The sequence below is a fragment of the Trichomycterus rosablanca genome, chromosome 5, assembly GCF_030014385.1.
Source record: "Trichomycterus rosablanca isolate fTriRos1 chromosome 5, fTriRos1.hap1, whole genome shotgun sequence".
Taxonomy (NCBI): Eukaryota; Metazoa; Chordata; class Actinopteri; order Siluriformes; family Trichomycteridae; genus Trichomycterus; species Trichomycterus rosablanca.
The window spans coordinates 39,803,470-39,875,558 of NC_085992.1; the positions used below are offsets into that span (position 1 = coordinate 39,803,470).

The 72,089-nt window shown below is 39.3% G+C and overlaps 2 protein-coding genes across 2 annotated transcripts in view; one reads left to right on the forward strand and one right to left on the reverse strand.

The window, feature by feature from the left end:
• The first annotated feature begins 10,959 nt into the window (after nt 1-10,959).
• On the forward strand, nt 10,960-53,331 carry crtac1b (cartilage acidic protein 1b). Its single transcript, XM_062995185.1, has 14 exons — nt 10,960-11,153; nt 12,203-12,399; nt 12,532-12,668; nt 20,945-21,101; nt 24,713-24,847; nt 24,939-25,084; nt 32,431-32,567; nt 35,986-36,068; nt 39,544-39,644; nt 41,184-41,352; nt 48,009-48,154; nt 49,301-49,343; nt 49,491-49,631; nt 52,765-53,331. The coding sequence occupies exons 1-14, from the start codon at nt 10,960-10,962 to the stop codon at nt 52,866-52,868; spliced, it is 1,890 nt and encodes a 629-aa protein (XP_062851255.1). The 3' UTR covers nt 52,869-53,331.
• Nucleotides 53,332-71,997: 18,666 nt separating this feature from the next.
• Nucleotides 71,998-72,089, reverse strand: part of golga7bb (golgin A7 family, member Bb) — a 7,387-nt gene continuing 7,295 nt past the window's right edge. The window contains 1 exon segment of the mRNA XM_062995186.1: nt 71,998-72,078. Within this exon segment, the coding sequence (XP_062851256.1) occupies nt 71,998-72,078 (81 nt within the window).

Below are 72,089 nucleotides of genomic sequence, written 5' to 3' on the forward strand. Positions count from 1 at the left end.
CTGCAATCTCGTGTTTATACTAGGGCTGGCACATCCAATATTGGCCCAAATCACTGGATCGGATATCAGAAGGAAAAAAAAAATGTGTAATCCGATCCGATACTGTTGCTTAATGAAAATAACACTTAATGTAAATAACACTTAATGTAAATAACACTTAATGTAAATAACACTTAATGTAAATAAGGCCATTGTTTGTGTGTAAAGCAAATAACACACAAAGATACGTTCCAACAGGGTGCCAGCTCACTGGGCAACTGCTGTAACTTGATGACATCATTAACATGTGCCACTGATCTACAACTCATCCGCAACAGCCATTCAGAAATTAAAACATACACTACTGCCACAACTAAAAACACTGTTTAAACACAATACAAACTTTATAAATGATAAATCGCTCACCTGAGATAAAGAAAACCTATCCTGTCCCGGCATGGAGATCTCTCACATCCTCAACGATTAATCTATTAGTGTTATGAAATAAAACAAACTACACCGTTTCCAGGTTAGCCACAGATGTCCTCTTCAAAATCCAGCAGAGTTTTGTAATAAGCGCGCTGTGGTTTTTAATAATCTAAAAACGTGACAGAACTTCAATGAAAAATCTCAACTCTGCTTCAATTCTAATTGGTCCATCGCGTTTGATTGATCCACATCTTCCAATTGTAGACACTGTTAAACAAGCCAAAAATGCTGCTAAATGTTGTGTGTAAAAGTGAAAAAAAAAACAGCAGTTTTGCATAAATGTGATGTTGTAGGTTCTGTATTTATTCCTTTAGAATATGTGTCTCACAGTCTGAGCATTGTTATTTAGATAGCTAGTTTAACCATGGTGCATTGAGACATGTATTATTACTGCTTAGTTGTTTGAGAGGAGAAATGATGGTATCGGATTGGTATCGGTATCAGCAGATACTCAATTTGCGGTATCGGTATCGGACATGAAAAAGTGGTATCGAGCTGGCCCTAGTTTATACCAAAAAGGTGAAATCTGAATATCATTCAAAATAGAACTCTAGAAATGACTAGACAAAATAATTGGCACCTTCTCAAAAACTATCATGTGATTCTGCTTTAATCTGTACCTAAACTCACCTGTGGTAGGTAACAGGTGCTGGGAATAAATGAATCAAACTTTCAACTAGGGTCCTGTGATGGACAGGCGACCTGTCCAGGTATTGCCTGAGTTTTGGCCAATGAACCGTATCCACCGCGACTCTGACCAGGTTAAAACATAGGTAAAACAGACAATGAATGAATGAATGTTTGCTGATCTCAGAACAGACCAAAAGACGCGTTTCCATTGAGCGTCTGCTGCTGCTGCAAGTAAAGCTCAGCCCTTCCTGCGCGTTATTGGCTCTCTGGTTAGGTAATTCCCTCTCAGCTCCTATTATTGGACAGATTCATACACAAGTGATTTCATAAATCAATTTCTCCGGATGCTGAGTTAGAGGACTATGCTGTACCATCCCACTGGTGCACAGGGTGTCCGCTGAGATCCTACCGCATCGGGGGAGACGGCTTTCAGTCAGCGCTGTGATCTGCTTCATGTAGGTGTTTTATAATTATATGCTGCTGCTTTTATTTTATTTTCTTTATATTATTTATATACAGTTATAAAGCGTAAAGTTATAAAGTTTTAAGATTCTGTGCTTGTTCTGCGCTTGATCTGTTGCCAGTTATATAAGCGTTTTGTAACTGTCCGGTAGAAGAGTTATACAAGAAAAGTTTAAACCGAAACTTAAAGAAATTATAAGAATTAAATCTTGTTATGTTTGTGCGCATTTTACTATTTTACATATTTTATATGGATTGCATTTTTTTTTTTTGCGTTTTTCTTATCGTACATGCAATATTATTAACACTTTGCGCTTGGAAAGGTGCTGTTGGGTTGCGTAATTACAGAAATACTACCGCGCTGGTGCTTTTCTAAGTTTAGAAGTGTAGTTGCTGTGTATGTATTTGTTTTGAGAATAGGATATGTGCTTGGTGTGAGTATAACAGGGGGGATGCATCTACTGCTTGGTGTTTATAAAGGCTGCTGCTCTTTGTCGCAGTTCTTTACGCACACCTTACGCAAGAAACATGTTTTTACTATTTTAGGAAAGAAAACGCCCTCTAAATTACTATCAAGTCTACACAATACCATATCAGCAGTACATTGCATGCTGTTCATGACAGTGATTTGCGGTATTAGATTTATCCAGTTTAATAACATGACTTTTGTTCCAGTCTATTCATTTCTTTGATCCGCAATACTAACTTCTGTGGATTGGCGACCTCTCTGGTGGAAATGTGTTACTGCAAAAGTAAGTCATTTTTACCAAGGTCGGAATACACAATACTGTACTTCAATCTCTGGACAACACTCACACGTTCACTTATTTATTTACATCTAGTGAGAATTCTAAGCAAACAACGCCCTTGTTTGAATTTTGGAGGTGCTAGGAAGCCAATATGTACACAGAGAAGGCATGGCAAACTTCTCACAGACAGAAACTGAAGATAGCATCACACCCAATTCTCCAGGACCTATGTTGCTTTAACAGCTGCAGAGGAATATTGTATTGTCAATTTATAATTTAAGGACTGTCCAAGTCAATCAAAATACTGTATGTGATAAAACACAAGGCATGTTATTGTTGCTTAAGGACAACACTTTTTATGTTACATGTACCACAGACAGTATGCTGTCTTATATAACCCAGTAAATGTGTTCTATTTTTTGCACAAAGATGTATTCTAGTTACAAAATGTGATGTAGTGTGTTCTTTGGCCCTAAATGCACAACAAACCTTAAAAATTGAGATGTAAATCAATCAAAAATCATGTTGAAATTACACCTACAACTGATACAATATGTCCTCAATAGGAGAATGTTGGGGGGGGGCAGCAAATAAGTACATGTTTAGAATTTTTAAATTTAATTAGCAAGAAAACCGTGTTTTCTATGCTTTCTATATTGACAAATATATTTTTATTGCCAACAAAAAGCTATGTTCTAAATATTTAAAAAACAAGTACAATAAATTATTCTACATAGATTCATACATATTATATACATGCCTTTTTGTCTAAACAAACTTTCTGTTTTAGGCATTCAAAAATGCTTGGTGGTGCGACGATCAAAATACATACAGATGTAAAAATATAATTGAAAACACCTTAAGTCAACAACTCTTAAAATGACGATGTTGCAAAATGTTCACAATTGTTGTAGTCACTGTTAAATTTCGCAGTGTTGATATTGTCCCATATACTTTTATTTTGATATGCTTTTATGGAAATTGCAGGTAGGGTATTATGTCATTATGAAGATCCCAACTTACCCTGGTGGTATAGCGACAAAGTAAGTGATCTTCCACAATTACAATGCCCATCTCCCCAACCAGCTCTATTTTCCACTCTTCTGGGAAGGCTTTCCACAAGATGTTGTAATGGGTGTAATTGGTCTACCTGCAACAATCACTTCTACCAGCAGGAGGAGGCACTAGTTACCCTATAATAATTGTAACTGAAGTATAACATCCAGGGGAAGAAGTCAATGCAGAACAACCCTGTTACAGTATTAAATTAGTTAATAAACTGATACTTTACATAATATAACTTATCACAACTGCAACACAAAGGTAAAATTCATGGCAGGGATGCAATTCAGAAACATTTTGTAAAGGCCTAAAAGAAAGACACATATTATGGACAAAACCTGGACTCCTGAGTATGGATGGTCAGATGAGACAATATATGTATACATGTACTCCCTCCATCTGAGCAGTGCTGAGTCTTTGCATTTTTCTACACATAGCCGGTAAGATAGACAGCCAATGTTGTATTTGCATTTGTTTAATAAGAGCACTCTCTGAACCTTTAAAGTTAAATTTGAAAAAAATAAACATTTAAAATAGGATTAGTGATTTACCCACTTCCGTTTTTGTTAGTCAGGGCTCAAAGGAGAAGCATCAGTATGGGATCATGGGGTGGTATGTTGGTGGACTGAACAGCTAGCATGTCATACTTGTTTACAGTTCCTCTTAGTGCTCTTGCATCTTGGTTTCAGTTGGTCTAAACTGATCTGTTTTTTTTTTTTTTTTAATCAATCCTGGTTGTGCTTGTTGTCGTGCCTTCCTAGCTTTAAGTTCTCTGTTTCTTTTTCTGCTGGTCTGCTGGATAGCTCATTTGTCATGTCAGCGTTTGTCATGCATCATATCATATCCTGCTTGGGGTGGTTAGATTTTTTTCTTTTATTTTTTTAACACTATCCACACTTTTATTTTCCACAGTGTCCACACTGTTAAGCAGCAAGGTGCAATTTTGGGACAGCACGAACAACAGCTTGAACATATCCTGGGCCTTAAGATGCCCACCACCATTTAAAAGAACTGGCCAGACTTGTGTTTTTCTGTTGACCAGTTCACAATGGAGCTGCAACAAAACTTTGACTGCCAATTTGGGGTCTGCCTCACAGCTTCTCTGAATTTGGCAGTCCTGCCACTCCATTGCTGACTACACCATAGGGTTCTGTACACTAGTGCACATGCTTGGTTTCCCTTTACAGGGTAAGACCTGTGTTTAAAAGGTGCACCTCCTCTGGCTTCTGCACCACATGAGGGATTGATCTGCTGATAGTTCCTACAGAGTTTGACCACTGTGCAGTTTTTAGCGAAAACAAGGCCCAGATCCTTCTGCCCCATCATCCCTATGACTGTGATCATGCACTATACCACTCCAGGAAAAGCTGGCCTTCCTTTCTTCCCCCTGAGTTGAGGAATTAAATAGAAATCCTCTGAATCAGAATCAAATAGGAGTTCTCTGAATTAGAATTTAATAAGAATCCTCTGAGTCAGAATCAAACAACAATCCTTTTGAATCAGAATCAAATAAAAAATAATCCGAATCAAAATCAAATAGTAATCCTCTGAATCAGAATCAAATAGTAATAATCTGAATCAGAATAAAATAGGAATCTTCCAAATCAGAATTAAATAGAAATCCTCTGAATCAGGATCAAATAGGAATTCCCTGAATTAGAATTAAATAGGAATCCTCTGAATCAGTAGCTCAGTGGTTAAGGTACTGGACTAGTAATGATGAGGTTGCCGGTTCAAGCCCCACCATCACCTCATTGCCACTGTTGGGCCCCTAAGCAAGGCCCTTAACCCTCAATTGCTTAGACTGTATACTGTCACAATACTGTAAGAATCAAAATCAAATAGTAATCCTCTGAATCAGAATCAAATAGGAATCCTCTAAATCAGAATTAAATAGAAATCCTCTGAATCAGAATTAAATAGGAATTCTCTGAATTAGAATTAAATAGAAATCATCTGAATCAGAATCAAATAACAATCATTTTCAATCGAAATCAAATAAAAATCCTCTGAATCAAAAGCAAATAGTAATCATCTGAATCAGAATCAAATAGTAATCCTCTGAATCAGAATCAAATAGGAATCCTCTAAATCAGAATTAAATAGAAATCCTCTGAATCAGAATCAAATAGAAATCCTCTGAATCAGAATCAAATAGGAATTCCCAGAATTAGAATTAAATAGGAATCCTCTGAATCAGAATCAGATAGGAATTCTCTGAATTAGAATTAAATAGGAATCCTCTGAATCAGAATCAAATAGAAATCCTCTGAATCAGAATCAAATAGGAATTCCCTGAATTAGAATTAAATAGGAATCCTCTGAATCAGAATCAAATAACAATCCTTTTGAATCAGAATAAAATAAAAATCCTACGAATCAAAATCAAATATGAATCCTCTGAATCAGAATCAAATAGTAATCCTCTGAATCAGAATCAAATAGGAAGTACACCAAATTGCAGCACCTATAACCTAATCAGGTATAGGCAGGCGAACAAATGGAAGACAGCATTAATCACCCCATCAGAACATTATGAATAGGGGGTCATATGCTTTGGGCTCACGAATGCTCCAGCCATCTTCCAGCAGTCAAAAGAAAAAAATCAACATGGTATCCCAGGAGACACAGGGGTGCTACATGTTCGTTTCCCTAATCTATAGTAAGACCTTAGAAGAATATGTGGCACACAACAGGTGCATTCTGAAGTTACTCCTGGAAAACTATCTTTTCATCAAATTAGAGAAGTTACAGCTTCACACTAGCACAGTAGCTTTCTCCAGCTTTGTGTTTTCCAGGGTTTTTCTGTAAATGGAACCAGCCAAGACCAAGACTATCACTGACTGGCCTTGCCCCACTTCTTTCTAAATGATCCAGTTTCCTAGGCTTTACTAACTTTTTCCAATGCTTTATTATGGAATTCAGTATGATCACTGTGCCGTATTCTGCCCTTTATTCTTTGATAGTCTGTGGCATTCAAATGATGTCTGATTGCTATAAGAAAGCCTGATATGTACCAATCTAACATAATTACATAAATGAGCCAGTCTGCATAAGTACTGTAGATGACCATTTTTTTTCAGTCACAAGCAGGACAGGCCTGACTAAGCTAATCAGTAAATAACAGATCTAGAACTTGGTTAAACCTAACATTTAGTGGACTGGAGAGGATGTCACAACTGAATCAACACAGACACAGTTTTGTAAATCCTAACACTCGAAAGTGTAATGTTCTCTATTTTCTTGACATCCTGGCATTCCTTGTATACTGTTATGCATTTTAAATCATCAACGTTCTATCTACTCTTGTCTAAGTATATACCATTGTAGTTAGAGAAGATTTTACAGCTTTAATGCTTCTTAAATCAATGTCATTTGTCTTAAATATCTGTGATCACCTTTATAGTTGCATCTTATTACGAAGTACTGTTTATTGCAGTCTTATATGTGTTAAACTTGGTAAACCACTAAAATATTTCTAGCAGTACATCTATTTTAAGCTCCTATTTAGATTGATGAATTTATTTCTTCTACATCTTGTATTGACTGCTCTCTAAATCTAGTGTATTTATCCACAAATAAACCTACATTTACCAATCTTTCTTGAAAAAACTCACCCAGACAGTTTTTGTCACCTATGGATTCTTCTGTCTGTATAACTGCCGCATGTGCAGCTGGATCATGTTGGCTTTCAGGTCTTAATCTGGACATGGCCTTTTACCTTACTTCAATCTCTTGATTGATGGTTTTTCACTGTAAACCGAATGTTGACCAGGTAATTGCCTCTTAAGAGGAGAATTAAATCTTAAATCCAGACTCGTGAATGGTTTTCTTTAGTGTTTAAAGCACTATGGTACAAAACAAAGTACTATATATAGAGAGATAAAGTCAAACGTTTAAACACTTGTAAAGGACACTTCCATGGTATTCCTGGGATTTCTGCAACTGTTTCTGTAACTGAATATTTGGAACACATTTCATCCTAAACACATTGCAGCTGGCAATTTTGTGGAGGTGTAAAAAAGAGTTTTTAATCACAGCCCTAATATGAGGTTCAAAGGTGAGGGAACCCACAGTGCCCCCAGGTTGCAAACCACTGGCGAATATTTTACAGACACACTATCAAAGTTAAGGGTAAATCTGTATTTATTTATTTGTATTTACTTTTATAGGTATGATCTTGAAATCTTGTGAACCATGCTTTTTTCCATGCAAAAAGACATCACTTAACAAGTTTGTGGGTGGCTCCATGGTTTGTCCAGCAAATCTTAGGTACTGGGAAAAGGATAAATGATGTAATTAACTCTGTGTCAGCAAGTATCAGTTTGAAGCATTTTTCTAGCTTCAACAAGGGCCCACAACACCTTCAGGAAGGATGAACATTCTCAAGCCTATCCTTTAGAAGGGTACCAGCCCCCACATCTGGACATTCTTCTCCGGGCTCATGGCCTTTGCATACTCAGCAAGAAATTAGATTTCAGCTCAGTTCATGACAGCAAATAAGATCATAAAACATATAAGACAACGGCAACAAGTGTTTTACATTAAATACATACATTTAAATCTATAGTGCACTACACACACCTATAATAGCTCATTCACCTTGTTTTCTTGTGATGTTCAGGATCCTCTCCATAGCCAAAAACAATGAATTGCCTGCAGTATCATTTGGCCTTAGAAGCTGAAGCTTGCACTGATCTTGAATGACTTTGCCAGAAGTTGTGGACCCACTACTTTTGTTCCAGAGAGTCCAACACTGAACATAATACATAGTGAAAGATTGTCTATAGACTGCATCTGCTGCTAAAGCATCAGTTGTAGACACCAACTTGAGGAGATGGCAGGGACAGTGATGGTATTTTGGCAGTTATTCAGGTACTCCAGGCCATCATCCTCATCCAACATGGATCCAACTTTATGGAGCCATTTTGCATTAATCTAGCACTGTACATTTAAGTGGTTCTATGTGGTCAAGTGCTCATTGTTTTTATCCAGATCACCATAAATCTTAAATGCCTTTATGAAGCTGGAGCCATTATCGGTAATTGCATGTCTGATCTTTCCTCAAATTCCCACAAAAGTATGGGCTCCCTGGAGCTATTGGCATTCTAAGACTGCAGGGCATTTTTCCAGTATGTCAGAATTCATCCAGTTTGCAGTAACGCTATCTGAACACAGTCCAGCAATGAAGTCAATCTCACGCAAGACAGCCTTCAGATTCTTCATTTCCAGCAAAGCTTTTCCCACTTTTGCTTTTAGTGTCCTATGTGACATCACGATGACATTTGCATCCCTTGCCACAAATAAGAAAGCAGCAAGCAAAGGAGACTTGGATGGCTATATGAAGCTCTGCTCAAGGGCCTACTGATTCATGGGCAATGTCCCATGGGGGGGTAAATACAAGATTGGGGCAGAGAAGCCCAGAGAAGAAGGCCATCAATACAATTCCATGGCCTGTGAAGAAAAGGCTGAGAAGCTTTTTGCTTACTATGGTAGGTCTTGAAAATATGACTAAGAACAGGCCTTACAGGAAGCATTTTCTATGGCTGTAGACCCACACTGGAACTGGAGACACTTCAGTTTGCCCCTTGACCAAGGACCACAGAATATCGAGGAGACTGGTTGTCATACTAAGACAAAGTTTTGGTGTGATTAATAATGGCTGGATTAATAAGGAGGGACAAGGAAACTATATGGAGTTGACCCCAATGGTCCTCCATCAAGAGCTTATACCTTTAGGGTTAGAATGCAGGGATGTATTGGGATATAAAACAGTTTAACTAGTTTTGGCAGAGATGTGACTTACGAACCTGTTCTTGAGCTGGGCTCTTTTGTGGCATGAGCATTGTAGGTGTCCTCTATTTTTATAATATAAACACAGGTCATTGTTCATTCCAATAAATCTATTTTTGGATAACAGACAGGCCACGTTGGCTTCAGTTCAGTTCTTGTGAGACTACAAGTAGGGGACACACTGAGAACTTGACTTGACATCAAGTTCTCAGTATATTGTCTAACTTGATCAAAAAAGGCAAAGGTAGTCATCCTGGCAGGCCAGTGCAGTCTGTACCCCCAGACAGAGGCCACATCTGTGAGCAAAAACCCTTAGCAGGAATTGGAATCTTTATTGTAGCTCTCAGGTTTGGATAACATTGAAGACAATGAGTGAACTCACCTTATCTGAGTTTACAGGAGGATTTGGTTGGGAGGTTGTTAGTTTTTAAGAAAACTTAAGTCATCTACACAATCTGGGCATTCGGTTAAACAAAGTAATTTCCTGTTGCTTATTGAACAGGATGTTCACCAACCCATCTGTTTCTACCTGTGCGACATTCTCAATACTCACATTGGTCGTTGTGTCTGGGAAATCCATAATAAGAGCATACGGAGACTGGTTATGAACGCTGGTGCAAGTATTTATTACAAGAATACATAAACAATACAATACTAGACAATACAAGTAGCACCACAGACCAGTCCCCCAAGACACCATCTGCTGTGTCTTCAGGAGCATGCACAGACTTTGTTGGGAGTGCACATGAAGATTTTTTAGCATATTGTTGCTGTCCGATGAAAAATACGTATCTCCACTTTTATCGGTTTTCACTTTTTTTTACATGTGTTTTTTTCCCTTTTTCTCCCTCTTTAGTGCATCCAATTTCTGCCCGTCAATCATCCTCTTACTAACGCTGGTCCCTGCTCCTGATTGGGGAGGACGAGGCTTCTCCACGCCCCCTCCGACACGTGCACAGCAATCGAACATCTTATCACCTACACTTGACGAGTGCAGTGCAGTACAGCGCTGTGTACGGAGAGCCACACCTTCTACCTCACTTCCTTCCCATCTCTGTGCAGGCACCACCAACCAGCCAGCAGAGGTCGTAATCCAACTAGTCTGAGTCCCCATCCGGCTTAATCCCGCCCCTATCTGAACAACAGGCCAATCGTTGTTCATGTGGCCGCTCAGCCTCAGCTGGCAGGCAGAGCTGAGATTCGATATGATGTATTCGAGGTCTCAGCTCTGGTGAACAGCGTGTGTTTTTACCGCTGCACCACCTGAGTGGGCTAGTTTTTAAAAAAAAGTTAGCAGTCATCTACACAATCTGGGCGTTCGGTTAAACAAAGTAATTTCCTGTTGCTTATTGAACAGGATGTTCTCCAACCCATCTGTTTCTACCTGTGCGACATTCTTAATACTCGAATTGGTCATCATAGTGTCTGGGAATTTCATAATAAGGAAATGCTGAGACGGGTTATGAACACTGGTGCTAGTATTTATTACACATAACACATAAACAATACAATACAAGACAATACAAGTAGCACCACAGACCAGTCCCAGACAAGACAAGACACTATCCGCTGTAACATCAGGAGGATGCGCAGACTTTGTTGGCAGTGCACATGAAGATTGTTTAACATATACTGTATGTGATTTAAGTGTTCCCTTAAATTTAATGTGTTTTTGTCTTGCTTACCAGTAAAAAACAAGCAAAATTCTAAAAGTGGCTACAGATTTTACACATTAATACTTTATAGCACATCTGCTCAAAAGAACTGACACTGTGTGTTTGTTTGGCAGGTGACTATGACTATGTGGATTATAGCACTCAGTCTCTGTGTGGTGGGTCAGGGCTGGGCTCAGCGCGCAGAACCCATGTTTGCATCAATCACTCAGAGTGTTCTGCCCCCTGACTATGAGAACAACCCAACACAGCTGAATTATGGTGTGGCTGTCACAGATGTGGATGGTGATGGAGACCTGGAGATGTTTGTGGCTGGGTAAGTATTTTGTTTTATGTTTGTTCCTATCAGTATACATCTGTTATTATTATTAATATTATTATTATTATTATTATTTTAATTACATACAGATACAGTACATTCATTCATATCACATTTTATTATATTCAATGCAGGACAAAATGCAGATGAGCTTATTGTGGTAGGATGATAGTATTATTTTATTAAATATATGTAAATTTTTCACTCTAAATGCTTAAAGACTTTTAAGGAAAGTCAAGTTTCTCAACCCTCATAAGCTCAGGTTAATACAGAACTCCAAAAACATAAAAAGATAATAAATTAATAGAGAATCTACAGGACACAAAACCAAACCAAAACAATTATGGATTACAATATTAGATGTAACTGTATCTACAGTGTAAAGAAAGATGGATTCATTTTGTTTTAAAAGAGGTTTTAAAAATGTTTTAAAAGAGGTTTTAGCATAATTCTTTGAATTCTAATAAAAGTACCTACAACGGTAATGATAACTTGTGGAATATATTGATTTTTATAAGGTAAAGATAAATATTGGGGGTCCATCTAGTCCTATCTTGCTTTATCTGCCATGCCAGTTATGGCCGACAGAGGGGCCAAGGAGGCGCAGATAATTAATCTGTCATAATCTCTTAACCTCAGGATCACCTGTGCATCATCGCTCATTATTTTGCTCCAGGTGGGAGTGTTTCTATGTATCACAGTTTCTCTCCTACAGACTTGCCAGCTTCTCTGTTTGGCAACATGCTTTTTTGATGGAACCATGGTTTTGGGCTTGGTTCGGTCCATTTTATTTATTATTTTGATGATGTATAACATGCTGTTAAAAAGGCAAACAGATACTGCTGCACACTCCAAAATAGGTACAACAGAGGGAAATTAGAATAAAAAGTTTTTAGCATATAAGTTACAACGTTCCACAATAAGCAGAGTTTAATTTGAGAGTAATAAGTGGTAAGATCAAACATGTATCATATACATGATAGTTGAAGTGTGAAACTGTAATAATGCAATGTTTAATAATCAGAATTAAACATTTTTTTCTACAGGTACAATGGTCCGAATCTGGTGCTGAAATACGATAAAGTAAAGAAGACGTTAGTAAACATTGCAGTTGACGATCGTAATTCCCCATACTATGCGCTTAGAGATCGGCAGGGGAATGCAATTGGAGTGACAGCATGTGACATAGATGGTGACGGGAGAGAGGAGATCTATGTTCTCAACACAAACAATGCTTTCTCAGGTATTTACATGAAATATTATCATATAAAACTACAAAGATTACAGTGAAATACTACAGTACATGTGAGGGTAAAATACTTTGTTGTTGTAAAACAACATGTAAAACACATGTTGTTTCTTTTTTATTACCTAGGTCGAGCAACTTATGCTGATAAGCTCTTTAAGTTTCGCAATGGACGTTATGTGGATCTCCTAAGTGACGAGATAAATGAACAGAGAGATGTGGTGAATCGCATGGCAGGGCGATCAGTAGCTTGCGTGGACAGAAAGGTAATTGCATCACATCACATTTTCCAAGTACACAAGTAGAAGAGACGTGTGATCTTTTAGATTGTTCCTCTGTTTATTTTTTCTTGATAATTAGATATGGTGCACAGAAGATTACTCCTCAAAAGCAACATTTGTGATTAAAGTTTAATCAAATAGAAAGCAATACAAAGCAAATTAAGTATTTTGCTAATGACAGACACTTGAAGCTCAACAACATGCACTAATTAAAATAAATGGGGAATTATTAGGAGAATTTAGTCCCTAAACCTGGTTTATTTGCAGCAAGTTAGTTTGTGAGTTTTAGGAACCTGGGTTTAAAATTTACCTCTGGGAACTGTGTAGAATCTGGCAAGCTGTGGTAAAACAGAAAATTAAGGAACAAACTTTGTGAATTGTTCCTTATGAGCCAGTGTAAGTTTCATCTACAGTGGGGTCAAAAAGTATTTAGTCAGCCACTGATTGTGCAAGTTCTCCTACTTAGAAAGATGAGAGAGGTCTGTAATTTTCATCATAGGTACACTTCAACTATGAGAGACAAAATGAGAAAAAAAAAATCCAGGAAATCACATTGTAGGATTTTTAAAGAATGTATTTGTAAATTATGGTGGAAAATAAGTATTTGGTCACCCACAAACAAGCAAGATTTCTGGCTCTCACAGACCTGTAACTTCTTCTTTAAGAAGCTCTTCTGTCCTCCACTCGTTACCTGTATTAATGGCACCTGTTTGACCTCGTTATCTGTATAAAAGACACCTGTCCACAGCCTCAAACAGTCAGACTCCAAACTTAACCATGGCCAAGACCAAAGAGCTGTCGAAGGACACCAGGAAGAAAATTGTAGACCTGCACCAGGCTGGGAAGAGTGAATCTACAATAGGCAAGCAGGTTGGTGTGAATAAATCAACTGTTGGAACAATTGTAAGAAAAACGAAGACATACAAGACCATTGATAATCTCACTTGGGGTCAAGATCTCATCCCGTGGGGTCAAAATGATCATGAGAACGGTGAGCAAAAATCCCAGAACTACACGGAGGGACCTGATGAATGACCTGCAGAGAGCTGGGACCAAAGTAACAAAGGCTACCATCAGTAAACACACTACGCCGAGAGGGACTCAAATCCTGCAGTGCCAGTCCCCCTGCTTAAGCCAGTACATGTCCAGGCCCGTCTGAAGTTTGCCAGAGAGCATATGGATGATCCAGAAGAGGATTGGGAGAATATCATGTGGTCAGATGAAACCAAAATGGAACTTTTTGGTAAAAACTCAACTCGTCGTGTTTGGAGGAAGATGAAGAACCCAAGAACACCATACCTACTGTGAAGCATGGGGGTGGAAACATCATGTTTTGGGGCTGTTTTTCTGCAAAGGGGACAGGACGACTGATCCGTGTTAAGGGAGGAATGAACGGGGCCATGTATCGTGAGATTTTAAGCCAAAACCTCCTTCCATCAGTGAGAGCATTGAAGATGGAACGTGGCTGGGTCTTCCAGCATGACAATGATCCAAAACACACCGCTCGGGCAACGAAGGAGTGGCTCCGTAAAAAGCATTTCAAGGTCCTGGAGTGGCCTAGCCAGTCTCCAGACCTCAACCCCATAGAAAATTTGTGGAGTCCGTGTTGCCCAGCGACAGCCCCAAAACATCACTGCTCTAGAGGAGATCTGCATGGAGGAATGGGCCAAAATACCAGCTACAGTGTGTGCAAACCTGGTGAAGACTTACAGGAAACGTTTCACCTCTGTCATTGCCAACAAAGGTAATGTTACAAAGTATTGAGTTGAACTTTTGTTATTGACCAAATACTTATTTTCCACCATAATTTACAAATAAATTCTTTAAAAATCCTACAATGTGATTTCCTGGATTTTTTTTTCTCATTTTGTCTCTCATAGCTGAAGTGTACCTATGATGAAAATTACAGACCTCTCTCATCTTTCTAAGTAGGAGAACTTGCACAATCAGTGGCTGACTAAATACTTTTTGGCCCCACTGTAGATACTCTACCTTTTAGAAATGCATGAGGTAGATTGGCTACTAATAAAAAAACCCTGAAATAACTGGCATGAAATAATTATCACTAGGGATGTAACGATACACTCTACCCACAATGCGATGCAAATGACAATACTGGGTTTACGATACGATTTTTTCCAGATTTTTTTAAACAAAACGAAATTGAAGACAAATTATGACAAAGTTTCCTTTTATTATTTCTCTTAATATGATAAAATACTGTATTTGTGGTTAGCTTTTATTTATCTAAATAATTAATGTCCTTTTATTTCTTATTTTCTTATTTACAAACTAATGCTGCACATTTCCCTTTTTGTGTAAAAAAATTATAAATGAATAAATGAATAACACAAATAAAGTAAGTATCCTCACATAAATAAATTTGACTGGAAAACTCCCAACCTGGCAACCCTGTATTGACGTCAACCAGGTGAGGTGAATAGCACCAGTGCCCTCGGCTGTTTAAAGTGAATATCGATTCATTATACATGTAAAGCGATTTGAATTGTTACACGTGAATTTAACTTGTGGTGCACCGTTACAGTTATCACTTTTGTGTGTTAGTGACAAATGGTAAGTATTGTTTTACTAGCAGTTAGCTATTCGGCCAGCTAGTATGGGATGGGGTGTTTCCTAATAGCATAGCACATCAATCTATATTCTAATAAATAATAAATGTTCTATTTCTATTTAAGCATTTCATTTATACTTTTAAAATTTTTTAAAAGACCTGTTTGGGAGTTTAGAGTTTAGTTTTTGATGCTGCGTAACTCAATAGTTTTTTATGCTGCATACATTTCATTTAGACGCTGTGGCAGGCGACACGGTGGCTCAGTGGGTAGCACTGTCGCCTCAGAGCAAGAAGGTCCTGGGTTCGATCCCCAGGTGGGATGGTCCGGGTCCTTTCTGTGTGGAGTTTGCATGTTCTCCCCGTGTCTGCGTGGGTTTCCTCCAGGAGCTCCGGTTTCCTCCCACAGTCCAAAAACATGCAAGTGAGGTGAATTGGAGATACAAAATTGTCCATGACTGTTTGACATTAAACTTGTGAACTGATGAGTAACTACCGTTTCTGTCATGAATGTAACCAAAGTGTAAAACATGACGGTAAATCCTAATAAAACAAACAAGATGCTGTGGCATCCTGTTTGGATGTTAGTGTGAAGTAGGCTAGAAGGTCTCAAAATGGCACATGATGCCACGTTCCAAAGAGTTTCAAATACAGATGTGAAGCAAAGTCTTTAATCTACCACCCTGGAAAGGGTTTAAAAACCATTCATGAAGCAAAGCTCTGGGACTCCAGTGAACCACAATGAAAGCTATTATCTACAATTGGTTAAAAAAAAAACCCAGATAAACATCAAAGAACTGCAGGTCTCACTTGCCTCAATTAAGGTCACTGAACATAATTCCACAATAGGAAAGACATTGGGCAAAAATGGCATCCATGGGAAAGATGTAAGGCACAAACAAATGCTGACCGAAAAGAACACAAAGTTCATCTTACATTTGCCAAAAAAGACCTAGATGACCCCCAAGACTTTTGGGATAATATTCTGTGGACTGATGAGTCAAAGTTGCTGTTACAGGCTTCAATTTCTAAATGTGATTATATTTAACAAATAGAAAAAATTAACAAAGCTCTGCGATAGACTGGTGCACTGATCTGGTTGTTTCTGTGCGCCTTGCATCTATTGAGTGCTGGTGTAGGCTCCAGCACCCCCCGCTAACCTGATTAGAATAAGTGGCTTAGAAAGTGAGTGAGTGAATTACCAAATTACGGATTTTTAGAATCATTATTATAATTTGAAGATAATAGAAAAAAATAAGTTTTATTGATTGCTTATCATGTGACTGATCTGGTTAAGAGTCGAGGTACAGTAAGCCGAACTGCACACTGACTTCCATTTTGTCCTCCACTGCAGTCAGCAATGAACGATGTCCACTTATTCTGTGGAGCAGCAAGCGAGGGATTGAAATAGATTTTTTTGATTGCAGACTTCATTTGACTGAGCATTAAGAGGATGCAATTCTGCAGCCCTGCATATGTGAAGTAGCTCTGCCTGGGAAGAGCAGAATGTGACAAAATACGCAAAAGCCTTTTGTCTGGATGTATCTTAACTTATAAAAATGATTTATCAATTGCTAGCAGAAGTGACCACAGAAACTAAAAAAATTTGTGATAAATCCAATGTACTGGGTAAAGATCATTAATTGCATTATTTATGTATTTTCACTGATCAGTCATAACATTAAAACCACCACCTTGTTTCTACGCTCACTGTTCATTTTATCAGCTCCACTTACCATATAGAAGCACTTTGTAGTTCTACAATTACTGACTGTAGTCCATCTGTTTCTCTGCATGCTTTGTTAGCCCCCATTCTTGCTGTTCTTCAATGGTCAGGACTCTTCCAGGACCACCACAGAGTAGGTATTATTTGGGTGGTGGATCATTCTCAGCACTGAGTGCTGAGTGTGTGTTGTGCTGGTATGAGTGGATAAGACACAGCAGTGCTGATGGAGTTTTTAAACACCTCACTGTCACTGCTGGACTGAGAATAGTCCACCAACCAAAAATATCCAACCAACAGCTCCCTGTGGGCAGCGTCCTGTGACCACTGATGAAGGTCTAGAAGATGACCAACTCAAACAGCAGCAATAGATGAGTGATCGTCTCTGACTTTGCATCTACAAGGTGGACCAACTAGGTAGGAGTATGTTATAGAGTGGATAGTGAGTGGACACGGTATTTAAAAACTCCAGCAGCGCTGCTGTGTCTGATCCACTCATACCAGCAGAACACACACTAACACACCACCACCATGTCAGTGTCACCGCAGTGCTGAGAATTATCCACCACCTAAATAATACCTACTCTGTGTTGGTCCTGACCATTGAAGAACAGGGTGAAAGCAGTCTAAAAAAGTATTAAGAGAAACACATGGACTACAGTCAATAGTTGTAGAACTACAAAGTGCTCCTATATGGTAAGTGGAGCTGATAAAATGGACAGTGAGTGTAGAAACAAGGAGGTGGTTTTAATGTTATGGCTGATCAGTGTATTTATTTATTGGGAATTATGAATATCAGAGATTGTGTGCTAAAACACATAGGTAATCTTATTATGTTCACCTATTAACCAAAATCCATTACTGTGCAAGAAATGAAATACTAAACTGAGTTTAATATCAAGTCCACCTTGGACTGATGAATTGCAGTCCAATGTGTTTTTTAAGATTGGACATAATCATAGAAAGAAGACAGATTAGCCCTCACTCACTTCTATCTGCACGGACTTTCAATTACAGGCTTATGACTGCCCCTGGAACCTCTCCCAAAAGACGTAGCACATACATTAGACTAAAAGTCACTTTTAACTGGCCCTGATTTTTTTTCATATTTATTAATGTAATAAAGTACAGAAGTACAGAGGTTAAATGTTCTCTGTCCTTTTTAGAGACATTGTCTTGCAGTAATCAATCCTTTGAGGGCAACAAACACAATTTGCCGCACAATAAAGAAGCCACTGATCCTGTTGTTCTTGGTGCATGAGAGTTTGCATTAGCTTTAAAATGCTGATTGATTGTGAATTGTATCACCCATGCTCTAGCAGTTCTCTTAATATCAGACCAGTTTGGTTTGGTGGTTTGGTGTTACATCTGTCTATCCATCCAGAATAAATGAATTTAAGCATTGGGTGACTAAGAAAGTCTAAAATAGTCTAGTGCTAAAATGAACTGAATTATGAATGAATTTAAGGTACATTTAAGATGGATTAAGATGTATTTAAGGCAGAGAGGTTCACAAGTCACAAAATACGATTCCGAGTCAAGAGTTTTTAGGCTAGAGTCCGAGTCAAGTCACAAGTCTTTAGGCTAGAGTCAAGTCAATATAATATACACAAAACATTTATTGGAAATGTAGTGTAGAAATAAACAAATAATATGTAAGTTCAGATAAAAACAACTAAAGATTAGCAACTGTATTTTGACTTAGTGCCTTTACTTTCCTAGTCATTGTGCAAATGAATGTAATTTCCGTAACAAGAAGGTACCAGTTAAAAGCTTAAACTGATACGTTTTGTTTTTATTGCAAAACAAAAGTGCACGATAAATCACGGCACAGCGGCCCAAATCCAAAACACAGCAAAAATATCATAACCACTGCTTACCTTAACTTATGTTCTTCCAGATGCTATTATATTTATAACCGTGTGTTGTCCCATTAGGAAAATAACCCGTTATTTTGTGTGTGCTTATAATTAAAAACCTCCAAACTAACTCGGTAAAAAGCCAATCAAGCATTTCATTGACACATCATCTGTGTGACACAAACTGAATAAATGCAAATAACAGCATTTCTTACTAAAAATTTAAATCAGAAGGTCTGATTGGTTCAGAAAGTGCTCTTTCAACCATTAGCGCCAATTCTGTAGGAGCGTTCCATTCACCCCAGTTGTTCCTGTGAAGTGCACTATGTAGGATATTCCACCATTGTAAGTGAGATTCCAATTCGAAGGTAACAAAAATGTTCAAATGAAGTGAACTTCAAACTGTGTAGAGAGTAGGGAGCGACGCTTCATCACTACGTTGGAAGCTGGCTGTAACATTTACCCATTGCGTGCGTTGCAGGTTAAGACGACCGGAGCGTTATTAAAGAGCAGAAAATTACATATAGACCGATCAGGCATAACATTATGACCCTGTTTCTACACTCACTGTCCATTTTATCAGCTCCACTTACCATATAGAAGCACTTTGTAGTTCTACAATTACTGACTTTAGTCCATCTGTTTCTCTACATACCTTTTTTGGCCTGCTTTCACCCTCTTCTTCAATGGTCAGGACCCCCACAGGACCACTACAGAGCATGTGGAGTTTTTAAACAGCTCACTGTCACTGCTGGACTGAGAATAGTTCACAAACCAAAAATATCCAGTCAACAGCGCCCCGTGGGCAGCATCCTGTGACCACTGATGAAGGTCTAGAAGATGACCAACTCAAACAGCAGCAATAGATGAGCGATCGTCTCTGACTTTACATCTACAAGGTGGACCAACTAGGTAGGAGTGTCTAATAGAGTGGACAGTGAGTGGACACGGTATTTAAAAACTCCAGCATCGCTGCTGTGTCTGATCCACTCATACCAGCACAACACACACTAACACACCACCACCATGTCAGTGTCATTGCAGTGCTGACCTATACCTACTCTGTAGTGGTCCTGGGAGAGTCCTGACCATTGAAGAACAGCAAAAAAGGGGGCTAACAAAGCATGCAGAGAAACAGATGGACTACAGTCAGTAATTGTAGAACTACAAAGTGCTCCTATATGGTAATTGGAGCTGATAAAATAGTGTGTGTAGAAACAAGGAGGTGGTTTTAATGTTATGGCTGATCGGTGTATATATATATATATATATATATATATATATATATAGGGACTAGGGACTTTTGTTTACAAGTCATTTTTTGTGAGTCATGAGTCGAGTCAGAGTCATTTGAAACGAGTCCAAGTTGAGTCTGAAGTCGCTGTGTGTGCGTGCGTCTTACATCTGTCCATCCATCAATCCATCCTAATAATCTTTCAGTGCCTCTCAGTGCATTTCCACCTTTTATAAATTGCATTAATACATAAAAAGAATTATGAGAGAGAATTATGTCAGTTACAGTAATGAAAAATCAAAAAGACTTTGAATCACATAAAACATGAATTTCCTCATTTTCCTAAGCTGAACCATGACCTGAGCTGATGTTTCAGTAGAGTGCAGAGAGCAATGTAATATGTTTGACATTTACATTCATATGCCTCATTAAGGCCGCTGAGACTAGGTAGTGGTATTTATATTCTTATGCACACATTTCTGTATTTCATCATTTCCCTGTTGTGGAGACACAGGGATCACGGGAGACTTTATTGAAAATGTGTGCGTAAGTTCATTTAGGCAGTTCCTTCACTAAGTTCAGGCCCACGGGGACTCCGTCTGATAATGGAGTGTGAAATTAATATCCATGGGGTGGGTGCTGAAGAGTGCAGGGAAACATGAGGGAGAGAGTCATCAAACAAGAAAGATGAATGTGGTACGGTCCAATAAGGTTGTAGTTAGCATTTGGAGATAATGCATTACATGCTGTGTTAAGTATCATTAAATCATGTTTTGTTTTGGTAAAGAGCTGTGAGTTTCAAATAATATGTGCACATTAAGTAATCATGAACTACCTATTGCTTCTGAACCAGATTGTCTATTTTGTTCTGTGTAGGGAACAGGACGTTATGCCATCTACATTGCTAACTACGCCAGCGGAAACGTGGGGGCCCATGCTCTGATCGAAATGGATGAGAGTGCCAGTGACCTGTCTAACGGGATCATTGCTCTGTCGAACGTGGCAGAGCAGGCCGGAGTCAACAAATTTACAGGTGTGTATAGGTTTGCATGTAGGAACAGCAGGGTCCCCCCTGTAAAAACAGCTGCCTATAGGAGCAGCATAATTTGTCCTGTGCTTGATTTACACCAAGGGCCAGTCCTCATATCAGTTGTGAGTCAGTGAGTTATGGACAGTGTTTATTGGCTAAAGCAGCACTAATAGAGAAATCAGGGGCCTGTAAGACCGAGCTGCTGCAGCATTGTGGCGGCGTTTGGCCCACTCAGCTGTTTATTGTGCTGAAAGTCATAGCGAGGCACAAGGACAACAGAGCCAATCTTCAACCCGGACTTGCTCAATGGGCCAAACATTCTGTTATTCAGTAAAGACTGTGAAGTGGACTTTTATCCACTATTAAGCACTGTTTCAGTGGAAGCTTAGTACATTGAGGCAGGGACCACTAGCTGGAAATGATGCTAAATAAGGTAGTCTAGGATTAAGCCATATAACCTCCCTTTTAAAGAAGGTTTATTTTGAATGTTTAACCTTACAAAGGGCTGATGCATTAGTGCTGTGTTTTAATATAAATATTAATAGTTTAGCTAATGAACAGTACTATAAAATGCTAAGCATTGTGCAAGCATAATTTTTTATTGAAAATTCATTTCATTCATCTTTGACAAGTTAACATTATAATCCTTTAGAAATGTCTAGGGTGTCTAGGATGTATTTCTCTCTAGAGCCCAGGGTTTCCAGGCAGCACCGGACCCACCATGACCCATAGCAGGCTGAAGTTAACATAACTGAACAAAACATCACATTTTATGGTGCCACAAAAGTAAATTCCAGAATTCTACTCCATCTCTTACTTACATCTTTGACATCTCTTAAAACACAAGTTTAGTGTGGTAACATTGCTCTAAATTTGATCAATGTACAATGCTGTGAAAATGATTTGCCCCTTCCCAATGTCTTCATGCTTTGCATATTAGTCACACCTATATGCTTTAGATCACGTGTCAAACTCAAGGCCCGCGGGCCATGAATCATTTTATGTGGCCCGCGAGAGCTTAAAAGACATATGATTGTCTTAAAATACACTTTAAAATCGTACATAATCTGCATCCCCCACAATGCATGCCGATTTTGTGACCCGCAAAGTGAACGCATCCCGCCACTAGATGGCAGTGTTTCCACATCAGAATTTAACTGAGGCAGTTTTCCAACAAGTGATGTTGAGAAATATTTACAAATAATCCCAAAATGTACAAGAAGAAAAAATTTAAGCAGCAGGAAGGTAATTTAATGAAAGATGGGAAAGTGAATACAAGTTTGTGCTTCAAGAAGAGAAACCCGTACGTCTCTTGTGTTATGAGGTCGTGTCTGTGGTAAAGGAGTACAATATAAATGTAGATCTACATTATAAATATACAGTATAAATTTGGCACCAAACACAGAATTTAGCCAAAAAAGTGGCAGACTGCAATCACAGCAGGATACGCTACAATCGGCCCTTTGAGGGCCACCATAATGCAGATGTGGCCCTCGGTGAAATTGAGTTTGACACCTCTGCTTCAGATTATCAAACTATGTTTGATATTAGACTAAGATAACCCAAGTAAACACAAAATGCTCAAAATGATCATTTTCATTTATTGAAGCAAAAATTCTCTACCTGGCCTTGTGTGGAAAAATACTTGTCCCCCTAGCTACTAATTTAACCAGTTAACCAAATTCAATTGACAACTCAGTGGTTCAGTTTTACTAGCCACACTCAGGCATGATTACTGCCAGACCTGTTGAATCTAAACATGACTGAAATAGAACCTGTCTGGCAATGTAATGCAGACCATTTCTGAGGCTATGGGACTCCGGCAAACCAAAGTAGGAGCCAAAACATGTAACAGTGATAAACCTTTCTAGAAGTGGATGGCCTACCAAGATTTCACAACTCAACAACTCATTGGGAGATCACAAAAGAACCCAGATGAACCTCTAAAGAACCTCAGGCCTTACTTGACTTACTTATGTCAATGTACACAATTCCACAATTGTGTACACAAGAAAGATACTGGGAAAATTACTTCTATGGAGGAGACTTAAGGCACTCTTTGTGTTTATTTTGCTGACCAAAAAGAACTGAAAGATTTACCTTGCATTTGTAGAAAAATCTAGATGACCCCTAAGACAATTCTGTACACTTATGAATTAAATGTGGAACTTTTTGGGGCTGCTCAGGTGGCGCAGCGATAAAATACACTAGCACACCAGAGCTGGGTTTTCAAATACATCTTATCGAAGCTCAGCCCTGCCACCCGGCTGGGCTGGGTGGCTGCATGAATAACTATTGGCTGTTGTTTATAGGGTTAGGGGCAAGCCAGATCATGGGTCCTCATAACTGGTGCAATTACGACCCCTGCTGGCTGATTGATGGCGCCTGCACAGGGCTGAGGAATAATGCTGATCAGGGTGTGGCTGTCTGTGCACAGTGCTGATCGGTTTATATGAACTTGACTTGTGCAGGTGAAAAATGCAGTCTGTACTGAGCACGTGTCGGAGGGGGCATGAGTCAGCGGTGGAGGGTTGAATCAGTGGAGGATGCAATCGGGGTAATTGGACACGACTAGATTAGGGGAGAAAATTGGGGGGGGGAAAGGTTGGAAAAATAATTTTTTTTTTTTAAATGTGAAACTTTTTGGAAGACGTGGGTCCTTTTACCTTAGGGGTAAAGCTAACACTGCATTCCACCATATGAACATTAAACCAACAGTTAGACATGGTGGTAGTGGTGGTGCGATAGACTGCTTTGCTTCTGCAGGACCTGGATGACTTGATTGACCATTTGAATAATTATGAAATGAAGGAGAATATCTAAAGGAGAATATCTGTCCACAAGTCCATCTCTGAATGGCTCAAAAGAAACAAAATTAGGGTTTTGTAATGGAAGAGTCAAAGGCTTGGCTTGAATCCTATAGAGATGGTGTGACAAGACTTTAAACAGGCAGATCATGTTGGGAAACCCCTCAGTAGATCCAGTTGTTAGGTTTAGAGGGTTATTACTTTTCACATGGGTGCTACTGATTTTTAATAGATCTTTTTCTTCAGTTTCTTCGTGATCTGCATTATTTACACAACCCTCCCTATTTATCCGGGCTTGGGACCGGCACTACAATACACTGGTTTTATGTATCCTAGTGGCTAGGTACCTATAGGACAATTCAGTGTCTCCAATTAGCCTGGCTGCATGTTTTTGGACTGTGGGAAAACCCCCGCAGACACAGGGAGAACATGCAAACTCCACACAGAAAGGACTCGGACCGCCCCACCTGGGGATTGAACCCAGGACCTGCTTGCTGTGAGGCGACAGTGCTACCCACTGAGCCATCGTGACACCCTTTCACAGCACTTTACCTTACTAGGTCAAAAACCCAGCATCCTATCTCAAAATGTCTTTCTGCATTTCTGACCTTAGCATTGCCTTTAAGAAAATAAAATAAATGCTGCAGTAAAACATGGCTAACTGCATTTGTGTCCTCTGTGATGGGATTGTAGTCTGTGTCAGCAGAAGCACAGAGCGCCTGCCTGCCTTGAGAAATGGACCGGAAACGCAGTAATGATTTGCACACTGCTTATGGTAAATGTGGCTGTCTTTGCTTTGAACTACAGGAGGACGAGGGGTCGTTGTGGGGCCTATACTCAGCGAGAGCCTTTCTGATATATTCTGTGACAATGAATATAGCCCCAACTTTCTTTTCCGCAATAATGGAGATGGGACATTTACAGATGTCGCTGCGCAGGCAGGTGAGCCGAGGAATATATAAATGCATATTGTTTGCACCATCAAGTATACTAACGCATCACAACATTCATGTAAATTTATATGTTGCTGCAGGGGTTGAGGATCCAATGCAGCATGGCCGTGGTGTAGCTCTAGCAGATTTTAATCGAGATGGGAAAACAGATATCATCAATGGAAACTGGAATGGTCCACATCGCCTGTACCTGCAGTTAAGCAATAACCGCAAACAAAGATTCAAGGTAATTGATTAAAATCTACGGATTAACATTTTTTTCCGCTTAATTTAGTCATTTTAAAATCAATGTACTGCAACCTATGCTTCATGCCAGTGGCGGCTGCTGGTCTTTCAAAGAGGGGAAGCTCATTGTCGGCTTACATCATAAAATTTGTCAATTTATTTATACATAAATTCTGCCCTCCGTTCCTTTTCAAGAAAATGGCCTGAACTCGAACAAGGAAATGTTGAAATTATGTTAAACTGAAACAAATACTATGAGTGTGTTTTATTTACACAATGAACAATGGAAATGGTCAAGTAATTTCACCAAGCAAATACCAAGAAATGGGTTGCAGTTTGTCTTTCGACTTCACTCGCAAAATCCGCGATGGGACTGAAGCTCCCAGTGATTAAGTGACGGTGTAGATCTTAAAATAGTTGTCCATCAAAACAGGATTTAGCCTTTCGACTGATCCTCCAATCATCTTGCAGAAGCTACGCGTCCAGACCCGCCCACAGCTCCATTCACCCCCAGAGACGCTCAGCATCCGGGGGCGGGACAAAATCGTGGCATTTATCCAATGACATGATAAAAGTATCATGGGTAAAATTGTCCTCCGTGGGGCAGATGGGATCATCCAGCAAGACAATGCGACATGTCACATGCAAGAAATGTCCAACATTGGTTGGAAGAGCATGACCAAGACTTCTAAGTACTACCCTGAACTCAATTGAGCATCTGTGAGACCACCTTGATCGTCTGGTTCACTCTATGGATCCTCCCCCACATACCCTCCAGCAGCTGTGGGATGCACTGCAGTCAGCATGGCTCCACATACCTGTGACAACTTACCAGGACCTTATTGAGTCACTCCCAGCCCGTCTAGCTGCTGTCCGTGCTGCACACGGCGGTTACTCTGGATACTGGCTGGTGATCATAATAATGTGACTCGACTGTGTAGCACCAAACTCCTGATAATTCTAGTGCCAGTTCCAGGAACAGACAGTAGGTGTTGCTGTTGCAGTAGCAAAATGTGATTTCCAGCTTGGGTCTCCATAGTGGTGGCATATCATATTAAACTGCTGCATCACCATAGCAATTCAAGTACAAAAAAAGGTCGTATACCCTTTTGGTGGGGACAACTACATATGAAACAACTAAAACTAGTATAAGATTTAATATTATTTTTAGTGATTTAGAGAACATATTCCATTACACACTGCAGAGTTAATGAGGGACCATGATTCAGCAATCATCTGAGGCTTTAACATTTTGATGAAACATTCTGTTCTTCTTTTCATCTAAACAATAAACACTTTGTCACTCCTCTTGAGGCAAACATAGTGAGATGTAAGTGAAGTAGTGCTTTATTTTATGATTGCTGCTGATTACAGTGCCTGCGGTTGATTATCTCAGTGATGCAGTGGAAAATGCTGATGAGGCTGTTCTTACACATGACTGGGACCTTTGCTATGACCACAGTATAACTACTCAATCAAAGATCTATCTTAACTGATTTAAGCATTTAAATATGATAGCCTCGATTATATTACAGAGTTGGGTAACAGCTCTAGCTTCAGCATTTTTTACATCATGACAAAGATAAGTAAAATGTATTAAATTGTCTTTGTGGATTATATAGGCAATTAGTGTTGAATAAGTTTGATTGCAGCTGTAATTACTCATTTGTTATGCTCCAGTTAAATGTGCTATATTATTTCGGGTGACATCCTTGTGACATGAGATATTTGGAGTAAGTGAAACATGCACGTATCATTGCAAGCATTAAATGCTATTCTATTGACGCAATTTTAAAATGTCAATAATCAGCTAAATTGCAACCATCTATATTATTGCAGACAAGGCAGCACATGTCTGTATCCATAAAGCCACAATAATCTGCCTAGTACAGATTTATAGAAGTAACTAGGACATCATAAACTTTATTTATGCCAAAATCAATATCTACAGCACAGTTCAAATGATCTTGTATTGTTATGGATTATAAAAAAGCAGTTTCATTTAATATGTGAGTCATGACTGTTGTGATGCAGTATGGACCTGCAAAATGAAAGACCTTTCTTAACAAGAGTAAAAACGTCCTTTTCTTACAGTTCATACAGAGTCCACCTTAAAGGGTTGGATATAATTTTACAACATTATATAAACCAAAAAACTAGTAACTGTTTTTATACAACCCCAAATCAGAAAAAGTTGGAACAGTATGTAAAATACAAATAATAAAAAAAACAGAGTTTCTTACATTTACTTTGACTTTTATTTGATTGCAGACAGGATGAACCTGAGATATTTCATGTTTTGTCTGCTCAACTTCATTTCATTTATTTAAAAACATCCATTCCTGCATTTTAGGCTTGCAACACATTCCAAAAAAAGTTGGGACAGTAAAGCATTTACTGCTTTGTAATGTTGCTCTAAGATCTCAATGTACTTTTCTGCATTAATGCTGCCATCACAGAAGTGTAAATGACCTTTGCCAAGGACACTGACACAGCACCATACCATGACAGACCCTGGCTTTTGGACTTCAAAAGCTTAAGCTTGCGCTCTTGGCCTTGCACTGAAATTCCTCCAGATTCCTTGAATCGTTTAATGATATTATGCACAGTAGATGGAGAAATATGGAAATCCCTTCCAATCTGTCTTTGAGGTACATTGTTTTTAAACATTTTAATAATTTTCTCATGCATTTGTTGAGAAACTGGAGATCCTCTGATCATCTTTGCTCATCAAAGACTCAGCCTTTCCTGGATGCTGCTTTTGTACCAAACCATGATTATAATCACCTGATGACATCACCTGTTTGGAATCACATTATTATTTAGTTTATTATTTACACCTCATTACTAGCTTTAAATTGCCCCCGTCCCAACTTTTTTTGGAATGTGTTGCAGGCCTGAAATGCAGGAATGGAGGTTTATTAATAAATGAAATGATGCTGAGCAGACAAAACATGAAATATCTCAGGTTCAAACTGTCTACAATCAAATAAAAGTCAAAGTAAATGTAAGGAACACATAAAAATGTAAGTTTTTATTTTATTTGCATTTTCCATACTGTCCCAACTTTTTCTGATTTGGAGTAGTAATTTTGCATTTTTATTTAGTTGTTATTCATGGTACGTGACTTTAGTTATACTTTAAAAAATAAAAATTAGCACTTTGAATTTAACAAAAAAAATGATGTAACAGAGTACATGTTTAAATACCGGTTGAGTCAAAATGATGTGAACACTAATGGATCTTTTCCCCGTGAAATGTGTGTCCAAGCTTTAAATGGTACGCTTGATCGCTGGTTTTTGTATGTTGAACATGATGGCGAACAGGTTGAGACTGTCCTGTAAATCATCTTACACATATGAAGTATGTTTTGTGAATGAATTCAAGTTTTGACTCACCCTGTACTTGAAATATGTGTAAAGTTAACCACCTCAATTGCTGAGTGAGTGCACCTTTTCATTAAATGATATATTATGTATATTCATATTATAACTTGGGTAATAAATCAGAGTGGTTTTAAGTCAGCAGCTAAAGAAATTGTGCTGATCTGAAAGACTAAATGTGGAACAGTACGGTATGTGCCAAACTGCCGTTTTTGTCCCAGCAGCGTTTGTATTTATGGGCTGATAGATAAATGTCAGTAGGGAGCTGTTTTACAGGGGTCAAATGCTGGGTTAATGTCCTGTGGGATCATTTATACAGTCATCTGCAATGCTCTGCTGGGTTGCGTGACCTCTGCCATCTCTAATGGTGATCTTATGTCACTCTGCTGACCTGCTAATTAAATCTGAACAGGTTAACATGATCCACAGGGACATGGGAAATCACTGAAAATGCACTGCTTTTCTGGTTTTGACTGAACATAAACATTATAAATATATATTTTATCTGTTGAATCTGTTGAATATATATACTGATCAGCCATAATTTAACAACCTTGTTTCTACACTTACTGTCCATTTTATCAGCTCCACTTACCATATATGAGCACTTTGTACTTCTACAATTACTGACTGTAGTCCATCTGTTTCTCTACATAACTTTTCAGCCTGCTTTCACCCTGTTCTTCAATGGTCAGGACTCTCCCAAGACCACTACAGAGCAGGTATTATTTGGGTGGTGGGTCATTCTCAGCACTGCAGTGACAATGACATGGTGGTGGTGTGTTAGTGTGTGTTGTGCTGGTGCAGTGCTAAGAATGATCCACCACCTAAATAATACCTACTCTGGTAGTGGTCCTGTGGGGGTCCTGACCATTGAAGAAAAGAGTAAAAGGAGGTTTAAAAAGTATGTAGAGAAACAGATGGACTACAGGCAGTAATTGTAGAACTACAAAGTGCTTCTATATTGTAAGTGAAGCTGATAAAACGGACAGTGAGTGTATAAACAAGGAGGTGGTTTTAATGTTATGGCTGTAGAGGATATATATATATATATATATATATATATATATATATAATTACAACAGTGTTAATCTTCTGCAAACCCACTGGCCTGATCTGGAAAAAAAATAGGATTTAATGGACCTGCTGACCTTCTTTCATTACTTAAATGTTCAGTTCCAGTGTATGTGTGCCTATTGCAGGTGCTTATGATTTTGGACAGGGACTGGCATTGGCACTTTGTTTGGCCTGCAACTATGCATGCACTCGTGACACATTCAACTCATCATGATTATTATAATTATCTGCAATTTGAGCCACAGTACCCCTTCTGTTGGTCCAAACCAGACGCCACAGCCTTCATGTACTATGACATCAATAAATCTTGGCCATCCAGCAACCTGTTGGTGGTTTCTGGCTTGTCTTTTTCCTCAGCATCACTGGGTAATATACACCAACCAGGCATACCATTATGTGCACTGACAGGTGAAGTGAATAGCACTGATTATCTCTTCATCACAGCACTTGTTAGTGGGTGGGATATATTAGGCTGCAAGGCTAAGGCTCATTGATCAACGTGGAGAGCAAAGGCTGGCCGGTGTTGTCCGATCCAACAGACAAGCTACTGTAGCTCATCAGTGTATACAGTTTCCTGTGAACACCTTTTTTTTGTGTAGGGATAACGGAAAAAAAGAAGACCACTTCATATTCTTCTAAAAAAACAGCATCTCTTTCAGAGTCTGTTGAATTCTATCACATGCACACCTCATTTTACTTAATAATGTACTGATTAAATGATCAGATGAAGCTATTTAACAAAAAAAAGTATTATAACCACTGCTGCTGTCACCATACACCTTTCATAATAGGAGTAAGACTTTAGTAGTAAGTCAAATGTAACAGAAATAAAACAAATACCATTGACCATATCAAAGGAGAAGAGAAGAATAAATGAGTAAAACAATAGTGCAATTTCTTCATTTAAGAGTTCTTGATTTCTTAAGTTCTTAAAGATGGAAATTTATAACAACAGGGTCAAACAGCAGACATTGGGGACAACAAATCTACAGACCAGCAGAGGGCGAAAACGTCTTTCCACTGACCGAGATGAGCACCAACTCAATCAAATGCAATTGAAACAGGCTTCCAGGGGTAGGACCAAAGCTATAAAAAAAAAAGCCCTTCATCAATGAGAAGCAGAAAGTAGAGGTACTCATCTCTCATGAGTTCAATTTTCAGCTTGACCCAACACCTGGTCATCTAATGGATATACAGAGACCTGGAGAGGACTACTGCCCACAGTGTCTAGCACCCACTGTGAAATTGGGTTTCAGTGGATCAATGATGATCTGTGGGTACTTCAGCAAGACTGGAATTGGGCAGATTTGTCGTTTTAAAGGACTCATGAATCAAGTCATGTACAAAGCTATCACAGAAGAAAATTTGGTATCTTCTGCTCCCCAAATGTGAGGTTTATTCATGTCACACAGCCAAATCAGTCAAGGTTTGGATAGAGGACCACCAGATCAAGACCCTCTTATTGTCAGCCCAATCTGCTGTTTTCTTTTACTTTTGTTCTTCTGTTTTTTTGACCTGTCCAAAACTGTCCATCTCATCCTCCTCACTTCAGGGAGGACAAGGTCATTTCAGGGAACTTCTCATGAAGTTTATGAGGCTTATAATTAAAACGAGGGGTAAATACTTAAGGGAGTACCGTCCTGCTCTATAACTCCTAAGGGACTTATTCCTGCACCACTGAAGCATAACAATTTTACTTGGTTTCTCCTGTCCTCGGCTCCTGCTGTTGCTGGATATTTGGGTTATGTGATTTACCTGACAGGTCACCTCATGTGTCTGACACATTTAACAGAGAATCCGGACATGATTTACATGGTTTACTTATTCAATTACATTCAGGTTAACCAGTCATAAAAAAGCTAAAATTGTGTTTTGTTATGTTAAATGTTTGCTCTTCATTCATGTGTGTCCTTTTCGCAGTAAACTAAGTCTCGTGAACAACAAGCTATGATTTATTTTGTTAATGTGTTTGATGATGTGTTTTGTTAAGTTAAATGTTTGCTCTTCCTTCATGTTTGTCCTTTTCACAGTCTAATGTAGGTGTCAGCATGTGTTAGGTGTCAGCATGTGTAGGTGTCAGCATGTGTTAACATTAGTTACGTGTGACAATTATATATTATATACTATTATATATATTATATATACCTGTATAATATATTATATAATTATATATAATTATTATTATTATAAATATTCTTCTCTCTGATAACGCTCCAGCCGTCTTAACCCGCAACACACGCAATGGGTAAATGTTACAGCCAGCTTCCGGCAAACTCCCTACACAGCTTGAGGTTCACTTCATTTGAACATTTTTGTTACCTTTGGATAGGAATCTCACTTACAATGGTGGAATATATAGTGCACTTCACAGGAACAACTGGGTTGAGTGGAACGCTCCTACAGAATTGGCGCTAATGGTTGAAAGAGCACTTTCTGAACCAATCTGATTAAAATTTTTAGTAAGAAATTAAGTTATTTGCATTTATTCAGTTTGCGTCACACAGACGATGTGTCAATGAAACGCTTGATTGGCTTTCTAACAAGTTAGTGTTTTACTTCACAACCGAGAAAAGTTTGGAGGTTTTTAATTATAAGCACACATTTACAAAATAAGAGATTATATTCCTAATGGGACACACGGTTATAAATTTAACAGCATCTGGAAGAACATCAGCTAAAGTAAGCAGTGGTTATAATTTTTTTGCTGAGTTTTGGATTTTGGCCGCTGTGCCATGATTTATTTTGTTAATGTGTTTGATGATGTGTTTTGTTAAGTTAAATGTTTGCTCTTCCTTCATGTTTGTCCATTTCACTGTCTAATGTAGGTGTATGCTTTATGTGCCAGCTGTTATGTGCTGATATTTTTGGATGATCTGTTTGTTTTTAGGACATTGCGTCACAGAAGTTTTCCATGCCGTCCCCTGTGCGTACAGTTATCGTAGCAGACTTTGACAATGACAGTGAATTGGAGGTCTTTTTCAACAATATTGCATATAGAGGTTCATCTGCCAACAGGCTGTTCAGGTAAACTATTAGTACTTCACTTAATGTTTATAAATATGGTACCTTAATTTATAGAACTATACAAGCTGTTGATGTTTGTACTACATTTGTTTTCACTATGTAATGTTTTTAGAACATTAACTTTCTGTGTTTGCATGTTCTCCCTGTGTTTGCGTGGGTTTCCATTGGGAGCTCTGGTTACCTCCCATAGTCCAAAAACATGCAAATGAGGGGAATTGGTGTTTGACATTAAACTTGTGAACTGATGAATCTTGTGTAATGTGTAACTACCGTTTCTGTCATGAATGTAACCAAAGAGTGTAAAACAGGACATTAAATAAAGAACATTAACTTCACATTATATGACCTGCAGAGTTATATGACCTGCAGAATCTCAATTCATGTTTGTGCTATTGTATTAATTATAAATTTTAAGATAAATAATGTTGCTGTGCATATATTTAAGGTTTATATTATGATTTAATTTAATTTTGTTTTATTTATATAGTAACACTTTACAGGGCGGCACGGTTACTCGTTGGGTAGCACTGTCACCTCACAGCAAGAAGATCCTGGGTTTGATCCCCAGGCGGGGCGGTCCGGGTCCTTTCAGTGTGGAGTTTGCATGTTCTCCCAGTGTCTGCATGTCTTCTGGGAGCTCCGGTTTCCTCCCACAGTCCAAAAACCTGCAGTCAGGTTAACTGGAGACACTGAATTTCCCTATAGGTGAATGGGTGTGTGTATGTGTGTCTGCCCTGCGATGCGCCCCGTCCAGGGTGTTACTTTGTGCCTTGCGGCCCACAGATATTAAGTTATGCATTAAATGCACATTCTTGCATTTACTGAAACGTTTCTGGAAATAGGGTTTATATATATATACAGTGTATCACAAAAGTGAGTACACCCCTCACATTTCTGCAAATATTTCATTATATCTTTCCATGGGACAACACTATAGACATGAAACTTGGATATAACTTAGAGTAGTCAGTGTACAGCTTGTATAGCAGTGTAGATTTACTGTCTTCTGAAAATAACTCAACACACAGCCATTAATGTCTAAATAGCTGGCAACATAAGTGAGTACACCCCACAGTGAACATGTCCAAATTGTGCCCAAATGTGTCGTTGTCCCTCCCTGGTGTCATGTGTCAAGGTCCCAGGTGTAAATGGGGAGCAGGGCTGTTAAATTTGGTGTTTTGGGTACAATTCTCTCATACTGGCCACTGGATATTCAACATGGCACCTCATGGCAAAGAACTCTCTGAGGATGTGAGAAATAGAATTGTTGCTCTCCACAAAGATGGCCTGGGCTATAAGAAGATTGCTAACACCCTGAAACTGAGCTACAGCATGGTGGCCAAGGTCATACAGCGGTTTTCCAGGACAGGTTCCACTCGGAACAGGCTTCGCCAGGGTCGACCAAAGAAGTTGAGTCCACGTGTTCGGCGTCATATCCAGAGGTTGGCTTTAAAAAATAGACACATGAGTGCTGCCAGCATTGCTGCAGAGGTTGAAGACGTGGGAGGTCAGCCTGTCAGTGCTCAGACCATACGCCGCACACTGCATCAACTCGGTCTGCATGGTCGTCATCCCAGAAGGAAGCTGACGCACAAGAAAGCCAGCAAACAGTTTGCTGAAGACAAGCAGTCCAAGAACATGGATTACTGGAATGCCCTGTGGTCTGACGAGACCAAGATAAACTTGTTTGGCTCAGATGGTGTCCAGCATGTGTGGTGGCGCCCTGGTGAGAAGTACCAAGACAACTGTATCTTGCCTACAGTCAAGCATAGTGGTGGTAGCATCATGGTCTTGGGCTGCATGAGTGTTGCTGGCACTGGGGAGCTGCAGTTCATTGAGGGAAACATGAATTCCAACATGTACTGTGACATTCTGAAACAGAGCATGATCCCCTCCCTTCGAAAACTGGGCCTCATGGCAGTTTTCCAACAGGATAACGACCCCAAACACAACCTCCAAGATGACAACTGCCTTGCTGAGGAAGCTGAAGGTAAAGGTGATGGACTAAACCCAATTGAGCACCTGTGGCGCATCCTCAAGTGGAAGGTGGAGGAGTTCAAGGTGTCTAACATCCACCAGCTCCGTGATGTCATCATGGAGGAGTGGAAGAGGATTCCAGTAGCAACCTGTGCAGCTCTGGTGAATTCCATGCCCAGGAGGGTTAAGGCAGTGCTGGATAATAATGGTGGTCACACAAAATATTGACACTTTGGGCACAATTTGGACATGTTCACTATGGGGTGTACTCACTTATGTTGCCAGCCATTTAGACATTAATGGCTGTGTGTTGAGTTATTTTCAGAAGACAGTAAATCTACACTGCTATACAAGTTGTACACTGACTACTCTAAGTTATATCCAAGTTTCATGTCTATAGTCTTGTCCCATGAAAAGATATAATGAAATATTTGCAGAAATGTGAGGGGTGTACTCACTTTTGTGATACACTGTATATATATATATATATATATATATATATATATATATATATTATGCGCTTTTCTCTATTTTCTCCCAATTTAGTGTAGTCAATTTTGTGTTCCGCTGCTGGGAATGCAGTTGAGGAGGGTATATTGCTGCTCACGCCTCCGATGACTTGCGTTCCTTCCACATATTCCGGTCATCCCTTCCCGCAGGCACTGCCGCTAGATGGTGCCCAGCCGATCAGTGACAACGCTGAATTTCGAACCCAGGAGTTCAGAATCTTGGCGCTGGTGTGCTAGCGGAATATTCCGCTGCGCCACCTGGGTGCCGGAAATAGGGTTTGAAAACAAATGTAAATATGTTTCACTTTTCTGATGATATAGGGTGCCAGCTTTATTGAAACCTTTACCTTGACTTTTAGAAGCTTAACTGACATTGATAAAAAGTAATACAAACATAAAAAATAAGATAAAGTAACAGGAAAATGTTTTCACAAAGACATGTCACAAATGTCACAAAGACAAAGTGTAGTTAAAAATGAAGTAGGAAACATTTTTGGAAAAACTCTGTCCTAGTGCCCAGCAATCAGGCCAAACCACAATCCAGCCTAGCTTCATTCCAACCTGCAGAGCTACCTAATGGGTAATTAGCTCCCCCGTCTCTATTTAAGCACCTCTTTCCAAAACTCCCATTAAAATAATTCTGAACATAAGCAAAACATTTCCATTCTGGTTGTCTACAGAAGCCATGTCATCCAAACTCTGCTTTCCAACTGCACCATGTGTAGTTCTGAAAACTAAAACAAGTAAATCATGTTTTATTTCTTTGTACAAAAGGTTGTCTGGCATACAAATATGTTATCCATTCTCTTTCTTAACTGAATCAGCATGGGAGGATCACTATGAACAGGAAAATATGTAAGGAATATTTCTAATGACCCCTGAATTGAATTGTTTGTATTGAAAGTACATAAAATTGCTTCATGGCTTTGCAGGGTGTCTCGGAGGGAACATCTAGACCCACAGATAGAGGAGCTAAATGTTGGCGATGCAGCTGAGCCACAAGGCAGAGGAACAGGTATGTGTGTTTTCATTAACAGGTAGAGCCAAAAATGCTATTAGATTTTTTTTTTAGATCAGGTGGAACTGTGATGAAGTTGATGGCCTGGGGAAACATGGGTCATGGGGACTTGGGTTTAATTTTACCCAGCCTTTTTGTGTGAGTAAGTGAACATATGCGTGAAATGGATTAAAGATGGATTGTAGCACTGTCCAGGGTGTATTTGTTTTCTTTGGCTCATGTTTGTGGGAGGATTAAAAAATAATATTATATACACCGATCAGCCATAACATTAAAACCACCTCCTTGTTTCTACACTCACTGTCCATTTTATCAGCTCCACTTACCATATAGAAGCAGTTAGTTTGTGTTGTGCTGGTATGAGTGAATCAGACACAACAGTGCTGATGGAGTTTTTTAACACCTCACTGTCACTGTTGGACTGAGAATAGTCCACCAAACAAAAATATCCAGCCAACAGCGCCCCATTGGCAGCGTCCTTTGACCACTGATAAAGGTCTAGTAGATGACCAACTCAAACAGCAGCAATAGATGAGTGATCGTCTCCGACTTTACATCTACACGGTGGACCAACTATGTAGGAGTGTCTAATAGAGTGGACAGTGAGTGGACACGGTATTTAAAAACTCCAGCAGCGCTGCTGTGTCTGATCCACTTATACCAGCACAACACACACTAACACACCACCACCATGTCATTGTCACTGCAGTGCTGAGAATGATCCACCACCTAAATAATATCTGCTTTGTGATGGCCCTGTGGGGGTCCTGACAATTGAAGAACAGGGTGAAAGCATGGTAAAAAAGTATGTAGAAGAACATATGGACTACAGTCAGTAATTGTAGAACTACAAAGTGCTTCTATATGGTAAGTGGAGCTGATAAAATGGACAGTGAGTGTAGAAACAAGGAGGAGGTTTTAATGTTACGGCTGATCAGTATATATATGTACAGTATATTATTTTAAATCAAGCTTACTTTCTTAATCAGATTGCCAGTAAATCTACAATTGAATTTGTTTATAATTATTTTATATGTGGAGCTAGACCATGGACAATGCAAAGTAAGGATAAAAGAGGGCAAAGCATATTTTGATATTTCAACATGAAAGTGGGTAAAAATGTTTCATAACTGCCACACTGTTGTTGACTACAAAGTAAAATTGATTTTGACCTACAATAGAAGAAAGAACGTCTTTGTTTGTCATATATACAGATACATGTGTACAGTTCAATGAATTACTTTTTCCGCATTTCCCAGCTTGTTTGGAAGCTGGGGTCAGAAAGCAGGGTCAGTCATTGTACAGCACCCCTGGAGTCGAGAGGATTAAAGGCCTTGCTCAAGAGGCCTGGATTTGAACCGACAATCTTCCAACTGATAGCCCAAAGCTCTTCCCACTAGGCCACCACTGTCCCATTAATCATATTTGTTGAGACATAATAAATGTCTCAACAAATAAATTGACTTTATAATCTAATCTACTCTAGCTAATAAAAGGTGTACTGTCAAACAAATTATAAACTGAGGTTATAAACATATCCTAACCATCTGAACAAAATGAACCATTTATCCTGGTGTATTGACATGTCCTTTGTACACCAGTGGGTGGCATTGAAGATCTACTCTGCTGTGTTTGCGCAGCCGCTTCAATTCAGCATAATCTGTAATTTTAGACACATTGGCAGTAATTACCATCTGCAATTAAGTCATTATTACTTAATGGAGGGTCATTATATAATTTCATTTATAAATTCAGGGTATTTTATTGAGTCAGTTTAAATAAATAAACTGCATGAATTATCTTCTAAAGTTACCGTATAAATCCTTCACCAAAATAAAGAGCGAACATGAACATGTACACCCATCAGCCATAACATTAAAACCACCTTTTTGTTTCTACACTCACTGGCCAATTTATCAGCTCCACTTCTACAATTCTACAATAGTTCTACAATTACTGACTGTAGTCTATCTGTTTCTCTGCATGCTTTGTTAGCCCCCTTTCATGCTGTTCTTAAATGGTCAAGACCCCCACAGGACCACCACAGAGCAGGTTTTTTGGGTGGTGGATCATTCTCAACACTGCAGGGACACTGACATGGTGGTGGTGTGTTAGTGTGTGTTATGCTAGTATGAGTGGATAAGACACAGCAATGCTGATGGAGTTTTTAAACACCTCACCGTCATGCTGGACTGAGAATAGTCCACCAACCAAAAATGTCCAGCCAACAGCGCCCTGGTGGGCAGCGTCCTTTGACCACTGATGAAGGTCTAGAAGATGACCAACTCAAACAGCATCAATAGATGAGCGATCGTCTCTGACTTTACATCTACGAGGTGGACCAACTAGATAGGAGTGTCTAATAGAGTGGACAGTGAGTGGACACGGTATTTAAAAACTCCAGCAGCGCTGCTGTGTCTTATCCACTCATATCAGCACAACACACACTAACACACCACCACCGTGTCAGTATCACTGCAGTGCTGAGAATGATCCACCACCTAAATAATACCTGCTCTGCGGTGGTCCTGTGAGGGTCCTGACCACTGAAGAACATGGTAAGAGCAGGTTAAAAAAGCATGTAGAGAAAGAGATGGACTACAATCACTAATTGTAGAACTACAAAGTGCTACTATATGGTAAGTGGAGCTGATAAAATGGACAGTGAGTGTAGAAACAAGGAGGTGGTTTTAATGTTATGGCTAATCAGTGTATGTATACACTTTATGTCCTTTATGTTTGAGGAAAGTATACTTGGGGACATATCATGTACATGTATGTGTTTTAGGTGATTAAATGATTGGATGGTGATTAAATCATTTTTGTATGAATACTTGACCTGACCTGGCAAATGTTGCCATATTTGCAGAAACTTTACAGTAAACATGTTAAAGTATTGTGTGTCTTCTGATTTCTTGACATGTCAGTGGAATTACTGTTGCATTTTAGGTGTTAATACACTGTAAGGCCAAAAGTATTTGAACACCTGACCATTAGCTTTTTTGACCTTAATTTTGTTATATTAAAAATAACAAATATTAAAATAGACTTTGTCTTTGTGATCTTTTCAGCTATAACATAATAATAATAATAATGATAATAATAATAATAATAATAATAATAATAATAATAATTAAAAACATTTTTATAGCTGGGTGATGATGATTAAGAAAGCCTCAGTTGATGTTCCAAGTAATTCCAAAGCTGTTCAGTGGGGCTGAGGTCAGGGCTCTGTGCAGGCCACTGGAGTTTATTTAAATCAAGCTTTTCTTCATGTTTTTATAGACCTTGCTTTATAGACCTTAAACAGAGGTACAGTAATTCTAAAAGAGGAAAGGGCCTCTCCTAGAAAAGTTGGAAGCATATCATTTTCTTTATATAATTGATTAGCAGTTGTTTGCAATCGCTGTGGCTGAAAAACACAAAGTCAAAAATGAGAAGAAAATCCCAACAACCATATGGTGTCTTGTAGGAGCTGCTGTTGTTGATTTTGATGGAGACGGGCAGTTGGATCTCCTGGTGACACACGGTGAGAGTGCAGCACAGCCAATATCTGTGTACCAAGTGAGCCAAGTGAGTATCATATTACTACTTCTGTTTTTTATTTATTTTTTGTTAATACTTAAATGATATTGTGGTGTAAAAAAAAAAAAGAAGGGATAGTTTTACATCGATCAGGCATAACATTATGACCACCTTCCTAATATTGTGTTGGTCCCCTGTTTGCTGCCAAAACAGCCCTGCAACTGTGATGCACTGTGTATTCTGACACCTTTCTATCAGAACCAGCATTAACTTCTTCAGCAATTTGAGCTACAGTAGCTCGTCTGTTGGATCTGGATTTAGATTTTTGACCAGTAAGGTTCTGCTTGGTTTAATTCCCTGCAGTTGGGTTTACATGTTAACGTTGTAGGTGCAAGGTAACACCTGGCTTCTCTGTCATTTGCTCTTTACAAAACTGTAGAAGAAGAATAGTAAAGATGTATAAACCTGGAAAAAGCGTTATCAGTGCTTTATAAGACAAGTTAAAATAAAAATGGTAAAATATGAATAAGAATACAATTGCATACAAAATCTCTATGCATCCACTACAAGAAAAACACCAACAAAACTGAAGCTAATGAAAAAAATGCTACAGAGAAAAACACTGCCTTCTAAAAATACTGTATGTTGATACATTGCTAACATTAGATTAGTGTTCAATGTTCTGTGGCTGGATGAGAAATGCACAGCACTCTGTTTGGATGGAAAATGTACTTTAAACACATGAAAATTTTATCCCAACTACAAAGCTGGGACATTTTTTTATAATGCAAAAAAAGTTACATCACATATCGTATTAATTACACTTTTTGGGTTGGTTTGGGAACTGACAATACTGTTATTACTAATTGTTGAAGTTTAGCAAGTGTAATTTTGGACTAATCTTGCTTGACACGAACCTTTGGCTGCTTAGCAGTTTGGGTTTTCCGTTGGCATACAGTTTTAATAGGACACAGATTTCATCTGAGGCAGGCCAGTTAACCACATGCACTTTGTGTCTACCAACTGGGGTGGCACGGTGGCTCAGTGGGTAGCACTGTTGTCTCATAGCAAGAAGGTCCTGGGTTCGATCCCCAGGTGGGGTGGTCCGGGTCCTTTCTGTGTGGAGTTTGCACGTTCTCCCCGTGTCTGCATGGGTTTCCTCCCACAGTCCTAAGACATGCAAGTGAGGTGAACTGAAGATACAACATTGTCCATGACTGTGTTTGACATTAAACTTAAACTGATGAATCTTGTGAACCAGTAACTACCATTTCTGTCATGAATGTAGCCAGAGTGTGTAAAACATGACGTTAAACTTCTAATAAATAAATGAATAAATAAGTGTCTACCAACCCATGCTCTTGTAGCCCTTGCACAATGAGGCCTGGCCTTGTCTTGCTGAAATAACAATGTACTTTCAGGGAAAGACATACGTCTCTAAAAACCCAATATACGCTTCTCAGTGGAATCAATAGTACATGTACACACTTTCAGGTCACCCATGCTGTGCCATTTTGTATACTGCTATACTAAATACAGTTAACATTTTTCTAGTAATTTTCATATTTTTGTTTTTTGCTCCTATAGGGTTCATCAAACAAATGGCTCCGTGTTATACCACGCACAAAGTTTGGGGCTTACGCTCGTGGTGCCAAAGTGGTGGTCTATACAAAAAAACATGGTGTTCACACTCGTATCATCGATGGAGGTTCTGGATATCTGTGTGAGATGGAACCTGTAGCTCACTTTGGGCTTGGTATGTGCTGTATTTCTTCTTCAACTGCTTTTTAAATTGTAGCCAGTAATATACACTGATCAGCCATAACATTAAAACCACCTCCTTGTTTCTACACTAACTGTCCATATTATCAGCTCCACTTACCATATAGAAGCACTTTGTAGTTCTACAATTACTGACTGTAGTCCATCTGTTTCTCTGCATGCTTTGTTAGCCCCCTTTCATGCTGTTCTTCAGTGGCCAGGGCCCCCACAGGACCACCACAGAGCAGGTATTATTTAGGTGGTGGATCATTCTCAGCACTGCAGTGACACTGACATGGTGGTGGTGTGTTAGTGTGTGTTGTGCTGGTATGAGTGGATCAGACACAGCAATGCTGCTGGAGTTTTTAAATACCGTGTCCACTCACTGTCCACTCTATTAGACACTTTTACTTAGTTGGTCCACCTTGTAGATGTAAAGTCAGAGACGATCGCTCATCTATTGCTGCTGTTTGAGTTGGTCATCTTCTAGACCTTCATCAGTGGTCACAGGATGCTGCCCACGGGGCGCTGTTGGCTGGATATTTTTGGTTGGTGGACTATTCTCAGTCCAGCAGTGACAGTGAGGTGTTTAAAAACTCCAGCAGTGCTGCTGTGTCTGATCCATTCATACCAGCACAACACACACTAACACACCACCACCACGTCAGTGTCACTGCAGTGCTGAGAATGATCCACCACCCAAAGAATACCTACTTTGTGTTGGTCCTGTGAAGGTCCTGACCATTGAAGAACAGCAAGAAAGGGGGCTAACAAAGCATGCAGAAAAACAGATGGACTACACTCAGTAATTGTAGAACTACAAAGTGCTTCTATATGGTAAGTGGAGCTGATAAAATAGACAGTGAGTGTAGAAACAAGGAGGTGGTTTTAATGTTATGGCTGATCAATGTACTTATTAGTTGTTTTTTAGATACATTATGGCATTTTTTATTTGCTTAATAACAGTGTTTAGATGTGACTTAATGTATACACACAATCGTGAATATAATGGACACTTTTTTAATATCCTTACTTAGTGGAATGTCAGTGATAAGCTGGACACCTGTGTACAGGTGCAGAGCCGGTGGTTAGCATGAAATCGCTCTTTCTCTTTGTAGCTGGGATAAAGTTTCCTCTTTGTAGCTCAGTTACAGATGCTCTATGAAGCATGGCCTTCGCGATTCATCAAGGAACCATCATGCTGATTTGTAGAATCGCTAGGCAGCCAGTTGGAAGCACTAACCATGACCTAAATATGCTGTGAAAATCTAAATGTTCTCCATCAGTGGCAACGTCATTACCCTGATGACTTGTAAATATGAGAGGACATGTTCTTGGGAAGAGCCAGACTTGCTTCTGGAGTATGTATGTATGGTGTTGGGCTGAAACCCAATAAATTACATCAGGAGACAAGAAGGCTAGTTATTACATATAATGGTTCCTGGAATAGCTGTTGGGGTATTTGATTGGCTGCCAAGTTAAAGATTGCAGCTCCTACACTGACAAAAACTTGGGAGTCACTTTAGATGCAGTTATGTATTGGCTAAATTGTTTCTTTTACCTAAATAGTCAGATAATCACCCTCTTTATTTCAGTTTAGCAGCTTGGTTACACCCTGACCCCACATCCCATCCTTTCACATGTACTTGCACATCCAATTTACCACAATGCAAACAAAACAGATACATTTTTAATTATAAATTATGAAAGGTATCTAACTTTACATCAAGATCAATATATTTAACAAACATCTAAAAAACTAAGCTGGCTTTTGAATTTAATAATTTCTAGTTTTTAACTACAACAAAAAATTGTAGTTTTTGCTGCATATTTGTAATGCTAATTAATTTTAGAACATTAAAGGGAAACGGTTACTCTTGGCTCATTTTAAATAGAATATGCACTGATCAGCCATAACATTAAAACCACCTTCTTGTTTCAATACTTGCTGTCCATTTTATCAGCAACTTACCATATAGAAGCACTTTGTAGTTCTACAATTACTGACTGTAGTCCATCTACTTCTCTACATACTTTTTTAACCTGCTTTCTTGCTGTTCTTCAATGGTCAGGACCCCCACAGGACCACTACAGAGTAGATATTATTTGGGTGGTGGATCAGTCTTAGCACTGCAGTGACAATGACATGGTGGTGGTGTGTTAGTGTGTGTTGTGCTGGTATGAGTGATTAAGACACAGCAGCGCTGCTGGAGTTTTTAAATACTGTGTCCACTCACTGTCCACTCTATTAGACACTCCTACCTATTTGGTCCACCTTGTAGATGTAAAGTCAGAAACGATCGCTCATTTATTGCTGCTGTTTGAGTTCTTCGTCAGTGCTCAAAGGATGCTGCCCACGGGGTGCTGTTGGCTGGATATTTTTGGTTGGTGGACTATTCTCAGTCCAGCAATGACAGTGAGGTGTTTAAAAACTCCATCAGCACTGCTGTGTCTTATCCACTCATACCAGCACAACACACACTAACACACCACCACCATGTCAGTGTCACTGCAGTGCTGAGAATGATCCACAACCCAAATAATACCTGCTCTGTGGGGGTCCTGACCATTGAAGAACAGCATGAAATGGGGGCTAAGAAAGCATGCAGAGACACAGATGGACTACAGTCAGTAATTGTAGAACTACAAAGTGCTTCTATATGGTAGATGGAGCTGATAAAATGGACAATGAGTTTTAATGTTATGGCTGACTGTGTTATGTCAGATCTGAACCAGTGACATCACTGTGTCTGTGTAATGTAGGGGTAAAACAGGACTTCAGGACTTCAGGCATTAATTATAGTTTAAAAGGCAGTCCAATTTTAATCTGTCTTTAGCCTCCATCTCGAAATCTAGTTTTAATGTTTTAATAAGGTAAAGCCTCGCACTTGCAGGAAAGAAAATGAGGTGCAAAATGCTTGACCAAGGGAGAACAATACCACAAATAAAATAAAAAGCAGAATAAAAAGCCACAAACGAAAAGGGGATTATCGCATATAAAGTGGACCAAGTAACAAAACAAGGTAACAAATGAAAGACACAGAACCATGAATGATTGTCCTGCTTGGTCAGCATGGATGTCACCCATGTCTAATTTTTAATTGTGGAGTAAATAGCTTTATAGATCTCAGTCATGGCCACGCTTCTCTCAGGCATATGGTACACTTCCTTTGATGACATTGTTTCTATATCTGTTCTCCAACTACTTCCACTGTATTTGTAAAAAAAAGATTTAAGAACTATAATTCGCTTTAAACATCTATAGCCACTGCAGGTAAAAAAACAAACAAAAAAAAAACATTGTTTCATTTTCTGAAGGCCACCTGGAGAGTCAGACCAAATCCTGGCAAGAGCCCCCGCAGATCTGTTTACCTAAGAAATGTTGCTTTAATTAAAGACTGGCAAGGCACTCAAAGAATCTCTCCATGCTTGACTGAAAAGTGGAATGGAAGGAAATGGGAGCTGCATGCGGCTGATCAGTTTCCCCATACTTTCTCATGTCTTGTTCTTTGAAGTCCTTCATTCTTCCTTAGCTGTGTTTTGTTTCATTTGGATGATTTCTCCGGTGATTATCATGTACTGCCAAAATTACGGACATGTCATACCAACTGCTTAGCCAGCTAGCCAAAGTTGGTGGAACTGCCAGCAGTCTGGGTGGTGAACAGCGTAAATTGAATAGAGTAACACTGGCAGAATGTCAGGATTTTCCTTCATCAGCAGATGCCTAAAAGCACATTTGCAGTCAATTATTTGTCTTTTTTTAGATGGACTTTAAATCTTAAAGAAAATTATTCCAGTAGTTGAGCATCTCAGTAGAATAGTGGTTGTAATAATAATTAATCAGTTACACAAACTACATTTTGTGGCTTCAACCAGTTCTTAAGAGGTGGTGAGGGACCCCAAACTACACTCATAATAATTTGTCTTAATTATTTACAGCACATTTTCAAACATAAACCCTACTTTATAGTATACCTATGTAAAACACAGTTTAAATCAAAGATTGTACACTGTATTAGATTTCACTCACTCGCTTTCTTAACCGCTTATCCAATCAGGGTCGTGTTGGGGGGTGGGGGGATATGGCTGGAGCCTATCCCACCTTTTTTAATAGGTGCAAGGCACACAGTAACACCCTGGACAGGGCGCCAGTCCATCGCAGGGCAGGCACACACACACATACATACACCCATTCACCTATAAGGCAAATCAGTGTCTCCAATTAACCTGACTGCATGTTTTTTGGACTGTGGGAGGAAACCGTTGCTCCCGGAGGAAACCCACTCAGACTCTGGGAAAACATGCAAACTCCACAAAGAAAGGACCCGGACACCACCGAGCCACCGTGCCGCACGATGGCAGATATATATTTATAATATATATTTAATATAAATTATAAATATATACTGTATTATATTATATATATTACATTATGAAATATATATATAATATATTATAAATAATATATATATTTTTATTAATAATATATATATTTTTTTGAATGATTACAGGTTTATAAAAATATGACAAATATGACAGAATCTGCTTGATAAAAATAAAGCAACATATACAGCAACTTAGATTTTTAATTTTTGTGATGTAGGTCGTGGGTAGTACTGGCGCCTCACAGCAAGAAAGTCCTGGGTTCAGTTTCCAGGTGGAGAGGTCTATGTCCTTTTTGTGTAGAGTTTGCATGTTCTCCTCATGTCTGCGTGGGTTTCTTCTAGAAGCTTTGTTTTTTTCTCTGTGATGGACTGTCAATCTGTCCAGGGTGTTTCCTTCCATTTGCCTGGTAATCTGGACCCACCGCAATCCTGAATAGAATAAAGCAGTGGTAAAACAGACAGTGAATGAATGAATAATTGTCCAGTAGTTATTATGACACTGTCAACAGTAAAGCTTGCTTTACAGAACCGTCGCCTCACAGCAAGAAGGTCCTGGGTTTGATCCCCAGGTGGGGCGGTCCGGGTTCTTTCCGTGTGGAGTTTGCATGTTCTCCCTGTGTCTGCGTGAGTTTCCTCCGAGAGCTCCGGTTTCCTTCCACATTCCAAAGACATGCAAGTGAAGTGAATTAGAGATACAAAATTGTCCATGACTGTGTTTGATATAACCTTAATGCTGTTTGGAATGACCATTTCTAAGCCTGGTGCATGACTCTAGACAGTCTTAATTGTGTTTTTTGTTGAATATTTCCTCGTATCATAGTTTTCTTTTCTCACTTTGAGAAAGAGATCACATGGCCCTGTAAAGTACCTTGTAACATGTGCTGTCAGATTAACCCTGTTTGTTTGGGCAGAGAGAAATCATCAGCTGCAGTCAATCATAGTGACAAAATAATCATATTAATCAAATATAATAACCTAAGTTACTAGTTGTATATTTTGTCCCAGCAGATTTTTCATATTTTTTGAAGACCCACAATTAGGGATGTAAGGATGCACCACAAGACAGTTAAAAATCGGTGCACATGTGCCAAGATTCGAATCGGTTATTCATTTAAGATGAATCGATATTCACTTTAAACAGCAGAGGGCACTGGCACTAATCACCTCGCCTGGTTGACGGCACTTCAAAAGTTGCCAGACAGGAGGATTTTCCAGCCAAATTTAATTATGTGAATATACTTTCTTTATTTGTATGTCAGTTGAAAGGCATCCTCAGTCAGCGGTGAAGGGTCAAATCAGTATAAAGGACACATTCAGGGTAATTGGACACGACTAGATTAGGGGAGAAAATTGGGGGGAAAAGTGGGAAAAATTATTTTAAAAAAATTTGTAATAATTTGTCTTCAATTTCATTTTGTTTAAAAAAATCGGGAAAAAATCATATCGTAGTACGTATTGAAGTGAAATACATATTGAAATGAAACAACATTCCTCCAGGACCAGGGTGCAACACAGAACAAGATAATAGCAAGATAATACAGTATACACAGTACAGATAAAAACAAATACAATAAATACAAAAAAGGCCTATAATAAATACACAGTAGTTAATAAAATTAGTTCCTAAAACCAGATTTATCATAACAAAATCCAGTTTGTCCAACTACAAATGAGTTATCTTAAGTCTGACATGGGACTCAAACTCAGCTTTAGTTTACTAATCTAATATTACAATGTTGTTATAATTTTTTAAAAAAGTAAAAGGCTGTTATAATACACTATTTACCTTTAATATAATATAATTTACACCACCTCATTTGAACTTATAAACCATCTTGACTGATTCTCTAAAAAGAACAATTTTAAACCACTGTTTGTTTTTGAATTCCACATGACTACCGTGGAACATTACCTGCTATGCCACTGGCTCTCGGTTCCATAAACCTCTCTTACATGCTGTTAGTCATGAGTGACAGGTACTCAATTGTGTCAGGGCAGTTCATGCATTACTGCATACAGTGCTAAGCACAGCTACAGCCAAGCAGATTCTTGTGCATTTCTTAAGAGCCGACAGCACCAATGCCAAACCTCAGCCTGTTTCAACCTGGCTTTTGCCAAAGAGCTTCTTGGGAGGCCTTTTTTCCATTGAGACCTGTGCTTAAAGAGAAGAAATCATTCATTGTGTCTCCAATTCCTAAGTGGAAGTTACTGTACAAAGGCAGACTGTTTGTCCTGATATTTTTTTTCCTGCAATGTTTTTCTCCAGGAAAAGATGTGGCCACTAATTTGGAGGTGTACTGGCCAGATGGACACTCTGTGGCCAAGCCATTGGAGCTTACAGACCTCAACACGGTTATGGAGATCGCTTACCCACTGCCTGAAGAGGAGGTGACCCCATCACCAGAGATTGAGGTGTGGGAGAATTATACTATACTATTTCAGCAAAGTAAAGTGATTGATTTATTGATTATTGTTTACTTTTTTAATTCCAAAAGGAAGATGGCAGTATTGCAACAGCAATTCACATATAATCACAAACTCATTCATACAGTGCAAAAATAGACTTGGGAGCAGCACGGTGGCTCAGTGGGTAGCACTGTCACCTCACAGCAAGAAGGTCCTGGGTTTGATCCCCAGGTGGGGCAGTCCGAGTCCTTTCTGTATGGAGTTTGCATGTTCTCCCCATGTCTGCGTGGGTTTCCTCTGGGAGCTCCGGTTTCCTCCCACAGTCCAAAAACATGCAAGACCCTTAACCCTCAATTGCTCATCGTGTTCCGCTCATTGTGTAAGTCGCTTTGGATAAAAGCGTCTGCTAAATGCTGAAAATGTAAAATGAAAATGTAAATGCAAGTGAGGTGAATTGGAGACAATAAATTGTCCATGACTGTGTTTGACATTAAAACTTGTGAACTGATGAATCTTGTGTAACGAGTAACTACCGTTTCTGTCATGAATGTAACCAAAGTGTGTAAAACATGACATTAAAACACTAATAAATAAAAAATAAAAAAATAGACCTGAGGTGGTTTATATCCAATAATAAAATAATAATAATAATAATAATAATAATAACAACAACAACAACAACAAAACAACAACAGCAATAATAATAATAATAATAATAACAATAATAATAATAATGGGAATAATAATAATGATAATAATAATGATAATAATAATAATAATAATAACAATAATAATGAGAATAATAATAAAAATAATAACAATAATGATAACAATGATAATAATAATAATGATAATAATTATAACAATAATAATAATGAGAATAATAATAACAATAACAATAATTATAAGAATAATAATGATAAGAAGAAGAAGTATAATAAGAATAAGAAGATGAAGAAGAAGAAAAGAATGATAATAATAATAATAACAATAATAATTATAATAAGAATGATAATAATAATTATAATAATAATAATAATAATTATTATTATTATAATTATAATTATAATAAGAATAAAATAAAATGTTTAAAATGTTTAATCAATTTATTTAATGACATGACCAGTAACTAATAATCTTATTCTTCTACAGTGTGGACATGGATTGGTTTTAAATGAAAATGGCAGATGCATTGGTAAGTTTAATCATCTTTTAAATCCCTTGTTGTGTGACTTTGTTTCTCTGTATAATGTGTTGTCACTTGTGGCCACCTGGCTGCAGAAAATCGTAGATCTCCTGTCCCCCATGTACAGTACAATCCTTCTTTTATTACAATTCCCAGATCAGGATGAGTGTACACAGTTTCCCTCTGTGTGTCCTCGTGAGCGTCCTGTCTGTACCAACACTTATGGGAGCTTCAAGTGCCGTGCAAAGAAGTGCAACCAGGGATTTGAGTCCAACGGTCGAGGCACAGCATGTGTGGGTGAGTATAATATGGCAAACTATATAAACTTTCTTAACAGAAAAAAACAAGCCTGAAAACTGTGAATTTACTTTTAGTCTTTAAAAACTGTATTTAATTTTAGACTCAAAGCGATGGAACATTATTGCCAGAATATAACTGCCCACAGCTTTCTTACACACTGATTATTCCTGTTTCTGCTCTGCAAGCTAAAACTTGTCTGTGCTTTCTTTGTCCAGCCTCACTTTTCTAAGCTTCACTGAGAACATGGCCACAAATACGCAATATGCTGGGAAATCATTATAGCCTATTTAATCCCAGTTGATGATGGACTGTAAAAAACCCAGATACGCATATACGTATATGCAGTATTATTACTACATACACCGACCAGGCATAATATTATGACCACTGACAGGTGAAGTGAATAACAGATTATCTCTTCATCACGGCACCTGTTAGTGGGTGGGATATATTAGGCAGCAAGTGAACATTTTATCCTCAAAGTTTATGTGTTAGCAGGTAAAATGGGCGAGCGTAAGGATTTAAGCGAGTTTGACAAGGGCCAAATTGTGATGGCTAGACGACTGGGTCAGAGCCTTTCCAAAACTGCAGCTCTTGTGCAGTGGTCAGTATCTATCAAACTGGTCCAAGGAAGGAACAGTGGTAAACCGGCAACAGGGTCATGGGCAGCCAAGGCTCATTGATGCATGTGGGGAGCAAAGACAAGACAAGCTACTGTAGCTCAAATTGCTGAAGAAGTTAATGCTTGTTCTGATAGAAAGGTGTCAGAATACACAGTGCATCACAGTTTGTTGCGTATGGTGCTGCATAGCTGCAGACCAGGGTGCCCATGCTGACCCTTTCCACCGCCAACAATGGGCATGTGAGCATCAGAACTGGACCATGAAGCAATGGAAGAAGGTGGCCTGGTCTGATGAATCAAATTTTTTCTACATCACGTGGATGGCCGGGTGCGTGTGCGTCGCTTACCTGGCGAACACAAGGCACCAGGATGTACTATGGGAAGAAGGCAAGCCGGCAGAGGCAGTGTGATGCTTTGAGCAATGTTCTGCTGGGAAACCTTGGGTTCTGCCATCCATGTGGATGTTACTTTGACACGTACGACGTACGACGGCTGTGGCTTCTTTCAGCAGGATAAGGCAACCTGCCACAAAGCAAAAATGGTTCAGGAATGGTTTGAGGAGCACAACGACAAGTTTGAGGTGTTGACTTGGCCTCCAAATTCCCCAGATCTTAATCCAATCGAGCATCTGTGGGATGTGCTGGACAAACAAGTCCGATCCATGGAGGCCCCACCTCGCAACTTACGTACAGTGTATCACAAAAGTGAGTACACCCCTCACATTTCTGCAAATATTTCATTGTATCTTTTCATGGGACAACACTATAGACATGAAACTTGGATATAACTTAGAGTAGTCAGTGTACAGCTTGTATAGCAGTGTAGATTTACTGTCTTCTGAAAATAACTCAACACACAGCCATTAATGTCTAAATAGCTGGCAACATAAGTGAGTACACCCCACAGAGAACATGTCCAAATTGTGCCCAAATGTGTCGTTGTCCCTCCCTGGTGTCATGTGTCAAGGTCCCAGGTGTAAATGGGGAGCAGGGCTGTTAAATTTGGTGTTTTGGGTACAATTCTCTCATACTGGCCACTGGATATTCAACATGGCATCTCATGGCAAAGAACTCTCTGAGGATGTGAGAAATAGAATTGTTGCTCTCCACAAAGATGGCCTGGGCTATAAGAAGATTGCTAACACCCTGAAACTGAGCTACAGCATGGTGGCCAAGGTCATACAGCGGTTTTCCAGGACAGGTTCCACTCGGAACAGGCTTCGCCAGGGTCGACCAAAGAAGTTGAGTCCACGTGTTCGGCGTCATATCCAGAGGTTGGCTTTAAAAAATAGACACATGAGTGCTGCCAGCATTGCTGCAGAGGTTGAAGACGTGGGAGGTCAGCCTGTCAGTGCTCAGACCATACGCCGCACACTGCATCAACTCGGTCTGCATGGTCGTCATCCCAGAAGGAAGCTGACGCACAAGAAAGCCCGCAAACAGTTTGCTGAAGACAAGCAGTCCAAGAACATGGATTACTGGAATGCCCTGTGGTCTGACGAGACCAAGATAAACTTGTTTGGCTCAGATGGTGTCCAGCATGTGTGGCGGCGCCCTGGTGAGAAGTACCAAGACAACTGTATCTTGCCTACAGTCAAGCATGGTGGTGGTAGCATCATGGTCTTGGGCTGCATGAGTGTTGCTGGCACTGGGGAGCTGCAGTTCATTGAGGGAAACATGAATTCCAACATGTACTGTGACATTCTGAAACAGAGCATGATCCCCTCCCTTCGAAAACTGGGCCTCATGGCAGTTTTCCAACAGGATAACGACCCCAAACACAACCTCCAAGATGACAACTGCCTTGCTGAGGAAGCTGAAGGTAAAGGTGATGGACTAAACCCAATTGAGCACCTGTGGCGCATCCTCAAGTGGAAGGTGGAGGAGTTCAAGGTGTCTAACATCCACCAGCTCCGTGATGTCATCATGGAGGAGTGGAAGAGGATTCCAGTAGCAACCTGTGCAGCTCTGGTGAATTCCATGCCCAGGAGGGTTAAGGCAGTGCTGGATAATAATGGTGGTCACACAAAATATTGACACTTTGGGCACAATTTGGACATGTTCACTGTGGGGTGTACTCACTTATGTTGCCAGCCATTTAGACATTAATGGCTGTGTGTTGAGTTATTTTCAGAAGACAGTAAATCTACACTGCTATACAAGTTGTACACTGACTACTCTAAGTTATATCCAAGTTTCATGTCTATAGTGTTGTCCCATGAAAAGATATAATGAAATATTTGCAGAAATGTGAGGGGTGTACTCACTTTTGTGATACACTGTATATGAGTTAAAGGATCTGCTGCTAACATCTTGTTGCCAGATACCACAGCACACCTTCAGGGGTCTAGTGGAGTCCATGCCTCGACGGGTCAGGGCTGTTTTGGCAGCAAAAGGGGGACAAACACAAAATTAGAAAGGTGGTCATAATGTTATGCCTAATTGGTGTATATATGTGTGTATAAATATGTACACTTATTTCTATCTTTTTTGTGCTTTCTGCCTGCAGCTCAAGTTGCATATTTTGAGGGAAATAGATCTTCTGCCTTCAGACTTTGGCCTTCTCACTTCTGCTCACTTTCTCTAACTCTGCTTGTCCTACTCACTGCCTGACACACTGTTCGCTCTCTTCTTTCATGTGACAATTTTACCTTCTCACCTGTGCACTGACAGTCCCAAGACGTATGAGTCAACTGTGTAATGAACTCTCTATGGACTCCCAACTGTCTTCTAATTATTACTATTGCAACTCCATTCCATTTCAGATACAGTCGATGTAAAGTAGACACGGTGCATGCCCAGAGGAAGCTACAGGAGGTTTGAAAAAAAAAAACTTCATATTTTTTAAAGTAAAAAGCAAAAGCCAAAATGACTACAAGAAGCTTAAGCATTAAAATATATGTAATAAATTGCTGTATCATTTAATATATAGTCTATAATGCACTAATTTGATGTTTTTTTATTATTGTTTTTTTTTTTTTTATTTGGTTGTGGTGATAAGATATTATATGGACATATGTTTAAGAAGAGAGCTTTGGGTAAATGCTGCTTGCAATTTATTAAAATAATAAAACACAAACAATCAAGTGCTGGTGTTTATACTAGTAAAATTATGTGCACATCTGTGGTGTCATTTGTATTAAATTTTAGCATTTTGTTTCACACATACACTAAGCGAGCACTTTACTAGGTCTGCCTATCAGTTAAGTGCATTATTTGATTACTTTATAAGCTAAACCTACCGTGGAGATTAACTTTGTGGGAATGCTATTACTAACTGTAGATCATTTGTTGCTCTGTGCAAATTTCTTCCCAATTTTCTCCTGTAATCTAGTCGTATCCAATGACCCTGACTGCGTTACGCTTCACCTCTACTGATACAACCCTCCACTTCTGGCTGAGGAGCTTCGCAACTGACACACGCCCCCTCCGACACGTGTGCAGTACCGACTGCATCTTTTCACCTGCACGAGTTCATATGCGGAACGGGCTTGTGCACGGAGAGCCACACCCTGATCAGCATTATTTTCTCAATCAGCCAGCAGAGGTCATAATTGCACCAGTTATGAGGAACCCTGTGAACAACAGCCAATCCTTGTTCATGTAGCCACCCAGCCCAGTCAGATGGCAGAGCTGAGATTTGATACGATGTATTCGAAATCCCAGCTCTGATGTGCTAGCGTATTTTTACCGCTGCGCCACCTGAGTGGTCATTTAACTACAATTTTTTATCAAAAGGAAACCACATAGAACCTCTACTGACTAGACATTATTTGGTCGTGGAAAGATTCTCAGCACTGCAAAGACACTTACATGGTACTATGTGTTGCTCAGATATACACCGATCAGCCATAACATTAAAACCACCTCCTTGTTTCTACACTCACTGTCCATTTTATTAGCTCCACTTACCATATAGGAGCACTTTGTAGTTCTACAATTACTGACTGTAGTCCATCAGTTTCTCTGCATGCTTTGTTAGCCCCCTTTCATGCTGTTCTTCAATAGTCAGGACTCTCCCAGGACCACCACAAAGTAGGTATTATTTGGGTAGTAGATCATTCTTAGCACTGCAGTGACACTGACATGGTGGTGGTGTGTTAGTGTGTGTTGTGTAGTACATAGTAGTATGTGTATCAGGTGCATTTTTTACTGGTTAAACTAACTGGCCTCTTTATTAAGAACACATAACATAAAGAGAATGCTCTTATTATAGGTCTGGCGGGTATTTGGAGGTGTGTATTTGGCAGACAGACAGAATTAAAAACCTCATCTGATTACTGTTTTTCCACTGTTTTTTTATTATGTGAGATGAATAATAGTTAATCAGGGCCTCATTACATAAAATAAGTGTTTGGATGATGATTACTTTGCACACTTATTACCAAAGTTGTAATCAATCACAGTGTTAGATTCTATTCATGTTCATTTAGCTTGAGTCATTTAGTGGGTCCAAATAAAGCAAAGTACAAACATTTCTCCACATTTCTGTTAAATAATAAAGCCATACACTGCAAGCAAGACTGTTACATGCATTTACTAATTTAAAAGCTGTTTGTTACCACTATTTAAATTAATGAATTAGTTTTTTTTATTTCATTTTATTTCCAATCGTATCCAATTACCCGATTGCATTTTGCTTTCTCTCACTGCTGCTGACTTCTGTTTCTGATCGAGGAGAGCTGTGAATAACACATGCCCCCTCCGACACGAGGCAAGTTCATATGGGGCTCAGCTTTGCAGAGATTCATGCACTGATCACAGTATATATATGCTGTGCAGGCGCCATCGATCAGCCAGCAGAGGTCGTAATTGTATCAGTTATGAGGAATCCCCTCTGTCAATCTGCTGACTCCCTGACCTAGGAGAGCCGTGACTAACACATGCCTCTTCTGACACGTGTGCAGAACCGACTGCTTCTTTTCACCTGCATGAGGCAAGTTCATATGGGGCTCAGTTTTGCATATGGAGAATCATCCACTGATCTCCATTATCGCTCATCTCTGTGCTGGCGCCATCAGTTAGCCAGCAGAGGTCGTAATTGCATCAGTTATGAAGAATGCCCTCTGTCAATCTGCTGACTCCCTGACTGAGGAGAGCTGTGACTTACACATGCCCCCTCCGACATGTGTGCAATACCGACTGCTTCTTTTCACCTGCATGAGGCAAGTTCATATGGGGCTCAGTTTTGCAGAGATTCATGCACTGATCACAGTATATATATGCTGTGCAGGCGCCATCGATCAGCCAGCAGAGGTCGTAATTGTATCAGTTATGAAGAATCCCCTCTGTCAATCTGCTGACTCCCTGACCTAGGAGAGCCGTGACTAACACATTCCCCTCCGACACGTACCTGCAAGAGGCAAGTTCATATGGGGCTCAGTTTTGTGTACAGAGAGTCACGCACTGATCTCCTTTATAGCTTGTCTCTGTGCTGGTGTCATTGATCAGCCAGCAGAGGTCGTAATTGCATCAGTTATCCAACCCAACAGACAAGCCAATCATTGTTCATGTAGAGCAGGGCAGAGATTTGAACTCACAAGTTTGAGATGTCAGCTCAGGGGTGCTAGTTCGTTTTACCGCTGTGCCACCTGAGTGCCCTGAATTTTTAATGATTATAAGAAATGACCTGTTTCTCTACTGAAGTCTATGGAACTTACAGTGAGAATTATGACTTTGGACAGCTTTAGCCTGGTACCTCTACACAACAGTGGTGGCTGCTGGTCTTTCAAAGAGGGGAAGCTCATTGTCGGCTTACATCATAAAATTTGTCAATTTATTAGTACATAAATTCTGCCCTCCGTTCCTTTTCAAGAAAATGGCCTGAACTCGAACAAGGAAATGTTGAAATTATGTTAAACTGAAACAAATACTATGAGTGTGTTTCATTTACACAATGAACAATGGAAATGGTCAAGTAATTTCACCAAGCAAATATCAAGAAATGGGTTGCAGTTTGTCTTTCGACTTCACTCACAAAATCTGCGATGGGACTGAAGCTCCCAGTGATTAAGTGACGGTGTAGATCTCAAAATAGCTGTCAATCAAAACGAGATTCAGCCTTTCGACTGATCCTCCAATCATCTTGCAGAAGCTCCGCGTCCAGACCCGCCCACAGCTCCATTCACCCCCAGAGACGCTCAGCATCCGGGGGCGGGACAAAATCGTGTTATTTATCCAATGACTGGTGAGTTTCAAAGCAATGAAAAAAAACGTTCCATGCAGTCCTGTTGAAGTGAATAGACGCTCAGCTTCTACGGGCAAATGCATTGACGCTACGGGTATATGAGAAGTTAACAAAATCGAGTCAGTCGATTTGTGATAAGTAGCTGATTCTGAAGGAACTCGTCTTCGAGATGAACGTGTTCTAACGCATTTGTAGTCAATGAAATGTTAACACAACTGTACATATTTGACCATTTAATTTTTGACATTTTAGGGGAAGTTGAGCTTCCCTTGCAGTCTTAGAGAAATCGCCACTGCTACACAAGTACTTTAATTTATGCGCAAAAAGTAAACGTTACCGGTTTCTTGTATTATGAGTATTGGGTTTTACATCAAGCATTTGGATTTACCAGAATATCCAGTCCAATGAGATCGGGTTAGAGTTTTCTGTAAACAGATTTTATTGTTATGAAAATGTTATGAATTTTGTAAACAAAGAAACAAAAGAAGACGTTGTTGGGTTTCTAACAATGTTGGTCTACATTCCAGATCTTGCCATGTAGACAGAGTAGCATGGTAAAGAATGAAAGGGGTGTGGGAAGAGATTAGATCTCAGTGAGAAAAGCCAGCCAGACTTAACCAGGCCCTGATGTGAGGTCGCTGTCTGTTTGTTGTCTTTGAATGCCACATTAGATTCCAAAGGCTGGGTCAGGCCCTTTGAATGGTTGGTAGGTTGAAAGGCCAAGAAATATGAAATGCTGCAATGAGCCATAAGCTATGTCTCTCACAGTTCAGAGCGAGCGGAACACAGAGCTCATACCACTGAAATACCAGTTTATTTAGGTGTTTTCCTCTGGCCAGTGCTGGGCATTTAGCCAGCAAATCAAAAGGGGGACAAAAAATTGTAAATTGCTATAAAACCATGTTTACCTCTGTGTTACACTATCTTTCATATTAATCACCATTTTAGACCATTTGGTAACTAACTAACTTTTCGGCATTTAGCAGACACTTTTATCCAAAGCGACTTACAGTACTGTGACAATATACTGTCTAAGCACTAGAGGGTTAAGGGCCTTGCTCAAGGGCCCAACAGTGACAACCTGGCAGTGGTGGGGCTTGAACCAGTAACCTTTCGATTACTAGTCCATAACCTTAACCACTAGGCTACAACTGCCCTAAAAATATCAGGATCCATTTGTTTAAATTTTTTCTGCATTTAGCAAATGCTTTTGTCCAAAGCGACTTACAGTACTGTGACATTATATTGTCTAAGCATAATTTTAATTATTAGTCCAGTACCTTAGCCATTAGGCTAAAACTGCCTTTCAATTTTGCTAGATAATTTTTTGCCCACTATTGCTTAAACATGACTGGGGTGGCACGGTGGCTCAGTGGGTAGCACTGTCGCCTCACAGCAAGAAGGTTCTGTGTGGAGTTTGCATGTTTTCCTCATGTCTGTGTGGGTTTCCTCCGGGAGCTCCGCTTTCCTCCCACAGTCCAAAGACGTGCAAGTGAGGTGAATTGGAGATACAATATTGTCCATGGCTGTGTTTGACATTAAACTTGTGAACTGATGAATCTTGTGTAATGAGTAACTACCGTTTCTGTCATGAATGTTACCAAAGTGTAAAACATGACGTCAAAATCCTAATAAATAAATAATAAATAAAACATGACTTTAGCTGCTAAACGGTCCATGAGTGCCACTGTCTGACTATCTTATTTATGATGTGCCACACATTTTTAATAAGAGACTCTACTACTAAATTCTACTAAAATTCCAATATATGCCTTTTTGTCAGTGGTACCTACACACATATGCAAGTCACCCATGCCGTAGGTCAGGGGTCCTCAAACGTTTTAACCAGAGCCGTAGATAGAGAGAGTTGCGACACTCCTTGATCTCGCCGCTACGCGGTCACGTGGTTCATGTAACCCTCAATAGTTCCAAACAAACCCGGCGCTGTCATGTTCTCAAATGGGACAGGCAGCAGTAAATGAAATATTAAACGGCAAATAATAAACATTTGTACAATTTCTGGGTATTTTCAACTGCGTTTACATTTACTGCATCTGCTTTAATGTCAATTTGGTATATAAAGTGGAAGATTGATGTTTATAATGACTTGTTAATAGGTCGTTCTTGTTAACACACAGTACATTATATTAGCATACATTACATAATGCGATATCCTTAAGTAGTAGAGACAATATACAGTATAGACATTAAAGTTTTTTATGTTTTGTTTTTTGCATAAACTAATCTCCCTTCACTTTCCTGAGGATTCATAATAATAATCATTTTTGCTAAACACTAAGTCATGTGCTGGATTCATAAGGTTTACCTGCACTGAATGAACAGATTGATAAACACATTACCGTACCAAAAACATTATAGTGCAGGTACATGAAAAAGCATTCATTCATCTCTTATTTCATGAGTGATTAATAATTGATTCCTACATGTAATACATTAATGAATTCATTATGAATATGCACTAGTTCATTTTGTCTAATGTAAGTGGTGGACAAGGTAGACAAACCATGTAGTTGAGTTAAAGTAGAGATATCCAAGGTAACATATTACTCCAGTAAAAGTAGTAGTAAAAGTAAAAATACTCTTTACCTCCACTAAAGTACTAAACTAAATTTACCTTCAAATGTACTTAAGTATGAAAGTAAAAGTATAATGATTTATTGTGGTTCTAATGTTTTATGATCATTTCTGTAACAAGACTCTTGATTAATCAACTCATTTTAGGTGAAAAGACTCGTGTGTCATTAATTAAGCTTAACTGACTAAGCTAAATTGGGTTATACCTATTAATTAAGATAAACATGTAACATTTAGTGCTGAGCAAATGCTAAACAATAACAGTATTAAGTATATTAATGACATTAAATTCATAATTTTTTTAAAACAAAGCAACATACAGCTAAAAATGTTTGATAAGTAGTGGAAATGAATGGGGCTCTATGGGTTGTTTGGAACTATACAGAGCTCCACAACCCGGAAGCTGGGCAGAAAAAATGTCCCGCCCCCTTTCCAACGGTTCCCTATGGGAGTGTCGCCACTCTGTTCTCTCTACCGCTCTGGTTTTAACCAAAGGGCCAGATCACTGTTCTTCAGTCTTTTGGGGGGCCGGACCGCAGGTGAAAAAGTAAACATTCAAAAAAAACTATTTACTATGTATACTGGATGTACTGTCTGTGCTACGTATTATTGTAGTGCATAGTGATAATGCAGATATTTACATTTACAGCATTTAGCAGACGCTTTTATCCAAAGCGACTTACACAGTGAGCGGAACACGATGAGCAATTGAGGGTTAAGGGCCTTGCTCAGGGACCCAACAGTGGCAACTTGGTGGTGGCGGGGCTTGAACCGGCAACCTTCTGTTTACTAGTCCAGTACCTTAACCACTGATGATAGATATGTTATTTATTTTTAATCATTTCCATTATCCTACCTCATACAGTGTTTCTCCAAAAATCAGTGTGAACTGTGAGTCTACTTTTGTCTGACGAGACAGTCAACGTCAGGTTCCATGTTTGTTACTGCCAGTCTTAATAGGTGATGCAAGTGTTGATCAGTGAGTCTGGATCTGGTTGGAGATTGGTTGGTTGGTGTTTTAACCTTGAAAAAGTCTGCTCACGGACATAGGTGTTCCAGAATGGTTGTCATTTTGAGTGCATGTTTTTTGAGCTTAAGATAGCTCTCAATGGAAAGAGAAGCATGGAAATCAATTAAAGTTTTGCTTTTGGACAGCATATACGCGTTGATCTCAGGAAGCAGATCAATAAAAAGTTTCAAAACTCGCCCCCGACTCAGCCAGTGGATCTCAGTATGGTAAAGCACATCTTTATAAGCAGCATTCAGCTCAGACAATAATTCCTGAAACTACCTGTGGTTAAAATCATTAGCTTTAATGAAATTAACACGACACGACGACTTTCATAACAGAATTCCACTTAACTGATTTGCAACACAGTGCTTGTGCCTGGATCAGGCAATGTATGGCGATCGCAAGAGAGTGGCCGCGGTCACTCATTTCTCTATAGATGCACGCAATCACTCTTTTTGCAGAACCCACCATGCCTGGAGTGCTATCGGTTGTTATCAGATGCTTTGTAGTTCAGCAAGCTCCTCTATGACTTCGAATTAAGTAGTAACTAAGTATCAACGCATAACCGCCGTACAATCTACGGAGACTCTGGGTGGCCAATTTTTGTTTTCACTGTTATTTTTTTCCGCTATAATTGATTGATTGATTGATTGATTGAGTACTTTATTAATGTGTACTTTATAATACTTTGTAAAGTACTTTGTACTTTATAATGTACTTTATAATGTGGCCATGACAACATGCATTGCATCCGTAGTTAAAGGGGCCGGTCAAATAAAACCCCTGCTGTAGGTTCAAAACCCCTTTTTCCAGAAAATAGACTTATTGTGATCTGAATTTTAACTGTGCTAATAATTCAGTATTTCAGTAATTTAAAGTTATTATTGATACTCTGCTATTTGCATATAGAAATATGTAGTCAAAGTTACATGACTAATTAAGAACCCTACCAAAACAAGGCAGCTGTATTTTAACATGAGAAAAGAAACATGCTCATGCATGTATAAAAAGAGCCGTTCTTTCTTTACAACAGTCTCACTGTTGTGTAAAGGACAGTAAAAACTTTGGAAGATCTTGTCAGATGTCTGAGGGTCTAGTAGTGACCTTTCCATACAGGTGTGCTTTTCTTAGAAGACGTTCTCAAGTCTGTTTCTATAAGGATACACATCCTCAGGAGCCTGAGAACCTGGCCCAGGCTTATCTCCACATGCTTTATGAAAGGGCTCTGACTGATGTGCTGCTTCACATTTTCACTTTCCTTCAGTTGGACAACATCAAGGACAAGAGAGCTCGCACTTCAATATATTTATATATTTATCAATATACAGTATTTATAAATATTTGTATACAAGTTTTCATACCATGGTACAGAATATCTGACTGTCAAAATAGGGACCATACATTTTCCTTTAATAATAAATATTTCATTTTTGCTCAAGCCAACTGCACTTAATGTCATAAGGAAAATGATATTGCATATTTGTTTGCTTAAGCTGAGTAAGAATAAATGCTTTAATAAGTTTACAAAATACAATCACTGGTACTGGTAAGCCAATAAAATAAGCCAGTCAATTTGTCAGTTAAATAAAACTTCAAATAAAGCTTTATTTAATTAACAGAATTATCAAATCACATAAATTAGTTTTTATTGCATTTCCAAAAACGTTTTCACTTTACATACACCGATCAGCCATAACATTAAAACCACCTTCTTGTTTCTACACTCACTGTCAATTTTATCAGCTCCACTTACCATATAGGAGCACTTTGTAGTTCAACAATTACTGACTGTAGTAATCTGTGTAATCTGTTTCTCTACATACTTTTTAGCCTGCTTTCACCCTGTTCTTCAATGATCAGGACCCCCACAGAGCAGGTATTATTTGGGTGGTGGATCATTCTCAGCACTGCAGTGACACTGACATGGTGGTGGTGTGTTAGTGTGTGTTGTGCTGGTATGAGTGGATCAGACACAGCAGCGCTGCTGGAGTTTCTAAATACCATCTCCACTCACTGTCCACTCCATTAGACACTCCTACCTAGTTGGTCCACCTTGTAGATGTAAAGTCAGAGACGATCACTCATCTATTGTTGCCGTTTGAGTTGGTCATCTTCTAGACCTTCATCAGTGGTCACAGGATGCTGCCCATGGGGCGCTGCTGGCTGGTTATTTTTGGTTGGTGGACTATTTTTAGTCCAGCAGTGACAGTGGGGTGTCTTATCCACTCATACCAGCACAACACACACTAACACACCACCACCATGTCAGTGTCACTGCAGTGGTGAGAATGATCCCCCACCCAAATAATAATATAAAAATAAATAAATATAAATAATAATAAATAATAATGGTCCTGGGAGAGTCCTGACCATTGAAGAACAGCATGAAAGGGGGCTAACAAAGCATGCAGAGAAACAGATGGACTACAGTCAGTAATTGTAGAACTACAAAGTGCTTCTATATGGTAAGTGGAGCCGATAACATGGACACTGACTATAAAAACAAGGAGGGGGTTTTAATGTTATGGCTGATCAGTAAATATATATACTGTATATACTGTATATACATATACAGTGTATCACAAAAGTGAGTACACCCCTCACATTTCTGCAGATATTTAAGTATATCTTTTCATGGGACAACACTGACAAAATGACACTTTGACACAATGAAAAGTAGTCTGTGTGCAGCTTATATAACAGTGTAAATTTATTCTTCCCTCAAAATAACTCAATATACAGCCATTAATGTCTAAACCACCGGCAACAAAAGTGAGTACACCCCTTAGTGAAAGTTCCTAAAGTGTCAATATTTTGTGTGGCCACCATTATTTCCCAGAACTGCCTTAACTCTCCTGGGCATGGAGTTTACCAGAGCTTCACAGGTTGCCACTGGAATGCTTTTCCACTCCTCCATGATGACATCACGGAGCTGGCGGATATTCGAGACTTTGCGCTCCTCCACCTTCCGCTTGAGGATGCCCCAAAGATGTTCTATTGGGTTTAGGTCTGGAGACATGCTTGGCCAGTCCATCACCTTTACCCTCAGCCTCTTCAATAAAGCAGTGGTCATCTTAGAGGTGTGTTTGGGGTCATTATCATGCTGGAACACTGCCCTGCGACCCAGTTTCCGGAGGGAGGGGATCATGCTCTGCTTCAGTATTTCACAGTACTTATTGGAGTGCATGTGTCCCGCAATGAAATGTAACTCCCCAACACCTGCTGCACTCATGCAGCCCCAGACCATGGCATTCCCACCACCATGCTTGACTGTAGGCATGACACACTTATCTTTGTACTCCTCAACTGATTGCCGCCACACATGCTTGAGACCATCTGAACCAAACAAATTAATCTTGGTCTCATCAGACCATAGGACATGGTTCCAGTAATCCATGTCCTTTGTTGACATGTCTTCAGCAAACTGTTTGCGGGCTTTCTTGTGTAGAGACTTCAGAAGAGGCTTCCTTCTGGGGTGACAGCCATGCAGACCAATTTGATGTAGTGTGCGGCGTATGGTCTGAGCACTGACTGGCTGACCCCCCACCTTTTCAATCTCTGCAGCAATGCTGACAGCACTCCTGCGCCTATCTTTCAAAGACAGCAGTTGGATGTGACGCTGAGCACGTGCACTCAGCTTCTTTGGACGACCAACGCGAGGTCTGTTCTGAGTGGACCCTGCTTCTTTAAAATGCTGGATGATCTTGGCCACTGTGCTGCAGCTCAGTTTCAGGGTGTTGGCAATCTTCTTGTAGCCTTGGCCATCTTCATGTAGCGCAACAATTCGTCTTTTAAGATCCTCAGAGAGTTCTTTGCCATGAGGTGCCATGTTGGAACTTTCAGTGACCAGTATGAGAGAGTGTGAGAGCTGTACTACTAAATTAAACACACCTGCTCCCTATGCACACCTGAGACCTAGTAACACTAACAAATCACATGACATTTTGGAGGGAAAATGACAAGCAGTGCTCAATTTGGACATTTAGGGGTGTAGTCTCTTAGGGGTGTACTCACTTTTGTTGCCGGTGGTTTAGACATTAATGGCTGTATATTGAGTTATTTTGAGGGAAGAATAAATTTACACTGTTATATAAGCTGCACACAGACTACTTTTCATTGTGTCAAAGTGTCATTTTGTCAGTGTTGTTCCATGAAAAGATATACTTAAATATCTGCAGAAATGTGAGGGGTGTACTCACTTTTGTGATACACTGTATATATATATATATATATATATATACATATATAATTGTATTGATTGTCATACTTTATACACATTTATACATGAAACACAATCATGCTTTTCATTTTTACATGCAAACAAATGCAAATTTACAACATTAGAAAAAAAAACAAAAAAAAAAACAATTGAGGCTCTATTTTTGTGCAGGTGCAAGTGCAATTTGCTGGTGATAGATTATTTTATATGTAATAATTTAGCCCAAATATTAAAATATTGGCTAAATATGAATCAGACAGCTGGTGTGACATTACCCGCTGTCTATTTTTGATAAATCATAAAGATAAAAATGATTAATGTCAATATTATCCTAAAGTGCTTAGATATTAGTAAATGTCTAAAATTACATGAGAAAAGAATAAAATGCATTTGTTGTAAGTAATGTCAGCCAGTTGGTTATTTGTATCTGTCACCTTTACTCCTATCTTATCTTGTTAAAATGAAATTAATACAGTACATGGTGAGGATACTATAATTTCAGTGTGCACTGCTGTGCCCTATCGTCCATGAATGAAAGGTTTTAGTTTGATTGGATAACACAGCAGCACATAATTTTTTTAATAATCCAACCTCTTTCAACAAGCAGAACAATCATCAGACATATTTTTGCAATTGCACCACAATCACAAAAATAGTGAGCCAAACCTCTGTAGTGTATAGTGTCTGTAGTGCAAGTCGTGTACTTTTTACAGATTGTTTCCAGTTGCTCAGCACCAGGATGAGTATCCACAAAGTGACAAAGCATGGACGCAGCAGGCACAAGTAGGAGCACCATTATCTGATGTCAGAGCTATGATACGTGTAGCTAAGTGTTAGCAGGGAGAAACTGAAACATGCAAAATTAAATTTAGAACAAAGCTAATGGCATATGAAGAAAGCTTATGTATGTAAACACATTTTTCTTACTTTTTAAGAACTACAGAATGTTTTAGCAGCCCATCAAACATGGGGGTGGGGTGTTGTGTGTTCAAACATTTTCTGTGCCTGCATACATTGCCAAGGACAAGGCTATTGCAATTTTTTTTCTATTTATATTTATGCATTTTCTCCCAATTTAGTGTAGTCAATTTGTCTTCCGCTGCTGGGTGATCCCTGATTGCAGTCGAGGTGGGTATATTGCTGCTCACGCCTCCCATAGCAAAACCCTTTTTCACCCATGCATTCTGCACAGATGCCTCTCTATCTGCTAATCAGGGTCCTTACAGAGCGTTTGAAGACCCCACACACATAGCCTGGTCATACCGCCCTAGCAGAACCGTGTCTGCTGCAGAATCGGCACTGCCAATTATGCCCAGAGGATGGCGCCCAGCCGACCGGTGGCAACGCCGAGTTCCGAACCAAGGAGTCGCTGGTGTGCTAGCGGAATATCCCGTTGTGCCACCTGGGTGCCGGCTATTGCAGTTTTTGTGTATAGCAGGGCAGTGTTAATTAAAAATCCACAAATAAGTAATAATTACTTAAATAAAGAAATAAAAAAACCTAAAATAAATGAATATGAAAATGAAAAGTGGCTCCAGTAGAAATACATGACCAAATGCATTACCAATAACACAGTGTCATTAATGTAAAATACAAAGAAACACAGTTCCAACACAGTGCCAACAGTTTCCCCAATGAATGAACTTTTACCTGCTAATGGTGAGTATGTGAGTGTCTGAGCAAAAGGTTACTATGGATCACAAAAGTGTGGATTCAAAAAATAATAATAATAATAATACAAAATGGAGTGATGTTTTGCTACAGTTCAGTGCAACAGTTGAATTTTTAAAACTGTACATTATATTCTAAAAAGAATGTAAATAATGATACCATTTGATTATGCATTTGGATTCTGTAGAAAAGTGTATTATTGTACCTCAAACATGATTATCTACACACATATCAGCAAAGCAGCAAAAACAACATATTAGAGAGGGAACAAAAGTTTAGAGAGTTAGGCATTTTGTGATGGGGTGGTGAATGCCTCAGAGGCACCAGGTGTAACCCCTCACCTGCAATGTTAAAGAGAATAAACTCAAATGCAGGACACTTAACCAAGGCAAAACAATACTGTGGACCCTTGACTTATGAATTTAATTGGTTCCAAAGGGCTGTTCTTAAGTCAAAATGTTTGTTAGTTAAACCTATTTTTTCCATAAGAAATAATGTAAATAGAATTAATCTGTGTCAGACCTCCCAAACCACCCCCTTACCTAACCTTTCTAATGTCTTAAATGGTCTTTTTTGTTATAAATACAAGTATATTTTCCCTTAAATCGTAAATTATAGGATAGACATTCCTGTAATAAACAATAATAAACAACAATACACAGTAGTAGTACTGTACTGTAAATAAAAACACACCACATCACATTTCAGTACAGTACGTGTGCTTTACTATACACCATAATAAATGTCCTTATTTTTTATAAAATGAATCTACCAGAAACAACATTAGCTCTCATATTTCTCTATTATTTTCTTCTTTATTTCAATAGCATTGTATTTTGTAGGTGTAATTGCATGAAAGAAAGAATACTTTACTCAGCAACTTCCTTCTTCTCTCTCACTCACTGTCCCCTCTGTCTGATACACAGTGACACCTACTGGCAGGAATAATTATACAACACAACAAATAGTGATTTTTTCATTTTCTCACCTCTGCGCCTTCTTTGGGGACATTTTAATATTGGATTTTTTCAAAATATAAAGAAAACACCGGAAAAACACCGTCCGCTGTCCGAATGTTTGCTCACTGTATATATAAAGAGAGATAGACGGTTAGAGTGAACTTGTTTGTGACGTCATGTGTTTCACGAATTTTGGTTTGTAATCTGAAATTTGTTCGTATGTTAAGTTGAAAAAGATCGCTCGTAACCCGAAATGTTCGTATGGTAAACCGTTTGTAACTCAAGGGTCTACTGTACTGTGTAATACGCCACAGAAAAAAACCCCACAATAATACACAAAACAAAACCATAAAGTACAGCCCAAAGCAATACTTAACTATAGAAAGGACAGGCAACTGTGTCGCTAGGACAGAAACACTGGACTCCATGTGATTCTCAAGAAACAAGAAAAAAGCAGGTCAGAGAACCAGAATGGATTCTATGCAAGCAAACCAGCAAAAAACAGGCAAAAACAAGAATGCTGCAATGTCACTACTGAACACAACTACAATTAATTAATTGAATATAATTAATTTATTTAATTAACCCCTGTTATCAATATATTTAAAATATATTTTTCTTTATGCATTTTCTCCCCTTTTTCTCCCTTTTAGCGCGTCCAATTGCCCGATTGTGTCATGCTTCTTCTCCACCAATGCCGATCCCTGCTCTGATTGAGGAGAACGAAGCTAACCCACGCCCCCACTGACTGTGGGCAGCATGTTGTATGCATTTTATCACCTACACTTTGACGAGTGCAGTGCAGCTCAGCGTTGTGTACGGAGAGGAGCGCTCTTTTCTCATCTCTGTGCAGGCGCCATCAATCAGCCAGCAGAGGTCGTAATTGCACCAGTCATGAAAGAGAGACCCTATCCGGGTTAGTCCCGCCCATACCTGAACAACAGGCCAATCCTTGTTCACGTGGCCGCTCAGCCTTAGCCGGTAGGCAGAGCTGAGATTCGATACGATGTATTTGAGATCCCAGCTCTGGTTCCAGCGTGTGTTTTTACCGCTGCGCCACCTGAGCGGCCCGTGTCTACATACTTATGACCGTAAAGCGTATGTCAGTCCCTTACCACTGCTCATTAATTAAACATACAGCGTTTGATTTGTCCACAACTGAATAAAAATTTTATTAAACAAGCACTTGTTTAAATGATTTAGACATTATTATTAATCAAAACTATTTAAATACAATCCACTCAGGCTGTGAAAGGTAAATTAACATCCATAATTAAAAAAAAAAAAAAAAAAATCAAAAGTGGTCTGTGGACTATGAACACAATCATTAACCACCACCGCTTCATCAGGATTACGGTGGGCGCAACGCAGCAACACAAGCCAGACAGGACACAAGTCTTCTGGGGGCTCAGTCAGTCCCCACCTAGACATCTCGGCAATCATATCAATATGTACATGTTCAACCAGCCAATAGCACAGCTGGGGATTTGAACCTTAGATCCCAGCAGTGGTGTTTGTTTGTTTATTAGGATTTTAACGTCATGTTTTACACTTTGGTTACATTCATTACAGAAACTCATTTAACTCGAGTAATTACTCAGGGAGAACATGCAAACTCCACACAGAAAGGACCCGGACCGCCCCGCCTGGGGCTCAAACCCAGGACCTTCTTGCTGTGAGGCGAAAGTGCTACTCGCTTAGCCACCGTGCCGCCCTCCCAGCAGTGGTGAGCTAGCTCAATTTATCACTGCGCCACCTGATTATTTAGTTATACATTTTGTGTCTTCATAATAGTCAATGGAATACTGTCGAAATAATGCTTTAAAACATCTAGCTCGTCCTGGAAATGGTCACAACAGTGTTTTCCTGGAAAAGCTGTATTTTCTTGAGTAATAACCTATTGTGACTGCTTATGAAAACTATTATTGTTTAATGATGTCTCATGCTACAGTAATGATCACAGATTTTATCAAGGATAACATACCAAAAAACAGCTTTGGTTGTAAATAGTTTGTTCATTCTGTGGTATGACCTTGCACTGAACCGTATCCCACTCTGATGGAGAGCAGCACCAGTGCTGAATTTATTCTGTTTGTAAACTATATGCCTGTCTGTGCACTGATAGAGGCCCAAGACATACTTTTCTAACCATTTCCATTCTTCAACAACTTTTCCTTGAAGGTTCTTTGAGTTCTCTTTTGATCAGACTGTATTGCATTTGAACACAGTTCTGTTGTTTAAGGATTTTATTCATTAAAGACGTCACAGTCTTAACTTAACAGTCAACACATGCAATAGTTAACTGTCATAATTTATTATTATTATTATTATATTATTATTTAAAACAATTCAGATCACATTCTTGAAGAAATATAGCTATTCCTAAAAGATTTACACCGATCAGCCATAACATTAAAACCACCTTCTTGTTTCTACACTCACTGTCCATTTTATCAGCTCCACTTACCATTAGAAGCACTTTGTAGTTCTACAATTACTGATTGTAGTCCATCTGTTTCTCTGCATGCTTTGTTAGCCCCCTTTGATGTTGTTCTTCAATGGTCAGGACTCTCCCAGGACCAATACAGAGTAGGTATTATTTGGGTGGTGGATCATTCTCAGCACTGCAGTGACTGACTGACATGGTGGTGGTGTGTTAGTGTGTGTTGTGCTGGTATGAGTGGATCAGACACAGCAGCGCTGATGGAGTTTTTAAACACCTCACTGTCACTGCAAGACTGAGAATAGTCCACCAACCAAAATATATCCAGCCAGCAGCATCCTGTGGACAGCATCCTGTGACCACTGATGAAGGTCTAGAAGATGACCAACTCAAACAGCAGCAATAGATGAGCGATTGTCTCTGACTTTACATCTACAAGGTGGACCAACTAGGTAAAAGTGGACAGTGAGTGGAAACGGTATTTAAAAAACAGAAATTCCTGACCATTAAAGAACAGCATGAAAGGGGGCTAACAAAATATGCAGAGAAACAGATGGACTACAGTCAGTAATTGTAGAACTACAAAGTGCTTCTATATAATAAGTGGAGCTGATAAAATGGACAGTGAGTGTAGAAACAAGGAGGTGGTTTTAATGTTATGGCTGATCAGTGTATATTTCCATGTCTGAGCAAATGTACACAAGTCCAAGTTCATTATACACAATGCTAGAGAGGATAAATGTTTTGTTTCGGCATGTACTGTACATGTGTTGTTTATTAAGAAATGCTTTGCCAAGTTTAGTGTGGAACAAAAGGACCTGACCTTAATCTTGAATAAACTGGAGCACCAAACCAATTTCCCCCCAGTGTTTTAAAACCTAACTGGCTTGGAGTACATGACAGCTGTTCTTACAAGAAATAACTTGGACATGGTTAGGCTTCAACTTACTCCAAACTCAGTGTATAAATAAAGATCAATTGACAAACAATAAAAACTGCGATCATTACAAGTTCTATTGTATTTTTCACCTAAAGGAACTAAAGAAAATGCATAATGGTTTTATTGTTCCCCTTAAAATGAAGTGGCTAAGTGTGCTGAACATGAGTTTCCGTCTGAAGCAATCGATAATCAAAACTAGCTGGAGGGGAAAATGAACAACCAACCAAGAATAAACAACCAACACAGATGCTCTGCTGTAGAGCTCCAATTACGCAGCTGCTGGTTTAACTTCCTTTGACTTTTTATCAGTCGAAATGTAGTGTATCTCATATTCATCTAGAAAATATTCCCTTCCTCCCTGTTTCTGTTTTTCTCATCAACCCCAGCTCAGCGGACAAGGCAAAATTACAGGTAGCACATATCACATCAAGACAAAAGGTCCTAAAGGGCTGGAGATTGCTTGCATTTCCAATGAGCTGAGACGAGGGAAGAAATGAATCCACCTGGGCTTGGTGCCCATACCACAGAACAGCAGACCGCTGGAGTACAGGTGAAGACATAGTTGGCCAAGTGAACAGAAGCCCACAGGCACTGCACGGGGTTAGGAATGGCAATGAACTGCAGCGGTGCCTTTTAAGGAAGACCAGACATGAGAATGAGGACATTAATGAACATTTATAAAGCACATGTAGCCAAACATAACTGTTGCACTGTATCATATGCCAGTCTTAGAATATACACGGATCAGCCATAACATTAAAACCACGTCCTTGTTTCTACACTTACTGTCCATTTTATCAGCTTCACTTACCATATAGAAGCACTTTGTAGTTCTACAATTACTGACTGTAATCCATCTGTTTCTCTGCATGCTTTGTTAGCCCTCTTTCATGCTGTTCTTCAATGGTCAGGACCCCCCACAGGACCACCACAGAGCAGGTATTATTTAGGTGGTGGGTCATTCTCAGCAATGCAGTGACACTGACATGGTGGTGGTGTGTTAGTGATTGTTGTGCTGGTATGAGTGGATCAGACATAGCAATGCTGATGAAGTTTTTAAACACCTCACTGTCACTGCTGGACTGAGAATAGTCCACCAACCAAAAATATCAAGCCAACAGCACCCTGTGGGCAGCATCCTGTGACCACTGATGAAGGTCTAGAAGATGACCAACTCAAACAGCAGCAATAGATGAGCGATCGTCTCTGACTTTACATCTACAAGGTGGACCAACTAGGTAGGAGTGTCTAATAGAGTGGACAGTGAGTGGACACGGTATTTATAAACTCCAGCAGTGCTGCTGTGTCTAATCCACACACTAACACACCACCACCATGTCATTGTCACTGCAGTGCTGAGAATCATCCACCACCTAAATAATACCTACTCTGTGGTGGTCCTGTGGGGGTCCTGACCATTGAAGAAAAGGGTGAAAGCAGGCTAAAAATGCATGTAGGGAAACACAAGGACTAGTCAGTAATTGTAAAACAAAAGTGGAGCTGATAAAATGCTGTCAACTTTAGTTATCAAAAACAAGAAAAAAATATAGAGATGAAGTGAAGTGTGCATATTATGCTTTAGTCCTTGTACAGTATTGTAAATGAAGCAAGTTTTCTCCTCCTCTTTTAGAATCTGGTGCTCTCCTGTTTAAGCATGCGGATTTTTGCCATCCCTCTGGCTGCACAATACTCATATCCATGGTGCTGCTCCTCCAGTCACCGAGCACTGCTGCCAGATATTGAGCTTCCACTAGAACTGGAGCCATTGGAGCGATCCTCAAAAACACAGATTTCTATCTGTACCAGTG

Excerpts from the sequence above, each read along its gene's own strand:
- crtac1b (XM_062995185.1), top strand. The coding sequence starts at position 10,960 with ATGACTATGTGGATTATAGCACTCAGTCTCTGTGTGGTGGGTCAGGGC. Across the intron at positions 12,400-12,531 it reads CACAAACAATGCTTTCTCAG|GTCGAGCAACTTATGCTGAT; the intron begins GTATTTACATGA and ends TTTATTACCTAG. Across the intron at positions 36,069-39,543 it reads GCCACAAGGCAGAGGAACAG|GAGCTGCTGTTGTTGATTTT; the intron begins GTATGTGTGTTT and ends GGTGTCTTGTAG.